The 70034-nt window shown below is 47.7% G+C and overlaps 3 protein-coding genes and 1 long non-coding RNA gene across 6 annotated transcripts in view; 1 reads left to right on the forward strand and 3 right to left on the reverse strand.

Moving 5' to 3' along the window:
- Positions 1–3966: 3966 nt before the first annotated feature.
- LOC112205893 (uncharacterized) lies at positions 3967–15729 on the reverse strand. The gene is made up of 3 exons (XR_002940023.3): positions 13373–15729; positions 10930–11053; positions 3967–4153 (listed from the first exon to the last, which is right to left on the reverse strand). It is a non-coding gene; the product is annotated as an uncharacterized LOC112205893 (long non-coding RNA).
- A 6442-nt stretch (positions 15730–22171) lies between these two features.
- CHST5 (carbohydrate sulfotransferase 5) lies at positions 22172–32176 on the reverse strand. 2 transcript variants are annotated; one of them, XM_016930198.3, is made up of 3 exons: positions 32082–32176; positions 30567–30631; positions 22172–29326 (listed from the first exon to the last, which is right to left on the reverse strand). In XM_016930198.3, exons 2-3 carry the CDS (start codon positions 30629–30631, stop codon positions 28138–28140), a joined length of 1254 nt encoding a protein of 417 aa, XP_016785687.1. In that variant the 5' UTR covers positions 32082–32176; the 3' UTR covers positions 22172–28137. The 2 variants fall into 2 exon arrangements, with proteins under 2 accessions (XP_016785687.1, XP_054524446.1); XM_054668471.2 differs by lacking the exon at positions 32082–32176 and having other exon boundaries at positions 30567–32071.
- A 5122-nt stretch (positions 32177–37298) lies between these two features.
- On the reverse strand, positions 37299–55181 carry TMEM231 (transmembrane protein 231). Of its 2 annotated transcripts, XM_016930195.4 has the most exons (7): positions 54963–55180; positions 54696–54865; positions 44705–44833; positions 44231–44374; positions 41583–41664; positions 40341–40446; positions 37299–39169 (listed from the first exon to the last, which is right to left on the reverse strand). In XM_016930195.4, the coding sequence occupies exons 1-7, from the start codon at positions 55099–55101 to the stop codon at positions 38989–38991; spliced, it is 951 nt and encodes a 316-aa protein (XP_016785684.1). In that variant the 5' UTR covers positions 55102–55180; the 3' UTR covers positions 37299–38988. The 2 variants fall into 2 exon arrangements, with proteins under 2 accessions (XP_016785684.1, XP_016785683.3); XM_016930194.4 differs by having other exon boundaries at positions 54696–55181.
- A 10051-nt stretch (positions 55182–65232) lies between these two features.
- Positions 65233–70034, forward strand: part of GABARAPL2 (GABA type A receptor associated protein like 2) — an 11576-nt gene continuing 6774 nt past the window's right edge. Inside the window, exons 1-3 of the mRNA XM_009431269.4 lie at positions 65233–65416; positions 65748–65803; positions 66933–67105. Coding sequence (XP_009429544.1) covers positions 65383–65416; positions 65748–65803; positions 66933–67105 — 263 coding nt within the window. The 5' untranslated portion in view covers positions 65233–65382. The remainder of the gene's footprint in view (positions 65417–65747; positions 65804–66932; positions 67106–70034) is intronic.

Consider the following 70034-nt stretch of genomic DNA (forward strand, 5'->3'; position numbering starts at 1 on the left):
GATTGTGAGGCCTACCCAGCCATGCAGAACTCTAAGTCAGTTAAACCTCTTTTCTTTATAAATTACCCAGTCTGAGGTATGTCTTTACAGCTGTGTGAGAAAGGACTAATACAATATTTATATTAAAATACGTCAAAAACTTGGAAATGGTCATGTGATCATCTACAATTGCTGAATGGCTAACTGAAAGAATAACATGTTGCCGCTCTAAATAATATGTTTGTCTGGACAAAGTCGCGCATTCTTGTAATCCCAAGGATCTGGGAGGCCAAGGTGGGAGGGTCACTTGAGGCCAGGAGTTTGAGAACAGCTTGGCTAACATATTGAGACCCTCTCTCTACTAAAAAATAAAAAAAATTAGCTGGGCATGGTGGCACGTGCCTGTAGTCCTAGCGGCCCAGGAGGCTGAGGTGAGAGGATCATGGAACCCACAGGAGTTCAAGGTTACAATCAGCTATGATTACAGCACTGCACTCCAGCCTGAGCATCAGAGCAAGACCCTGTGTCTCTTCAAGAAAAAAAAAAAATTAGAACTTTGTAGCAGTGTGGGGAAATACTTTTATTACATGGAAATACAAATAATTTGGATGCCAAAGTGTTTCAACACTATCATAATAGGTATATTTTAAAAATCCACATAAGAATAAAGAGTGAAAAAAGTAAAGAAAAACATCGATTTCTTGGGCTGTGCTTTTTAGTTTTGTTTTAGAATTCCCTTTACTATTATAAAAATGCTGCTAATGTATGACATAAAATCAGAAAGCAATACTGGATTTGCAGTCGTTCCCCCTTGTGAAATGTTTGTGTATAGTCTCCATGATGTCTGGTTGCCAAGTAACACTCTAGATGCCTTCACAGACAACCTCAGCCACAGACCAGCCAAACATGCCGAGTCAACACATGCCATGGCCTAGAGCTCTGTAAGGAATGAGCACACTGTGCCTTCTGGCAGGAAACAGGGGCACTCCTGTTCTCCTGCTCGACTGCTAATGTGGGGAGAGTCACACACGTTCTCTGTTTTTCTCTGAAAAGCATGAACAGCAATTTGTCTTTGGCATCTGTTATAGGTGTGGTATGGGGAACAACTCAATTAGGCTTATATTTTTTAAAGGAGAAACCCACCAAGCCAGTGGTGGGATAATGACGGCATTTAACCATCACTAACCTGCTGGACCACGGGATGCTGGAGGGGTGGGGGCGGTCCCAGGTCTGAAGATCAGGACGAAAAGGACAAATCCTGGGCAGCACATTTGCTCCCATGGTTGAGCATTCACGGGTTTTGACATTTTCATCACAAGGGTTCCAGTTCTGCTTGTCTCTGTCGCCCCCACTAACCTTGAAAGTCCTGAGCAGTGGCTGAATGGGCTCTACCTGTGACTCACCGTTCCTCTCCTGGTAGGCAGCAACAATATGGGTGAGGTCGTAGTCACAGGCAAAGGGGCTGGTCCCGTTGGTCACAGATACTTGGGACATGGGAGGAGGTGATGTGGGTACCTGGGAGACTCCTCCTCTTTTCCTTCTACCCTTCTGCCCACCCAGGCTGGTCCCACAGAGCACCCTCTTGTTCTTGGTGGCCTACTGCAGTATCAATAATCTTCTCTTCAAAGATGAATAAACTCTCTTGCAACAATTTAAGTTCATTTACCCTGTCCTTCCTTCTGTGGGGATGAAAATAAGTGGTCAGTGTCCATGTTTCATAGATTTTAAAGCTATTTATAAAACCTCTCTCAGCTGGATGTCATGGCTCATGCCTGTAATCCCAGCAATCTGGGAGGCTGAGGCAGGAGGACTGCTTGAGAGGACAGAAGTTCAAGACCAGCCTGGGCAATATAAAGATCCCATCTCTACCCAAAAAAAAAAAAAAAAAAAAAAAAAAAAAAAAAAAAAAAAAAAATCCCAATAAACTAGGCATTGTGGTGCCTCCAGTCCTAGCTTCCAGGGAGGATGAGGTGGGTGAACTGCTTGTACCCAGGAGTATGAGGCACAATGAGTCATAGGTAGGCCACTGCACTCCAGCCTGGGCCACAGAGTGAGAGTCTAGTTTTTTTTATTAAAAAGGGGGTGCGGGGGCAGGCACGGTGGCTCACACCTGTAATCCCAGCATGTTGGGAGGCCAAGGTGAGTGGATCACTTGGGTCCAGGAGTTTGACACCACCCTGAGAAACATGGCAAACCCCGTCTCTACAAAAAATGTAAAAATTAGCCAGGCGTGGTAGCATGCACCTGTAGTCCCAGCTAGCTACTTAGAAGGCTGAGGTAGGAGGATCATCTGAGCCTGGGGAGGTCAAGGCTGCAGTGAGCCATGATTGCGCCACTGCCCTCCAGCCTGGGTGACAAAGTGAAACTCTGTCACAAAAAATAAATAAAATAATAAATGAAATTGTTTTAAAAAAGGTTAGGTGCAGTGGCTCATGTCTATATTCCCAGTATCCTTGGAGGCTGAGGTGGGAGGATGCCTTATAACTGATAATTTCCCTTTTTCATTTTCCAAAGTACAGCAGCGCAACTTCTATGGTCCCCACAGTGATAAAATAAAGGTGAGGAATGAGTGATTAGATGCATGAGTTCTGGACACAGAAAGTTCCTGGCTCTGTTATACTTTCAAGATTTGAGCCTTTGGGAAAATTAATCACTGTAAGCCCCAGTTTTGTCTTCTCCAAAATGAGTTCATTCTTCAAACAAGCTTCTCTGTGAGCTTACCAAGTGATAGGCAGTGTGCTAGGCATGGACATGATAGTGTATGAGATGCCACTGCTGTCAAGGCTGAGGGAGACAACAAATAAACACACAAACACATATCCTGAGTAGGCCAGGCGGCAGGAGGGAGAGTCTGGCTGAGAGATGGTGAAGGGAGGGACTGCTACTGTAGAAGCAGGTCAGGGAAGGATGGTGCTTGGCGATATCTGAACAGGGACCTGAATGGCATGGTCAGATAAGCCACATGGATGCCTGGCAGAGGAAATGGCAAGAGCAAAAGCCCTGAGGTGGCAGCTGCTTCTTGGGTTCAAGGAACAGCAAAAAGGCCAGGGGGGCTGCAAAGTAGCAAGGGGGACAGCAATGGGACCACTGGCTGGAGTGCTGGGAAAGGACAGTGCAGGCAGCTCAGAGGTTGCTGTGATGATTAAAGGAGATGATACACATAAACCCCTGCACTCAAGGCTGGCATATGTTATGGGTTCAGTAAACTGTCTACTAGTATTTCTGAAATACTTTACATGAACATTTTACATGATCTCTTGGAAACACATACTCCAAGTATGTGTATGGAAGAGAGAATGTATGTGTGTGTGTGTGCGCGTGCACATGTGTACCTAAAAGCAATAAACAATTTAGTTATTCAACAAACACAGATTTTTTCTCTCTCTCCCTCTAGGTGTAAATACAGGTGTATCTTCATAGTCTGAAAAGACTTCATGGCAGGAATTCCTCAGAAGGTCCCTTGAAAGCCACCCACAGAGAAATATTTCTACTTTTTATTCCCCTCTTCAAAGAACTCGACGAACAGTAACACACAGAAACAAAGGAGCTGGACAATGAGAAGCGCCCTTACATTGTGTTGGGCATCTAGGCCACCACAGCTCAGCGGCTGCTTCTGCTGCAGCCTCAGGTCTCCATTCAAATGTAACTGGGATCCCGGGACAGGAAAGGAGGACTGGAGAAACGCCATGCTCTGCATCACGAGGGTCGCCATCCTCTGAAATCATTAGAAGGACCAACAATACCAACCACCATCAGATCTGAAGGGCTCTGGGTGCTAAGAGTCACCTGTCGTGGCTGAAACCTAAGAGGCCCTCACATACCTAGCGTAGCCATGCAGGAAACACTGCCTAGAACGTTCTGAGCTATTAATAGCCCATGTCAGTTAATATGACTAGTGAAAACCATTCCATTGGCCTAAGTTAAATCCCAAACTACCTGGGGAAGAGGGCCTGCTAGACTGCGGGTCTTCTGGAAGTCAGGAGAAGGACTCTGGTCTACTCAAAAGACACAAGGGAGAGGACAGCCTCCCAGCGGACTGACTCATGTGTAATCGATAGGAGAAAGTCAGGATGAGCTGCACACCGAGAACGTGCTCCGTGGACTGCAGGGGAAGCTCCAGCTTAAAATGTAACATGTCCGTCTTCCCATCCTGGTTCCTGTCTTCTTCTCTAGTCTAGGAAACCCAAACAGGCCCAGCAGCCCTGGTCACTAATGAGTCTGGGAGGAATCCACATCACTTCTGTACATACACAATGACCCACTGTCCTTCTGTACACAAAAGAAAGAGGCATTATCTCCCCCACTAAAAGAAAGAGAAAAATAGACAGGTGTAAGTGCATTAATACTGGGGAAAGAGGCACAAAGTGCATGGCCCCTGAACTTCATATCTGAGTCTTTCAAATGTTCACTGGACAAAATAAATGGGAATTTGAAGTGGCGATAACAAGACAAGAAACATGTGAATAGCATTTGTCTCATTTGATCTTTTTTTTTTTTAATTAAAAAACATTTTTTTTTTAAAGAGGTTCTCCCTATGTTGCCTAGGCTGGTCTTGAACTCCTGTGGTTAAGGGATCCGCCCGCCTTGGCCTCCCAAAGTGCTGGGATTACAGGTGTGAGCCACGACACCCGGCCAGATTTATTTAAAAATTCAAAAAGAAGACAGTGGGTTGGAGAAGTCTTTTTGCAAAACGGCAGCACCAGGCATCAAAGTCTGTATACTCGCCTGTGTGCATAATTCCGCTCCACGCTGAGAGAGGGCCGAGATGTGGCTCAGCACCATCAATAGTGTCTACTTGTTAAATTCACTCATTAATCTGCTATGAACTTTTTGAGGCCCTACAGGCACTATTTCAGATGATGAGAATATAATCTAAACAAAACAGACAAAGTCTCCATCCTAATGGAGCTTATGTTCCCAACCAAGAAGAGAGAAAATAGATTCATAAATATGCAACAATATCAAATAGTGATGAGTGCCACAGAGAAAAACAAGGCAGGCTAAAATGAAAGAATAATGAAGGTAGAATTTAACAGAAAGTTTTACAGAAAATATTCAGGATGACCTGACTTGTTGGAGACCTGAAGGAAGCGAGGTGATGAGGTGATGGGGTGCAGCAATGTCTCAGGGAAGAAAGATCTAGATTCACCAAGTGCATGTGCTCTAGGTGCCCATGGGGCCAGCAGAGCTGGCAGAATGGGTGAGAGGGAGAGCAGGACGGAGACAGGGGACAGAGAAGTGAAGACACAAAGGGTGTGTCTCCCAAAAACAACCTGTCACTAAGCTAGACTCTCACCCCTATGGGCTAGCAAGGTTTGGCTCTGTTATCACTTGGACCTCTGAAGAAATCAATTAGTTAATTCCATTTAGTTGAAAGTAAGCCTAATGTACGTGCAACAGCTACAAAGGCAGGCATTCAAAGGCTACTAATTCCTCAACACAAACTCCAGGTCACTATCTAACCTCCCACTGGTGCCTGGCCAAGAGAATTCACAAAGGACACAACCACTTCACACCTATGAGGTATATGCAGGATTTGAAACAATTATTATATCTATTGATTGTCCCATGTGATCCCTCCATATATCCCAGGAGAGAGTTGGCTACTCTCATGCCCAGGATATGGATAGATAAATTGAGGCTGAACAAATGAACTACTGCCCTTCCTCCACCAATGAAAAAAGCTACCTTTAGTCAATAGTGTCAATCAGAAATTGAGGGCAGGATTCTTGGTCCTCAGGGTTTCAGCCCCCACCTCTTCCACAACAAACCCATATCCTCTTGCAGCTTCTTTTCCAGCTGCCATTAGGCCAGGAGCTATTCCTGCCTTTCGCTGCCCAGAGACGCACCCTCCCTGGCTGGCAGCAGCTCCAGAGGGGGCAGTGCCTGCGTCTGGATACTGCTCCTCCCTAACAAATGTGCACCTGCCAGAGCTCTGGCGCCCACACAAATCCCTCCTGCCTGGGCAGCTACTGTGGCCCCTGGATCAGTCAAGAGTGGCCTGGCCTCCCAGCTGAGGCCCCCTGTCCACCACCCACTGCCAGCTCATCCCCAAGCCCCCACACAGCACCATGCTTCTCTTCCAAAGCAGAAAGACCATCTTCTATCCCAGGTCCTCACCTGCCACTCCCAAATCAATCTGACCCTCTGACCACCCCAACACCTAGTCTGCACAAAGTTCCATGATGGCATCAGGAATTCACTGGTCCAAGTGAACAAATGAGATGCAAACCTGCCTCCAAGAACTCAGATTAAGACCAGTATGGTGGCTCACACCTGTAATCCCAGCACTCTGGGAGGCCGAGGCAGGTGGATCACCTGAGGTCAGGAGTTTGAGACCAGCCTGGCCAATATGGTGAAGCCCCATCTCTACTATTAATAATAATAATAAAAATTAGCTAGGTGTGGTGGTGCATGGCTGTAATCCCAGTTACTCGGGAGGCTGAGGCAGGAGAATTACTGGAACCTGGGAGGCAGAGGTTGCAGTGAGCTGAGATTGTGCCACTGCACTGGAACGTGGGTGACAGACTGAGACTCTGTTCCCCACCAAAAAAAAGCCAACAACAAAAATTAGCTGGGCACAGTGGCACACTCCTGTAATCCCAGCCACTTGGGAGGCTGAGGAAGGAGAATTGGTTGAATCCGGGAGGCGGAGGTTGCAGTAAGCCAAGATCACACCACCACTGCCCTCCAGCCTGGGCTGACAGAGCCAGACTCCGTCTCAAAAAACAAAGAACTCAGATTAGTCACCACTGGCTGCTGTCTGCCCCCACCGACGTGAGACCACACCCCGGACTCCTGCTGTGGAAGGCTTCTGCTGAAGCTGTGATAAGCACTGCTTTTTGCAGTAATTCAAGGCACTGCTGGAGCCTAGCTTCTTACTGACTGTCCCATAACCATCAGGGCAGTGACCTAGGAGGCAGCGCCCTGATCTGCCAGAAACACATGAAGCTGGAAACTTCCAGAAAAGTGGGTCTGGACACAGGTGTGCCAACCAACTACTAAGGGCTGAACTGTGTGCACCACAGATTCCCAAGTTAAATATGATAGGGCTGTGGCCTTACAAGAGGAAGAGATTTCAATCTCCTGATCTCTCTCTCTCTGCTATGTGAAGACATAGAAGACACCCAACTCCCAGTCAGAACCCAACCATGCTGGCACCCTTATCTCAGACTTCCAGCCTCCAGAACTGAGGAAACTGTGTGTGTGTGTGTGTGTGTGTGTGTGTGTTTTAGAGACATGGTCCCTCTCCGTTGCCCAGGCTGGAATGCAGTGTTCGATCATAGCTCACTGCACCCTTGAACTCCTGGCCTCAAGCAATCCTCCCACCTTGGCCTCCCAAAGTGCTGGCATTACAGGTGTGAGCCACAAGGCCAGCCAATGTCTGTTTTTTTTTCTTTTTTTTTGAGACAGTTTCGCTCTTGTTGCCCACGCTGTAGTGCAGTGGCGCCATCTCGGCTCACTGCAACCTCCGCCTCCCGGGTTCAAGCGATTCTCCTGTCTCAGCCTCCTGAGTAGCTGGGATTACAGGCATGTGCCACCACGGCCGGCTAATTTTTTGTATTTTTAGTAGAGACGGAGTTTCACCATGTTGGCCAGGCTGGTCTCGAACTCCTGACCTCAGGTGATCTGCCCGCCTCAGCCTCCCAAAGTGCTGGGATTACAGGCGTGAGCCACTGTGCCCAGTCCATGGCTGGTCTCCAGCTACTGGCCATGTGTGGGAACATGTACCTGAGGTCTTGGCTTCTCTGTAGTCCTAGCCACTGGGGAGGCTGAGGCAGGAGGACTGTGTGAGCCCAGAAGTTCAAGGTTACAGTGAGCTATGATCACATCATTGCGTGACAAGACATGAAATCACTATACAACAGAGCGAGACCCCATGTCTTTAAAAAATAAAAAACAAAAACAAAAACAAAAAGCGGCTGGGAGTGGTGGCTCACGCCTATAATCCTAGCACTTTGGGAGGCCGAGGTGGGAGGATCATGTGAGCTCAGGAGTTCAAGACCAGACTGGGCCACATAGGGAGAACCTGTCTCTACAAAAAATAAAAAATAAAAAACTAGCTGGGCACGGTGGCTCACACCTGTGGTCCCAGATACTCAGGAGGCTGAGGTGTGAGAATCACTTGCGCCCAGGAGGTGGAGGCTACAGTGAGCCATGATAGCACCACTGTACTCCAGGCTGGGCAACAGAGTAAGACCTTGTCTCAAATGAATAAAAAAATAAAAGAATATAAGGGGAAACGAGACTAAGCACTGGTAGAATGGGCCCCAAAAGGTCTTCAAATTCTCATACCCAAAACCTGTAAATAGGTTACAAGGCAAAAGGTGCTGAAGAAATGGTTTGCTGGACTATTTAACAAAATGAAGAAAATAATTTTAAAAAACCTGTGATTAAATTAAGGATATTTAATCAGCTGTGATTAAAGATCTTGCAGTAGGGGGTTACTGCAAATTTTCAAGATGGGTCTAAAGTAATCACAAGTTTGTGAGGAGACAGGAGGTTGAGTCAGAAAGATTTGAAGATGTTACACTGCTGGATTTGGAGAAGAGGAGGGAACCATGGGCCTAGGAATGCAAGTGGCCTCTAGAAGCTGGTAAAGTCAAGGAAAGAAATTCTTCCTAGAGCCTCTAGAAGGAACATAGTCCCGTTGAACCTTGGTTTTAGCCCAGAGACATCCAATTTGGACTTTTGACCACCAGAAGTAAGAACTATAAGATGATAAAATCAATATGGTTTTAAGTAGCTCAATTTGGGGAACTGATTACAGTAACAATAGCAAACTTATACAAACATTAAGAATTTATTCATTCATCCATGAATATTTATTTATTTATTTATGAGTCTCACTCTGTCACCCAGGCTGGAGTGCAGTGGCACGATCTCACCTCACTGCAACCTCCGCCTCCTGGGTGCAAGAGATTCTCGTGTCTTAGCCTCCTGAGTAGCTGGGATTACAGGCACAAGCCACTACGCCAAGCTAATTTTTTTGCATTTTTAGTAGCGATGGGGTTTTGCCATGTTGGCCAGGCTGGTCTCGAACTCCTGACCTCAGGTGATCCGCCCACCTAAGCCTCCCAAAGTGCTGGCATTACAGGCGTGAGCCACTGTGCCCAGTCCATCTGTGAATATTTACAGAGTTCGTTCTATATGCTGGCAACATTGGTGAAAAAAAGTCTAAGATGCCTACTCTCAAAGAGCCTATTTCTTTAAGGATGTATTTTCAGAGAGATATTGCAGTGAAAGAGAACAGACATAGAGAACATAAACACAAGCGGTCTGTAATGGCTGGCTCCCTAGCCTCTAACCTCCACAGCAGAGTCACCTAACTCCCAGCCAAGGCCTCAAGACCACCCTGGCCCCAAATGGCAGCAATGGAAAGAAACTGAGCCAAGTGGGCAGCATGAGGCTCAGCAGTCAGCCCTCCTTCCAGCTGGCCCCACTCTCATCTTGTGTTCCAGTGAATGACTGGGTCAACACAGCCAGTTCCTCTGAAGCTGGGGTTCTAAGCAGACCACGAGTCCTCCTGGGGATTAAGAGTCTTATGTGGTCCTTCAACTCCATGCTGAGCTGCCTTGATACTAACCATTGCCCAACAGCCTGCAGCTCTACCCATTGTCCAATGGGAGACTCCTCTGTTGCCAAACCCCACCTCCCTGCCTGGAGGTCCAACTGTCCCCTCCACTCCTCTCTAACAAGAGGACATGCCCACTGAACTACCAACTGTAGTCAACCACCTCTCTCGGATACTGCCTGCCTGCTCCTTCCTGGTTCTTGGGTGTGCCCCTGGCCTGCCTTACCTCAGTGGTCTCTGGGTCCTAGCCTGAGCAGACTTTGTCCCGATCAGGCTTTCCATCTATTCTCCACGCAAAGCCAGTAAGTCAATGCCACTGGGTACGGGATTTCTTCTCGGGATGATGCAAATATTCTCAAATTGATTGTGGCAATAGTTATACAACTCTCTGAACACACTAAAAACCACTGGACTGTGTACTTTAAAAAAAGTCAGGATTGGCCGGGCATGGTGGCCCACACCTGTAATCCCAGCACTTTGGGAGGCCAAGGTGGGTGGATCATGAGGTCAGGAGTTCAAGACCAGCCTGGCCAAGATGGTGAAACCCTGTCTCTACTAATAATACAAAAATTACCAGGGTGTGGTGGTACGTGCCTATAATCCCAGCTACTTGGGAGGCTGAGGCAGAGAATTGCTGGAACCCAGGAGGCGGAGGCTGCAGTGAGCTGAGATCCTGCCACTGCACTCCGGCCTGGACGACAGAGTGAGACTCCGTCTCAAAAAAAAAAAAAAAAAAAAAAAGCCGGGCGCGGTGGCTCACACCTGTAATCCCAGGACTTTGGGAGGCCGAGGCGGGCGGATCATGAGGTCAGGAGATTGAGACCATCCTGGCTAACACCGTGAAACCCACCTCTAATAAAAATACAAAAAATTAGCCGGGCGTGGTAGCGGGCGCCTGTAGTCCCAGCTACTCAGGAGACTGAGGCAGGAGAATGGTGTGAACCCGGGAGGCGGAGCTTGCAGTGAGCCGAGATCGCACCACTGCACTCCAGCCTGGGCAACAGAGTAAGACTCCATCTCAAAAAAAAAATAAATAAATAAAAATAAAAGTCAGAATCATCCCATCTCTGCTCAAAACCCCCCAGTAGAGCCCTCCAGGATCTGCCCTCCCCTCCTCCTCTCCCCCTTGCCCACATAGTCCCTCCCCAGGCACCCTGGCCCCCTCAATGTTTCTTCCATAAGCTCCTGTTTCAGGGCCTCTGAATCGGCTGCTCCCTGGAATGGAACACTTGCTCTTACCCCAAGAGCTATTGGCTCATTCCTCACTTCCTTCGGATTTTGACTCCAATATCATCACCATCGAGGGTCTCCCCATCACCCAACGGCAAATGGCACTCCACCCCAGCCACACAGGCCCTGCCACTTTCTGCCCTCACCCTGACACTCACGACCAGCTGTTCCAGCCCATAGGTTGGTTGTTTTCTCCCTCCCTCCTTTGGAATTAAAGCTCCATGTGGGAAAGGGCTTTGTTTTGTTCACCATGGCATCTTGACCTGGTACCTAGAGAAAAAAAAGGGGGGCACACGATTGACACTCAGTAAATGTTTATTGAGTGAATAAATGAGTGGTCCAAATCTGACCCAGTCTTGATACCAGCAACGACACAAGAAAAATATTATTGGGTTGTACTTTAATTATCACAAGACCCGCTAGGACTTTAGTTTAGTGAAATCTGTATTATCACACAATAAAATCAATCCTGATACCAGAAAAAGATCTGCCTTCCTTGACATTCAGATTCATTAAAAATGACAAAAGAAATCTAAACAACTGGAATAAGGAGGGTTGGGCAGATATTGCGGGTAAAAAAAAATCAATCCAAAGCTTCCTGGTAGAAATGAATATTTCAGAGCAATGATTTTGCAATAACAAGTTGGCATAAACTGCAAATAACCTTTTCTGTGGGGCCAAAATATTAACTATGCTTCAGGAAAGCAGGCTTCGGTGCCTCAAACAAGATCAGACCTCATGTACCTAATACAGCCATCATTCCAGCTAAAGACGGGATGCAGGTTGATATGGTCTGGCTCTGTGTCCGCACACAAATCTCATATTGAATTATACTCCCATAATTCCCATGCGTTGTGCAAGGGACCTGGTGGGAGATAATTGAATCATGGTGGCGGTTCCTCCCCCATACTGCTCTCGTGGTAGTATGTCTCAAGAGATCTGATGGTTTTATCAGGGGTTTCTGATTTTGCATTTTCCTCATTCTCTCTTCGCCTGCTGCCATCCACGGAAGACAGGACTTGCTCCTCCTTGCCTTCCGCGATGATTGTGAGGCTTCCCCAGCCGCACGGAACTGTAAGTCCAATTAAACCTCTTTCTTTTGTAAGATGCCCAGTCTTAGGGATGTCTTTACCAGCAGCATGAAAATGGACTAATACACAGGTTATGTATTTACCACCAAATTCTCATCTATTTGGGGTCAAGGGCCACGCCTCCTATCTGCTTATACCTCCAGGTCAGAGCCTGCACTTGGCCAAATGTATACACATTGAATGAATGATCCGTGGTATCCAACACCTTGAAGTTATATATCCATAAAAGTAATCTTAAACTTAAGTACACAATGCAGTTTAAAATTTTCAGAACAATTTCTGAGATCAAAACAATTCTCATGCATACAGATCCTCTACTTTGGTACATTAAAACTATCATCCTAAATCCACTTATCTCAATCTTTTCTTAATGAAATAAAAGGGAACTAAAAGCCAGAAGAGTCAACAGAATATTCAGTTCCAAAGTATCACCCCATATAGGACTGTTAATTAAGAGAGGGTTCAGGTACCCTTACAATGGAGAGAGCTGACAGACACCATCTTCACGAAAGGATCAAACTTGTCAACAAAGGTATAAACTGACATCTCTTAAGGTGATCCACTGACAAGTGTACATCACCTATGAAGGTGGCATTCTGAACAAAAAATCTGAATCTAGTAATGAAGAAAATCAGAGGAAGCTAGATTGTAAACATTCTAATGAAACAACTGGCATAGGCCAGGCGTGGTGGCTCAAGCCTGTAATCCCAACACTTTGAAAGGCCGAGGTGGGTGGGTCACTTGAGATCAGGAGTTCCAGACCAGCCTAGCCAACATGGTGAAACCCTGTCTCTACTAAAAAAAAAAAAAAAAAAAAAAAAATAGCTGGGCATGGTGTGCATGCCTGTAATCCCAGCTACTCGGGAGGCTGAGGCAGAATGGCGTGAACCCAGGAGGTGGAGCTTGCAGTGAGCCGAGATCGAGCTACTGCACTCCAGCCTGGGAGACAGAGCGAGACTCCGCCTCAAAAAAAAAAAAAAAAGGCTGGGCGGGCAGGCTCACACCTGTAATCCCAACACTTTGGGAAGCCGAGGCAGGCAGATCACCTGAGGTTGGGAGTTCACGACCAACGTGACCAACATGGAGAAACCCCGTCTCTACTAAAAATACAAAATTAGCCAGGCGTGGTGGTGCATGCCTGTAATCCCAGGTACTCGGGAGCCTGTGGCAGGAGAATCGCTTGAATCTAGGAGGGGGAGGTTGCACTGAGCCGAGATCGCGCCATTGTACTCCAGCCTGGGCAACAAGAGCTAAACTCCGTCTCAAAAATAAATAAATAAGGAAACAAAAACAGATTAATCTGGTCCCAGTAGTGTCTCCAGATTGCACGAACATTTCATTTTTCACACAGGGTCACCAGAATACCATCAATTTTTTGATATCACTGTCAAAAGTGATCCTAGCACCTTCTGAAATAACGTGAGCTGCCAGATTCTCATTTCAGGCATGACCACAAGCGAACATCTGCATCTGACCCCAACCTGCCTGATGACCTTACCCGCTACTTCACAATCCCGTCCAGGAAAATCCCTGGGCACATAACACTGCAAGTCCCAGGTGTCCGCTGAACGGCGCCTGGCAGTCGCTGCCCAGGGGATGAGAAATCACAGGTGCCTTGTTTGGAACTAGAGTCTGGAATCTCGTCCTCCTTCCCTCTGCTCTGGTCCCTCATTGTTTATGAAGACCTCAGTCCCCTCTGCTGGGAGCCCCACCTCCCCTTTCAGGGCCACGGGCCCCAGTCTTCTTGCCTTTCAAGGACCACACAAATAACTGTGCCCCCCCTCAAAGCCTTTCTCCTCCTTCCCAGGTGAAGTCCTCTCTCCTCCCTCCAGCTTTCCAGGCACGGAGCGCTCTTCCTGGCATTAGAATTCTGAGCAACCCTCCTAGCAGGCCCAGCTCAAGCCGCAGCGGGGAGAAAGAGTTCAAAGGAAGCTGTGCCAAAGATCTCGAAGGCTTAGTGGGAGACCCAGCAACAGGTGGCACCAGGTCTGGGAAAGAGATTCCTAGAAAGCGGAGCGGGTCTCGGAGGGGGTGGATTTGGCCCGAGGTGCCCGCGATCAGCGAACGAGCGCCCGCACGGAGGAGCCGGGCTGCAGCTCCCGGGCAAGGGGAGCGCGAGCTCTGACTCCTCAGCCGGGCCGGGCCAGGCCGCTCCGAGGCCCCTCGAAGGAGGCCGGGCGCCGTGGGGCAACCCAGGCAGGGCGCGGACCACCGCCTCCCGGGCTCGTGGGGTGCAGCTCTGAACCTGAGGCGCTCGGAAGCTCAAGGCCAAGACCCGCTCGGGTGGCGGCCGAGCGCCCTCCAGCCCCGGGTCCACCTGCGGCCGCTCCCTGCACCTCACGCCCAGCGGGACTCCGGGGACCTGCCTCAGGGACCGGCGAGGAAGTGACGGGTAAAGGGGTCCGGGAGAGCAAAGGGACCCCCCTCCGGGAGGACAGCGCCCACCCAGCAGGTCAGCGGCACACCGGGGACGCCGCCCGGACTCGGGGCGCCCATAACCCGGCCCACCCGCCGCTGCCGTCGCTTCCCTAGCGCTCCATCCGGTCGCCATTCACCACTGAGTTGAGGGACCAGCTACCAAAGGGCAGCAGCTGCCAGCCACCAGCACCCTCGCCGCCTCAGCGTCACTCCACCCGAGACCCTCTTCCTCCAATCCCAACGGCGCTGCCAAGTGACCGTTCCCTCCTCCAATGAGAAGGCGCTCCAGCCGGCGGGGGCAGAGCCAGAGTTGTTCCCGCCCCTGATGTTGCGCAGGGCTCGCACAGACCCACCCCCACGGACGCGCGCTATCCTGGAGAAGCGGCCCCTGCCCGCGAACTGCGCGCTCTGCTCTGCCCTTCTCTGCAGCGTCCCCTGTAGGAAAGAAGGGAATTGCATGCGGCCCCCCCCCGCGGCCAGTGCTGTGGATTTACCAGGGTTCTGGCAAAGCAGTGATCAGAACAGATTTGTAACGTTGTAGTATCTAGGTCTGGACCCCAATATTTACGAAGTCTTCATGAGTAGAATACGAACATTCTCAGGCCGGGTGCGGTGGCTCACGCCTGTACTCCCAGCACTCTGGGAGGCCGAGGCGGGCGGATCACTTGAGGTCAGGAGTTCGAGACCATCCTGGCCAACATGGTGAAACCCCGTCTCTTCCAAAAATACAAAAATAAGCCAGGTGTGGTGGTGCATGCCTGTAATCCCAGCTACTGGGGAGGCTGAGGCAGGAGAATCGCTTGAACCCGGGAGGTGGAGGTCGCAGTGAGCTGAGATCACACCACTGCATCATTCTAGCCTGGGGGACAGAGTGAGACTGTCTCAAAAAAAAAAAAAAAGAAAAAGAAAAAGAAAAAAGAAACTAAGTATTGTTTCCACCGCCTAGAGGTTAACCTTTAACCCAGAAGGAAGGTGCGATGGAGGTGATACCCTCAGGGCTTGGTGGAGTGGAGAAGAAGGGAGGCTGGACGCAGAGGGATCTACCCAGGGTCTAGGTGGAGCACAGCACCTCTGCCAGCCCCTCCTCTCCTCCTCCATCCCCTGCCCCTCCCACAGGTAGAACAGTCTGACCAAATATTTCAGCTGATCCTGGAAGAAACAGAAAATTTTGTCCAGACGCGGTGGCTCACGCCTGTAATCCCAGCACTTTGGGAGACCGAGGCGGTTGAATCACCTGAGGTCAGGAGTTTGAGACCAGCCTGACCAACATGGAGAAATCCCGTCTCTACTAAAAATACAAAATTAGCCAGGCGTGGTGGTGCATGCCTATAATCCCAGCTACTCGGGAGGCTGAGGCAAGAGAATCGCTTGAACCCGGGAGGCAGAGGTTGCGGTGAACCAAGATTGTGCCATTGCCTCCAGCCTGGGGCAACAGGAGCGAAACTCCAACTCAAAAAAAAAAAAAAAAAGAAAGAAAGAACAGAAAATTTAAGAAACAAAGATAAATAATGTGTTTCAATTAGCATACTCAAGAAGATATTGTATTTATAGAAATAAAGCATGATGCCTTAAAAATTGAACAGATAATGAGTTATTAGAAATTAAAAATATGACTTCCAATTTTACAATGTGATAAATGAGTTAGAAAATAAAGTTGGGCTGGGTGCGGTAGCCCATGCTCTGTAATCTAAGCACATTGAGAGGCCAAGGTGGGAGGATGGCTTGAGGCCAGGAGTTTGAGACCAGCCTAGGTAAGATAGGGAGACACTGCCTCTACAGAATTTTTTTTTTTTTTTTTTTTGAGACGGAGTTTCGCTCTGTTGCCCAGGCTGGGGTGCAATGACGAGATCTCGGCTCACCACAACCTCTGCCTCCTGGGTTCAAGTGATTCTCCTGCCTTACCCTCCTGAGTAGCTGGGATTAGAGGCATCTGCCACCACGCCCAGCTAATTTTGTATTTTTAGTATACTTAGGTGTTTCCCCCATTTTGGTTAGGCTTGTCTCGAACTCCCGACCTCTGGTGATCTGCCTGACTCAGCCTCCAAAAGTGCTGGGATTACAGGTGTGAACCACCTCGCCCGGCAATTTTTTTTTTTTAATTAGCCAGGTTGGAGCCAGGTTGGAGCCAGCGTGGTGGCTCACGCCTATGATCCCAGCACTTTGGGAGGCCAAGGTGGGTGGATCACTTGAGGTCAGGAGTTCAAGACGATCCTGGCCAACATGGTGAAACCCTGTGTCTACTAAAAATACAAAAAGTAGCTGGGTGTGGTGGTGGGCACCTGTAATCCCAGCTACTTGGGAGGCTGAGGCAGGAGAACTGCTTGAACCTGGGAGGTGGAGGTTGCAGTGAGCAGAGATTGTGCCACTGTACTCCAGCTTGGGTGGCAGAGCAAGACTCCGTCTCAAAAAAATAAAAATAAATAAAATAAAATAAAATAAAATAAAAATTAGCCAGGTGGGATGGTGGACCCCTGTAGTTGTAGCTACTTGGGAGGCTGAAGTGGGAGGATTGATTGAACCTAGGAGGTTGCAGTGGCAGTGAGCTATGGTCATGCTACTGCACTCCAGCCTAGGTGACAGAGTGAGACCTTATCTCCAAAAGAAAAAAGAAAGTTGAGCACTTTGGGAGGCCAAGGCAGGAGGATCACTTGAGGCCAGGAGTTCAAGACCAGCCTGGGCAACATAGCGTGAACTTGTCTCTACAAAAAAATAATTTAAAAATTAGGTGTGATGGTGCAGGCCTGTAGTCCAAGTTACTTAGGAGGCTTAGGCGGGAGGATCACTTAAGTCCAGGAGTTCAAAGCTGCAGTGAGCCATGATTGTGCCACTGCACTTCAGCCTGGGCGAGGGAGTGAGACTCTGTCTCTAAACAAAAAAAGAAAAAGAAAAGGAAATTGAGGAAATAAACTTTAAAGGCAAATACAAAATAAAAAAAAGAGGAAAGCAAAGAAAAGGGGGAAAATCAAAATTGTCTAACTACTGGACATTTAAGGAAAAATAACAAAGACAACAGACCAAGAGAGAATCGATTAAAATACAGATGAAACAGAGCCGGAGAGAACCAAGCGCTCCTCATGTGCCTAAGAGAATGAAGGAGGGAAAAAAATACTTGCTACATCCTTGAGAAATGTCGCAACGAACAATAAAGAACTGACTTTGAAATGGTGATTGACCAGTAGCTGTAGCTTATGCCTGTAATCCCAGCACTTAGGGAGGTTGACACAAGACGTTTGCTTCAGGTCAGGAGGGTGAGGCTATGCTGAGATCTCATCTGATGACGGCACAACTGTGAAAATATATTATATTAAAATCATTGAATTGTACAGTTAAAACAAATGAATTTCATGCTATATAAAACATATCTTTTAAAAACTTTTTTTAAAAAGTGGCCAATAGCCTACTAAAGTTTCTGTTTAGGTTAGTTGGAGTATCTGAAGTGTCATTTTAAACATTAAAAACAGGGCTGGGTGCGGTGGCTCACACCTGTAATCCCAGCACTTTGGGAGGCTGAGGCAGGTGGATCATTTGAGGTCAGGAGTTCAAGACCAGCCTGACCAACATGGTGAAACCCCGTCTCTACTAAATAAAAAAAAAAAAATTAGCCAGGCGTGGTGGCGCATCCCTGAAATCCCAGCTACTTGGGAGGCTGAGAATCGCTTGAACCCCAGAGGCAGAGGTTGCAGTGAGCCGAGATTGCACCACTGCATTCCAGCTGGGCAACAGAGTAAAACTCTGTCTCAAAAAACAAACCATTAACAAAATCATAACCATAAACAAAAACCATTAACATTAGTAACAGTCATCTTGGTTCTCCACTATCTTTTTTTTTTTTTGAGACTGAGTCTTGCTCAGTTGCCCAGGCTGGAGTGCAGTGGCTTGATCTAGGCTCACTGCAACCTTCGCCCCCTGGGTTCAAGCAATTCTCCTGCCTCAGCCTCCCAAGTAGCTGGGATTACAGACACCCGCCACCACTCCCAGCTAATTTTTGTATTTTTAGTAGAGACAGGGTTTCACTATGTTGGCCAGGCTGTTCTCAAACTCCTGACCTCAACTGATCAGCCTGCCTTGGCCTCCCAAAGTGCTGGGATTACAGGCCTCAGCCACCGCGTCTGACCACTCCATTCTTTTAAATATAACTTTTAAATCTGTTTTATTCTTTCTTTTAGGAGTAAAAAGAACACAACCCTTTTAGATGGCTCAGGTACTTAGCAAGTCAATGAAGTGGAAACATTTTGTCATGTTAGTTGTAATGAAAAGATCTGTGATTTACAGATATTTTCCAGCATTTCAGATTCTGTATGACTTTTTGGCATGTGGCAAAATGATTCGAGCTGGCAGCTTTTTTCCATAATTCTGCTGTAAAGAAATGAGAATCAGATGGATCAGCAGCCAAGTGAGGGAGGCTGGAAGGCCATGCACCAACACCTTCAATATTTGTAGGGGAAATGATTTTTCAAAACCTTAATTATTTTAAATTCAAGATGCTTGTGTACACATTACACAATATTTTCCTTTTAATTCAAGAACATTAGCAAGATTGTTTATTAGCGTTCTCTTTCTCTCTCTTTTTTTTTTTTTTTGAGACAGAGTCTTGCTTTGTCGCCCAGGCTGGAATGCAGTGGTGCATTCTTGGCTCACTGCAACCTCGGCCTCCTGAGTTCAAGCGATTCTCCTGCCTCAGCCTCCCAAGTAGCTGGGAATACAGGCACCTGCCACCACACCTGGCTAATTTTTGTATTTTTAGTAGAGGGGGGTTTCACCATGTTGGCCAGGCCAGCTTTGAACTCCTGGCCTCAGGTGATCCACCCGCCTTGGGCTTCCGAAGTGCTGGGATTACAGGCATGAGCCAACATGCCCGGCCTATTAGTGTTCTCTCTTGAAGCCTCTGTTTAGGAAGCTTCCTTATGCAGGTTCCCTACCACTACAATTGACGTTTTGTATCAACCAAGAAACCTAAATAAAATAAAAATAGGAAGCATAAAAAAGGTCATGAAATACTGACCTTTAACCATGCTGTCTTTTTGGTACATTTCCTAGACTAGCAGAGTCTATTAGAAGTGGAAGAAACTGCCGGGCGTAGTCGCTCATGCCTGTAATCCCAGCACTTTGGGAGGCTGAGGCAGGTGGATCATTTGAGGTCAGGAGTTCGAGACCAGCCATGGCCAACATGGCGAAACCCTGTCTCTACTAAATATACAAAAAAATTAGCTGAGCCTGGTGGCACACACCTGTAATCCCAGCTACTCGGGAGACTGAGGCAGGAGAATTACTTGAACCCAGGAGGTGGAGGTTGCGGTGACCTGAGATCGTGCCATTGCACTCCACTGCACTTCAGCCTGGGTGAAAAAGTGAGACACTGTCTCAAAAAAAAAAAAAAAAAAAAAAAAAAAAAGCCCAGGCATGATGGCTCGCTCCTGTAATCCCAGTACTTTGGGAGGCCAAGGCAGGTGGATCACTTGAGGTCAGGAGTTTGAGACCAGCCTGGTCTTGAAATACAAAAAAATTAGCCAGGTGGTGGCAGGCACCTGTAATCCCAGCTACTCAGGAGGCTGAGGCAGGAGAATCACTTGAACCTGGGAGGCAGAGTTTGCAGTCAGCCGAAATCGCGCCACTGCACTCCAGTCTGGGCAATAGAGCCAGACTCAGTCTCAAAAAAAAAAAAAAAGCCGGGCACAATGGCTCATGCCTGTAATCCCAGAACTCTGGGAGGCCGAGGCAGGTGGACTGCCTGAAGTCAGGAGTTCGAGACCACCCTGGCCAACATGGTGAAACCCCATCTCTACTAAAAATATAAAAATTAGCCAGACATGGTGGCGAACGCCTGTATTCCCAGCTACTCAGCAGGGCTGAGGCAGGAGGATCCCTTGAACCCGGGAGGCAGACATCGCAGTGAGCCAAGATCATGCCACTACACTCCAGCCTGGGTGACAGAGTGAAACTCTGTCTTAAAAAAAAAAATTAACAACTCACACCCCTACACACACATACATTCCTAATCCCCTGATCCCTCTCCACTTTAATCTTTGGCACTTTCTAATATGCTAAATAATTTAGCCATTTATCAAACTTCTCATTCACTGGCTGTCTCCCACCATCAGAATGCAAGTTCCTACAGGGCAGGGGTTTTTGCTTTTTGTCTATCTTGGTCCTGCTCTATCTCCAGCTCCTCCAACAGCCCGGTGCCTGGTTGGTGCTCAACCCATAATGTGTGTTGAATGAATGAGTGGAGTTCATGAAGACTGGGATCAGAATAACACAAGACTTGCAGGACAGGCCAGGTTCTCTGGTCTTACCCCCAAGGGAGAAAATGTGATGCATGAGATCTTTCAGTAGAGGGCGTGGGGAGAACTGGCTACCTGAAAATACAAAGATAACCAGCCCTGGAGCTGGGCGCAGTGGCTCACACCTGTAATCCCAGCACTTTGGGAGGCTGAGGCGGGAGGATCACCTGAGATCGGGACTTCAAGACCAACCTAACCAACATGGAGAAACCCCTTCTTTACTAAAAATACAAAATTAGCTGGGCATGATGGCGAATGTCTGTAATCCCAGCTACTCAAGAGGCTGAGGCAGTAAAATTGCTTGAACCTGGGAGGCAGAGGTTGTATGAGCCAAGATTGTGCCATTGCACTCCAGCCTAGGCAACAAGAGCAAAACTCTGTCTCAAAAAATAAAATTAAAAATAAATAAATAAAATAAAAACATAAAAATTACCTGGACATGGTGGTGAGTGCCTGTAATCCCAGCTGCTTGGGAGGCTGAGTCAGGAGAATCGTTTGAACCAGGGAGGCGGAGGTTGCAGTGAGCCGAAATTGTGCCACTGCACTCCAGCCTGGGCAACAGAGCAAGACTGACCAAAAAAAATTAAAAAGGCCCGGCGCAGTGGTTCATGCCTGTAATCTCAGCACTTTGGGAGGCCAAGGCGAGTGGATCACCTGAGGTTAGGAATTTGAGACCAGCCTGACCAATGTGGTGAAACCCTGTCTCTACTAAAAATATAAAAATTAGCCAGGTGTGGTGGTGGGTGCTACCACCACCTATACATGGCTAAATCTATCATTTTCACTTTTGCATAGCTGATGGGTTAAAAATGTTACTTGATGATGTTTTAACCTGCGTTTCTTTAATTCCCTGGGCAGCTAAGCATCTTTTCATGCTTATTAATCAACAGCCTTCCTTTTTCTCCTTTTTATTATCATTATTATTATTATTATTATTTGAGACAGAGTCTTGCTCTATCACCCAGGCTGGAGTGCAGTGGAGCAATATTGGCTCATTGCAACCTCTGCCTCCCGGGTTCAGGCAATTCTCCTGCCTCAGCTTCTGAAGTAGCTGGGGCTACAGGCGTGTGCCACTACACCCGGCTAATTTTTGTATTTTTAGTAGAGACGGGGTTTTGCCATGTTGGCCAGGCTGGTCTCAAACTCTAACCTCAGGTGATCCACCCACCTCAGCCTCCCAAAGTGCTGGGATTACAGGCGTGAGCCACTGCGCCTGGCCTGGCCTCCTTTCTTCTTTGTTAAAGGGCTTTTGCTCATTTTTCTGTTGACTTTCTGCTTCCTCTTGGTTTTGCTCTTATTTTTATGGCAAATGGTTTCTGCTAGCTTGTCATCTGTTTTTTAACCTACTTTATGGTATTTTCCCCCAATGCTTCTGTAAAAAAAAGTATTGAGACATAATTTATATAAAATATTTATATGTAAAGTATAAAATTAGATGTATAGACCTGTGAGATCAGATCACCACATCACCACAAGCAAATTCCAAAAAGTTTTGTCCTATTTATTATATTTTGAAAGTGAATTCTTTCTTTACAGTTTGTGGATTTTGTGTCTTGTTCAAAAGATTGTGTCCTCTTCAAGATTACATGGTCTTCATATTTGCTTCTTTTTTTTTTTTTTTGAGACAGAGTCTCACTCTATTGCCCAGGCTGGAGTGCAATGACACCATCTAGACTCATTGCAACCTCTGCCTCCCAGGTTCATGTGATTCTCCTGCCTCAGCCTCCCAAGTAGCTGGGATTACAGGCGTCTGCCACCACGCCCAGCTAATTTTTGTATTTTTAGTAGAGATGGGGTTTCACCATGTTGGCCAGGCTGGTCTGGAACTCCTGACCTCGTGATCCACCCGCCTCGGCTTCCCAAAGTGCTGGGATTACAGGTGTGAGCCACCGTGCCCAGCTGCTTCTTCTTCTTCTTCTTTTTTTTTTTTTTGAGATGCAGTCTCCCTCTGTCACCCATGCTGGAGTGCAATGTCATGATCTCGGCTCACTGCAACCTCCACCTCCCAGGTTCATGTGATTCTCCTGCCTCAGTCTCCCAAGTAGCTGGGATTACAGGTGCGCACCACCACGACTGGTTAATTTTTTTTATTTTTAGTAGAGCTGAGGTTTTGCCATGTTAGCCAGGTTGGTCTCAAACTCCTGGCCTCAAGTGATCCACCTGCCATGGCCTACAAAAGTCCTGGGATTACAGGCGTGAGCCACTGCACCCGCCTCTTTTTTTTTTTTTGAGATGGAGTTTCGCTCTTGTTGCCCAGGCTAGAGTGCAGTGGCGCGATCTCAGCTCATGGCAACCTCCACCTCCCAGGTTCAAGCGATTCTCCTGCCTCAGCCTCCCGAGTAGCTGGGATTACAGGCATGTGCCACCACACTCGGCTTATTTTGTATCATCCTTTTTTCTTTCTTTCCTTCTTTTTTTTTTTTTTTTTTTTTAATTAGAGATGATGTCTTGCTGTGTTGCACAGGTTGGAGTGTAGTGGGATGAATCACAGCTCACTGTAGCTCACTGCAGCCTCGAACTTCTAGGCTCAAGCAACACCCCCGCCTCAGCCTCCCAAGTAGCTAGGACTACAGCCGTGTACCACCATGCTTGGCCAATTTTTAAAAATGTTTTGTAGACATGGGGCCTGCTTTGATGCAGGCTCAGAGCCCAGCCTGACAGTGGTATCCCACAAGATTCATTTGCCTGGCTGGTCTTGAACTCATGTCCTCAAGCAATCCTCCTGTCCCAGCCTCCCGAAGTGCTGGGATTACAGTTGTGTCACTGCCCCCGGCTTTGTTTTTTCTTAGGGCATAATTAAAACCTGTAATTGCATGTTTAATCTGTTTGATTATTTGTTTAGTGTCTGCACCCCGGACAAGAGCAAGGGCTATGTGTACTCTGTCCCTTACTGTGTCCCTGGGGCCTGGTACTGGGCCTGACTCATTGAATCACTCAACTGGCTGCCCTCTTAAAATGGGAGGAATAATGCTTCCTAGGAATCAAGCCATGAGAAACTAATGTTAAGAAGTGGCCAACATTATCTAAACCATGTGTAACCAAGAGGAGAAGTGCTAAGAGCCCTGAGCACATACCCTGGGCTAGGTAATGGGAGCCCTTGTAAGTCTCTCTTCCATCTTACACAGTCTGATAAGACGCTAGAAATTTGAACATGTAGGATCAACTGCAAAGTCAAAACTTCTGCTGGCTCTTTGGGTTTCCAAAGGATGGAAATATGAAGTAGATGCTGTTCTCTAGTAGAGCATCTTAGTCAGATGCGGATATAGAAAGATCTCAGGGCCAGAAGGGTATACAAATGTAATGAGAATGAGGAGTCGGATTGGCATTGTCCAATACGGAGCCACTGGCCACGTGTGGCCACGGAACATGTGTGGCTGGTCCTAAAGTCTTCGACTTAGCCAGCAGTGCTGGGCTCAGCTGGTCTCGCTCGTATGTCTTTATAGCTACTCCTCTCAAGTGGTGGACTCAGTTTCCCCACCTCTGAATCTGGGTGAACCCTGGACTCGCTTTGGCCAGTAGAAGATAGCAGAAGTGGCTGCGTGCTGATCAGCTGGGGCTCGTGAGGGGCTGGCTGGTCTAGGATGGCCTGGATTGGGACACCTGAACTCTCCTTCTCACGGTCCCTGCTTGTCCAGCAGGCTGGCCTGGGCTTTCTCCGTGGCAGAGGCAGAGGTCCAAAGCAAAGGAGCAGCACACAGGTTCTCTGCAGGTGGAGGAAAGCAGAGGCGTCATCCCAGATTATGCCTCTTTCACATAAAAATGATTTTCAGCTGAAGGCAATTAAGAAGCAGAAAATACAGGAAAAGTTCAGGTTTCCCTCCCCTTTCTGCCTAGAGGCACGATATAAACTCTCCTTCACTGGAGACAACCCTTAACTTTGCCCAGCCAGCGGCGGTACCAGAGGCACCGCAGAGAAATCCTGCTGCATCGGCTTCCTCTCAGATATTTACCTATGCACAGTTTCTCATCTTTGGAGGCCTAAAACTTTCTTTTTCCTGTTATTTCTCTACAAATTTATTGTGTCTTTTGGAATCTGCTGTGTAAGGCAGTGTTCCGAGCCACTGTGTTGTTACTTTTCATTTAGGTTTGTCCTGTGTGATATATGCTGCATGTATTAGTGAACTGTTCTTGGGCAGGCACAGTGGCTCACACCTGTAATCCCAGCACTTTGGAAGGCTGAGCACAGGAGTTACAGATCAGCGCGGGCTACATACTGAAACACATGTAGCCCCCCAAAATACAAAAATTAGCCTGGCATAGTGATGTGCCTATAGTCCCAGCTACTTGGGAGGTTAAGATGGGCCAATCTCTTGAGTCAGTGATGTGGGGGTTGCAGTGAGCCGAGATGGAACCACTGCATTCCAGCCTGGGCCACAAAGCAAGACACTATTTCAAAACAAACAAACAAACAAACTTCTTGTCTGTGAATCTTTTTGTTAAGGAGCCTATTTTAGTCCCTTTTGTGCTGCTGTAACAGAATACCAGAGACCGGGTAATTGATAATTACAGGCATGAGCCACCATGTCTGGCCTGATATACCTCTTACTGAAGACACAGGGGGATATAAAGTTCAATGGCTTTGATGGAGTGTGGTGCCAGGGGCATAAGGGGAACAGAGTCCAGGCTGTGTGTGCATGTGAGTGTGCATGTGTGTGTGTGGGGGGGGTGCATGTGTGTGGCACATGTGGGATGTTCAGAAGCAATATCACCAGATTTTGCTCCCAGCTGGGCCTGGGGCACCCCTTTTCAGCTGCTTCAGGATGCATTCCAAGAGAGGAGAGTCTAGGGGAAAGAAAGAGTTTGGGTAGAGGCCAAGTCATCTGAACTGTTAATAGAAAAACATTAGACAAATTAAGCAGACTTTATTTGAGCAAAGAAAATTTATGAATCGGGCAGCACCCTGAACCAGTAAAGGTTCAAAGTGCTCCACCCAGCAACACTGGCAGGCCGAATTTTTTGGAAGTAACACAGAGAAACAGTCTGATGGGGTACAGCTCAGCATTTGCCTTATATGGACTTGGTCTGATCAGTTGGCAGCCTGTGACTGGTTAAAGCACAGCTGCTGTGACTTGCTGAGATTCAACTATTTGTTACAAGAATATAGTCTCAGTTGGGAGGCAGTTTACTTAAATATTAAGTTAGGTTGCAGTTCAACAGGTATGGCAGCAGCTTTGGGCCAAATTCTCTTTTTTTTTTTTTGGAGACGGAGTCTTGCTCTGTCACCAGGCTGGAGTGCAGTGCACGATCTCAGCTCACTGCAACCTCTGCCTCCTGGGTTCTAGTGATTCCTCTGCCTCAGCCTCCCGAGTAGCTGGGATTATAGGCATGTGCCACCATGCCCGGCTAATTTTTTGTATTTTAGTAGAGATGGGGTTCCACCATGTTGGCCAAGATGGTCTCGATCTCCTGACCTCATGATCCGCCCACCTCGGCCTCCCAAAGTGCTGGGAACTTTGGGCCAAATTTAATTGAATTTAAACATTTCTGCCTTTTGGTCAGCCTCTCAATTTTGAGAGGCTGACCAAAACCTTGGGCCCTGACTCCATTTTCTGTCACCATCATAATGGACTTGTTTTGTTTCAGTATTGACTTCACAATTTCACCTTAGTTGGATGATTCTTTATGCTTTCTTCATGTTTTTGTTATTCTAACCCTAACAGACCAGTTGATTTATACAGAATGGCTACATAGGAGTATGTAAGACTTCCCAGGGGAGGCAACACATCAGAGAGACTATTATTATTATTATTTTATTATTATTATTATTTTTGAGAGGGAGTCTCGCTCTGTTACCCAGGCTGGAGTACAGTGGCGCAATCTTGGCTCACTGCAACCTCCACCTCCCAGGTTCAAGCGATTCTCCTGCCTCAACCTCTTGAGTAGCTGGGATTACAGGCATGCACAACCACACTGGCTAATTTTTGTTTTTTAGTAGAGACAGGGTTTCACCATGTTGGCTAGACTGGTCTTGAACTCCTGACCTCAAGTGATCCACCCACCTTGGCCTTCCAAAGTGCCGGGATTACAGGCTTGAGCCACTGTGCCTGGCCTATTATTGTTATTTAAGATGGAGTCTTGCTCTGTCACCCTGGCTGGAGTGCAGTGGTGCAATCTTGGCTCACTGCAACCTCCACCTCCTGGATTCAAGAGATTCTCCTGCCTCAACCTCCTGAGTAGCTGGGATTACAGGCATGCACAACCACACCGGCTATTCTTTGTATTTTTAATAGAGACAGGGTTTCACTATGTTGGCCAGGCTGGTCTCGAACTTCTGAGCTCAAGCGATCTGCCTGCCTTGGCCTCCTAAAGTGCTGGGATTACAGGCGTGAGTCACTGTGCCCGACCAGGGAGACTATTATGATGGCTATGAGTGGACAATGCCAAGAAACTGAAGTACACTCCTTATCAGGAGTTTCAACAAACAACTAGTCAAAATCAAATAACTCAAAGTCCATGCAATAAAGATAGTTCAATAGCATTTGAGTCCAATTGGTCAGTCTTTGTTCCAGGGATGATGGTGATTAAAGGCCAAACCCTCCCCATTAAATGAGAGATCTATATTAGAGAGGTTTCAGAGACCTCCACCCAGCAACAGTGGGCAAGCAGCATTTATAAACAGAAAAAGGAAGTGGCATTGGATATAGGCTGATTGGTTACAGCTCAACCTTTGTCTAATTTGGACACATCTGGTCAGTCTGCAGTCTGCCCCTGGCTGAAGGCTGGCTGCTATGATTGGAGAAGACTCCTTTCTTCTTACAAGAATATACTGCCTGGTCAAGTTGTAGTTTGTTTACATAATAAATAAGGTTACATCCCAGTCAAATCCTCCCTACAAAGTATCCCCTATTCTGACCTCTATCACCATAGACTAGTTTTTCTGCTTTAAATACATGGAATCATGCAATTAAAGAAAAAAGAGAAAAAATGAGGTTACAGTTCACTAGATTGCAGGACTTTTGAACAAATTTATTACTTATTTTTTTGATGGAGTCTTGCTCTGCCACCCAAGCTGGGGTGCAGTGGCATGATGTCAGCTTACTGCAACCTCCACCTCTGGAGTCCAAGTGATTCTCCCACCTCAGCCTCCTAAGTAGCTGGGATTACAGGAGTGTGCCACCACGCCGAACTAATTTTTGCATTTTTAGTAGAGAGGGGGTTTCACTATGTTGGCCAGGCTGGTTTCGAACTCCGGACCTCAGGTGATCCACCCGCCTCAGCCTCTCAAAATGCTGGGATTACAGGCATGAGCCACCGCACCCGGCCTGGCACACATTTAATTTAATTTAGCAGTAACTTACTCCCTGGGCCCAGAAGAGGTAGGGGCAAGAGTTGCTTTCCATGAAGAGTGCACCTGATGAGAAGGCAGCTCCAGAAGACTCAAAGGAAAACCGAGAATCAGGAGAGAAAGAAACGTGCAGTCCTTGCCTACTTCAGGGGAGGACCCCAAACTCCCGGTGGATAGTAGGGACCTGCTTCCCCATGCGCCCCAGCTCCCTCTCCACCATGCAGTCGCCTCCTGGGCCTGGCGACCACAGTTCGGGGCCTGCTCTAAGGCCCAGAGTTCTCAGTCAGGCGATGCCCAGCTGAAGTGGTCTGGGCCTCGTGGCAGCACCAGATCCAGGGTGAGGTCACGCTGCTGGTCCGCAGAGTACACAGGCCGGTAGCCCAGCAGCTGCAGCGCGCCGGCGCACACCTCCTGCACGCGCAGGATCTTAGTGAAGGGCAACGCGTGGCGCCAGGCCTGGGAGACGTTGCGCGCATTCCTAGACGAAGTATGGAAGGCCTCGATTGGCTTGCCGATCCCCGACCCGTGGGTGATGTTGTGGATCCAGGCCTCGAGCTGTGGCGTGAGGGTCAGGCCGGTGAAGGCGTAGAGTGCGCGGATCTCTGCCAGCGGCTCCCGCGCCAGGTCCTCGAAGCGCACCAGGCGGTAGCGGCCGCGCAGGAAGGGTGGCGGCTTGAGTGTGGCGGCCTCAGCGATGCGCACGTGGCTGCGGCACACCTCGCGAATCAGGCGCAGGTGAGGGTCGGCCTCCACCCACTTGCCGTTGGTGCCCAGCACGATGCCGTTGTCGCGTGCCAGTATCGGGCCCGCCGCTTCCCGGGAGCGCAGCACCGCCCGCGGGTCGCGCACCAGGTGCACGATGCGCAGGTTGAGCGCGGGGTCGCTGAGCAGCGGGTAGAGCACCTGCAGGTTGAAGAAGCGCACCTCCTTGAGCACCACATGGCTGTAGGAGCGGCAGGCCTCCCGGGCCAGGCTGAAGGGCTGCCGCGTGCACAGTGTCTTGCATACGTCCTCCTTGCTGATGGTGCCTCGGGGAAAGGCGCTGCAGGCGGGCGGCGAGCACAGCGCGCGGCTCGTTGCCCAGTTGAAAAAGGCGGACAGGTTTCGGCTCTGTGGCATGTAGGCATCAAACACGTCCATGTCGCACAAAAAGATGGAACGCATCAGGTCGCGCACAGCCATGTGCAGCGTTGCGGCGCTGCCCTGCGACAGGGTGGTCCACACATGCCACGCGGGCTCCATCAGGTAGAAGACGTCGGGGTGCTGGCTGAAGAGCTGGCCCAAGAAGGATGAGCCCGAGCGCCACGAGGACAGCACCAGCACGTGCACACGATCCTCCCCGCCGGCTGGGGATGAGGGCCCTGGCTGGGAGACGATGAAGAGCAGGAGGCAGGTGGTCTGTGCCAGGAGGAGCACTGTCACTGTCTTGCTGGAGAACCGTGGCAGCCACATGCGGGCGGCTGGGGGCCTTCGGGTGGAGTGGGCAACTTTAGGGACCCGGACCCTCATGCCCATCCCACGCCCCAATTACTGCCCAGTGCCCTCAGGGATCAGCCCTCGGATGCGGCTACCCTACCCATTGGACTTCCCAAGACTCCCAAGGTCTCAGTCGAGCACTTTCCCAGCAATACGGAGTCAAGACATAGGCCAGAATATAGTCTGCGCTCACAGCAGAAGTCCAGTTGCAGAATAATGTGGGATATCATCAAACTGTCTACCTACCCACCCACCCACCTACTTACATACCTACAGGCTATCTATCTGTAGAGAGAAATACTATGTTTCAAAGAGAACTCCTGTCTTTTGCTTCAGGATACCTCTTAGAGAGACCCTTTTAGGTTGTGGAGCTAAAAGGGCTTGATGGGGGCTTGGGTGGATGTCAGAGCACCACCAGGCTCGCCGAGGTTGAATCCTGGCTCTGCCACTTCCTAGCCTATGATCTTGCTTATGAAGATCACTTAAATCTCTCTGTGATGGATCACTTTACCCGTGTGTGAAAGAGGGATAATTCTGGTACCTGGCTCACAGGATCTGGGGGGATTGGGGGGTTATTATAATGAAGATGGGGGAAGGGAACACGCAGTCATGCCCATAACTGAGGATTGCACCTTTTACATGGTGTGCTTCTGCATTATATAATTTTTTTAACAGGCAGGTATAAAACTTTTGTCGGCCAGGCGCGGTGGCTCACGCCTGTAATCCCAGCACTATGGGAGGCCGAGGCGGGCGGATCACGAGGTCAGGAGATCGAGACCATCCTGGCTAACACAGTGAGACCCCATCTCTACTAAAAATACAAAAAATTAGCCAGGCGTGGTGGTGGGCGCCTGTAGTCCCAGCTACTCGGGAGGCTGAGGCAGGAGAATGGCGTGAACCTGGGAGGCAGAGGTGGCAGTGAGCTGAGATTGCGCCACTGCACTGCAGCCTGAGTGACAGAGTGAGACTCCGTTTCAAAAAAAAAAAAACAACAACAACAACAAAAAACTTTTGTCATTAAAAATAAACAAGTAAATAAAGTGGACAAAGAACAGCAACTGTTGTCATCACTGGTGGGGAGTGAAGTGCTGTAGGCAGCATGGGCTCCAGAAGGAGGGTGTCCTGGAGCCCTGTGGGTTTGCAAGAAGATCAGTTGATGGGGAGCTGGGATGGAGCCCGAGAAGCAGAGAGGTGAGAGCAGAGTACTGTCCCGGCCAGCTGAGGGGACTCACCACCGTCCAGGGCTGCTGGGAGAGCTGCAACGCTGATCACAAATCCATGGGAGATATCTCGACATCTGGCAAAGCAGGAAGGAGAGGAGATCAGAGCCCTACAGAGAGAGACAGCCCCATACATAGAAAGCTCCCCAGGGTGGGAGCAGAGCTGTCCTGCCTGCCTTTTGCTTCAGGATAACTCGTAGAGAGACCCTTTTGGGTTGTGGAGCTAAAGGGCTTGATGAGGGCTTAGGCGGATGTCACAGCACCACCAGGCTTGCTGAGGTTGAATAAGTCTGAGTAGGGCATTTCTCCAAATGGCTAGGAACTGGCGGGGTCTCCTGATGGATGGAGGCGAGAGAGCTGGCTCCAAATCCCAGCACTGCCAATGGGGAGCTATGAGACCTGGGGCAAGTGACTTAACTTCTCTGAGGCTCAATTTCCACCTCTGTAGAATGGGATTTGCAACATTTAACCTCTTAGAGCTGTTGTGATGGATGCTGCTGCAAACACCTATGAGGGGAGGGCCTGGGGAAGCATTCCTTACACACATGCCCGTTACTGTTACTGTCCCTGTGCTGAGCTACATCTGGAGAGGAAGAACCCCCTCCACCTGGTGAGTCTCCCCACAGAGGAGACACCCACAGGCCACCTACCCTTCCAATCCCTGTATCTCCCAGGCCATCCTCTGGCGTCCAACCACCCTGAGCCTTTAGTGGACCTTAAGAATGTCATGCATTTCTCACAGGGTGGAAGGAACACTGAGCCAGCCTCCCGCATTCCAAGGTCCTAAAGTGTTCTTCTGTTTGCACCTGTTGCATCTGCAATGATCTCAAGGCTGGGTGACTTTGGAAGGGAGGAGCCTGGAAGTTTTCTCCTTGCTCCTGCCTCCTTTGCTCCTTGCCTGCCCCCTTCCCCTGTCCACACTGCCCACTGAGAGAAGCCAGGGTCTAACTCGTGAGCAGATCTCATCTCTGCTCCTTCCCCTCAATGCGGGGACAGGAGTGAGCGCAGGATGCCCAACACCTCTGTCGCCTGCTGACTCCTGAGCTGCCTTCTGGATCCCCACACCCACTCCTGGAAAACCTGGAAGATGAGGAGAGTAGCCCCCCACCTCCGCTACAAGTGCGACTGTACTTTTTCCACTGCTGGCTGATGGATGGTGAGCTCCCTTGCCAACAGAGTGCCAGAAAGGAAGGGAACTCATATTTGCTGACTTCAATGATCACAAGTGCTAGGTGCTTCGAGTCCACTGGATAACTTAACTCAATGGGCCCTGAGGTGGGCATGATGATGTCAATTTTTCAGGTGAAAGACTCAAGGCTTAGAGAGACAGCAAGAAAGCTGGGACTCCAGGACTCCTGTTCCAAAGCTCCTGGCACTTCTAATCCCAGGCTGTGGGCCTCTCCCACCTGTGATTGCCCCCTGCAGAGTGCAGGACCCTGCTGCTCTGGCCCAAACACAGTTGTCCTGGCCAGCCCAGCCCTTCCCTGGGTAGGGAGGATCTTGATCCCAAGCTAAGGTGTTTGTTACCTGTGTTCCAGGAAAGCCAGAGGTCTTCTTAAGGTGGTTGAATCACTCTATGCCACGCAGAGTCTCCAGAAGACCAGTTCCTCACTGGGAGCTTTCTGATAAGGAGCCTTACATTTAGCACAGTGGACAATTGGCCAAGGGTACAAAGTTAGGGAGAACGAGTCAGGCAGGCCCTGTGATATGCACTTTCATCTTCGTGATTGAATGTTATCCTCCCAAGTCCCTTGGAGGTAGAAATAACCATCCCTGTCTGTTTTAATTGAAGCAGTGGGGCTCAGAGACATGAATACTCAGTAAGAAAGAGGCAGGGCAGGGGCTTAAGTCCAAGAGCCAGACTCCCAGTGCAGGGCCCTGTGGTGGGTCACACTCCTAAGCCTTTGTCCAGTGAACTCTTCCATCCTGGAAGGACTGTCCCCTTCCCCTCTAAATTCTTCCCTTTTTTGATTCTTTTCCGGGGGCACATATTTATTACATGTTTAATTTTTAGAAAAATAATTCAAACAGGTCACATGAAATTAAAAAAGTAGAGATGAGGGCATCGCAGCCTTGGCCTCCCAAAGTGTTGGGATTACAGGCGTGAGCCATAGCGCCCGGCCAAAATGCAATTCTTGACTGCCTTGCCTCTGTGTAAAAGGGGAGAGAAAGGAGGACAACATTTGCATTTGCTAGGCGTTGGACACAGTGGCTTACGCCTGTAATCCCAGCACTTTGGGAGGCCTAGGTGGGTGGTCACCAGATGCCAGGAGTTCAAGACCAGCCTGGCAAACAAGGCAAAACCTATCTCTACTAAAAATACAAAAATTAGGCCAGGTCTGGTGGCAGGTGCCTGTAATCCCAGCTACTTGGAGGCTGAGGCAGGAGAGTAGCTTGAACCCAGGAGACAGAGGTTACAGTGGCCGAGATTGTGCCATTGCACTCTAGCCTGGGCAACAAGAGCAAAACTCCATCTCAAAAAAACAAAAACAAAAACAAAAAAAATTAGGCCAGGTGCGGTGACTCATGCCTATAATCCCAGTGTTTTGGGAGGCCAAGATGGGTAGATCACCTGAGGTCAGGAGTTCAAGACCAGCCTGGCCAACATGGTGAAACCCCATCTCTAAAATTAGCTGGGCATAGTGGCTCATGCCTATAATCCCAGCTACTCGGGAGGCTGAGGCAGGAGAATCACTTGAACCCAGGAGGTGGAGATTACAGTGAGCCGAGATGGCGCAATTGCACTCCAGGCTCTGTGACAGAGTGAGACCCCATCTGAAAAAACAAAAATTTGGGCCCAGTGCCATGGCTCACGCCTCTGATCCTAGCATTTTGGGAGCCTCAGTGGGGCGGATCACCTGAGGTCAGGAATTGGACAGCCTGGCCAACATGGTGAAACACCGTCTCTAGTAAAAATACAAAAATTAGCTGGGTGTGGTGGCGGGCGTCTGTAATCCCACCTACTCCAGAGGCTGAGGCAGGAAATCACCTGAGCCCAGGAGACAGGTTGCAGTGAGCCAAGATCAGGCCACTGCACTTCAGCCTGGGTGACAGAGCGAGACTCCGTCTCGAAACAAACAAACAAACAAAAAACATTTCCTAGGCACCTGTACTGTCCTGGGGCCCAGAGGGCCTTTCCTAAAGCCTAACATCAAGCCCCTAGAGGCAGTGAGGCACGACTCCACTTCCCCTGAGTCTGGTTGCAAATTAACTCACCAAGCTATTTTTTCTCAAGAATTTCATGGAGAGCTTTTGAAAGTCACACCCTTTGAGACCCAAGTATGGAATAAGAACCCGCACCCCGACCCCTGCCCTGCGCAGTGAGGATTCCCGCATGCAGCCGAAGCCCCAGCAAGACACTTCCAAACCAGCGCTAGCAGGGGAGATGAACTTTCCACGTTGCTGATGGAAAAGCCACCCCCAGCTCTTCCCGCCAACCCAGGTCTCTGGTGCAGGACAGAGGAGCGTCACAGCTGGGCCACTGGCCCGGCCCCCAGCCCAACCGAGTGTGGGGACACCTCCGGTGGAGAATGAAGAACCAAAGCACCTCAAAGCTTGGCGTGTCTGCCCGAGCTGGAGCAGCAGCCAGAGGGACGCCTCTCTCCCTGGGCTCAGCAAAAGCTCCCAGACGTCATCTCTTCCAAGTTCCACCGCACAGCCAGCTCTTTCTCTTCACTGGGAGGTTCCGCAGGGGCTGACTTGCTCCTTAAGGTCCCAAGACTATTAAGGGACACCCAGTGAGGCCGGGAAAGGGGCTCTAAGAGGCATGGACGAAGAGTCGGGGGTGACCAAGCCACTGGAAGCTCCTGGAGACTGGAGGCAGAGCGAATCTGGGAACAGGGCAGGAGTCCCAGAATGGGATGTTGAGGATGGGGGTGTCCTGGGGCTACCACAGGGAAGGACCCGGCGCAGAGCTCCCTCCGGAGCCCGGCACTGCGGCCCGCGCCCTCTACTCCCCGCGCGCCGGCCGGCAACCCTCGGCGCTGCCCCTCAATCTTCAGCGCTGCCTGGTGAGGCGCTTTCAGACGTGGCTGCGGTCCCAGGGTGGCCGGCGGGAGCCACGGAAATGGGAGAAGGAAGGAAGTAGCAGGTTTTGCCCCCAGCTCCCTCTCCCCACCCCCGACCGAGGGGCCATGACTCGGGGAGGGGCGCTGGCCGAGGGCAGGGCAGGAGGGCCCAGGTGGGCTGGGGCTCTAAGAGGCGCACCTTTTAGCCGGGGATGTCAAAGGACGCTGGCAGAGTCACTTCTCATCTAACTGACCACAAATGAACGTTGTAACCCTTCCCCACACCCCCAGTCGCCAGAGAACCTGGGAGCTCCAGGGAGGACAAAGGCCCTAGTGAAGGAAGTCGAATCTTAATCTTGGCCCTCCTCACTCTCGGGGGCATCCTTGCAGCCAAGGGACTTGGAATCCAAACCCTTCCCAAGGCCCCAACCTCAGCCCTAAGCCAAGACCCAGGCACCTTGATGACACAGGAATCCGTGCTGCCTCCCGGTGCAGTGTCCCAGCTGGGAGGAGTTGAAAGACCAGGTGGCCTTAGGAGCTGTGCCCTCCCTGCCCTAGCCTCCGCCCAGAGGCGCAGGCTTGATAACATGTTCCAATGAATACAGGATATGTTTCAGTAAATAAAAGCTCCCCACCCACCCCTTACAAATAACAGGTCAGCCTGGCCTGGTGGCATACGACTGTAATCCCGGCACTTTGGGAGGCAAAGCAGGCAGATCACTTAAGGTCAGGAGTTCAAGACCAGCCTGGTCAACGTGGCAAAACCCCATCTCTACTGAAAATACAAAATTTAGCCGTGCATGGTAGCACATGCCTGTAATCCCAGCTACTAGGTAGGCTGAGACAGGAGAATAGCTTGAACCCCGGAGGTGGAGGCTGCAGTGAGCGGAGATGGGGCCATTGCACTCCAGACTGGGTGACAAAGTGAGACTCGATCTCAAAAACAAAGAAACAAACAGGCAGAGTCCAGTAATCTGAAAAGGATAGAGCATTGGGAGGTCCTTTAACCCATGGTGGTATCTGAAACGAGAAGTCCCTGCTGCTGGGAGTAGAAATTAGCAGTCTTTCCTGGCTGTGGTTTGGCAATGAATTAAGATCCTTAACAATGGTCATAAGTTTTTTGAATGTATCTTAAGGAAATAAACCAGCAACAAGGATTTCTACACAAGGTTTATAAAAGTGTTGTTTATGATACTAAAAAGGTTACATACAACAAAAAAGATTAGAAAGAAGTGTGCCAGAATGCCAACCATAATAACTTCTGTGATCAAACTGCTGTGATCCCAGCACTTTGGGAGGCCAAAGCGGACGGATCACTTGAGGTCAGGAGTTCGAGACCAGCCTGACCACCAGGGTGAAGCCCTGTCTCTACTAAAAACACAAAAATTAGCCAGGCATGGTGGTGGGCACCCGTAATCCCAGCTACTCGGGAGGGTAAGGCAGGAGAATCACTTGAACCTGGGAGGTAGAGGCTGCAATGAGCTGAGATCATGCTGCTGCACTCCAGCCTGGGTAACAGAGTGAGACTCTGTCTCAAAAAAAAAAAAAAAAAAAAAAAAAAAGAAAAAGAAAAAGAAAAGAAAAACCACCTACTGGGTACTATGCTTATTACGTGGGTGATGAAATAATCTGTACACCAAACCCCCAGGTTGTACAATTTAGCTATATACGAAACCCATACATATACCCCATGAGTCTACAATAAAAGTTGGAAGGAAAAAAAAAAAAGAAAGAAATAATTGCTTTATTAGCCTTACATGATGGAATATTAGGGGGGTCTCATCTGACTTAAGCCGAAACTGTACTAATCATTTGGCAAAATCAGGAGTCTTTCTACCTCCAAATATTCAGTAATAACATCAAACCCTAACTTAGCTATGGGTCGGAGCTGAGTTAATAAAATCCTCTATATTTCTTCTTTCTTTTTTTTTTTTTTTTTTTTGAGACGGAGTCTAGCTCTGTTGCCAGGCTTGAGTGCAGTGGCGCAATCTCGGCTCACTGCAACCTCCGCCTCCAGGGTTCAAGCGATTCTCCTGCCTCAGCCTACTAAATAGTTGGGATGACAGGCACGTGTCGCCACACCCAGCCAATTTTTGTATTTTTAGTGGAGATGGGGTTTCACCATGTTGGCCAGGATGGTCTCGATCTCCTGACCTTGTGATTCACCCACCTCGGCCTCCCAAAGTGCTGGGATTACAGGCGTGAGCCACTGCTCCCGGCCTCTTGCTTTTTATTTACCTCTTGCAGCTATGCTGTGATTCAGAGTCAGAAACTATCAACATCGGGTCTGTAAATAACTTCATATTCACCAGACACAGTCATAATTATCCAACACGTAGATTTCACATGGCATGTGAATCCCACTGAAAACTCATCTACCTGGGGAAGAACTAGGGGACTTTCACCAAAGACCTCATGGAAGTTCCAAGGTCTTTAGGCAGAGCCTTGTAAAGCATGGCTGCAGATGAGTAATAAAGACAGGTGTGTGCAACCTCTGCCCTCCCTATTCTTTGCCATTCCAAACCCTTTCCCTCGAAAAAGGTACATGTGATCTTCCATTTTGACTTTATTTATTTATTTATTTATTTAAACAGATAGGGTCTCACTCTGTCACCCAGGCTACAGTACAGTGGTGCAATCATAGCACACTGCAGCCTCAAGCTCCTGGGCTCAAGTGATCCTCCCACCTTGGCCTCCCAAAGTGTTGAGATTAAAGGAATGAACCACCATGCTCGGCCTCATTTTGAACATTTTAATTAGAAAGTTACAAAACATCATGGGTTCTTTATACAAGATTTGCATTAGAATAATTTAATAAAATGCAAACCAATGTTTATACGTATCTTGTCATCTTTCCATATCTCATTGCCTTATGGGAATTTAAACAAGAAACTATTTTTCGTTTAGATCTTAAGAAAAAAATTTAGGCATATAAAAAGCCTGAATATTAAAAAAAGACAAGGGGGTCAATGTTAGGGAATTCCTCTGCTTGAATACTTCAAAATAGCTTTGTTTCCAAAACTGTTTTAGCAAGCCTAAAGGAGCACTAAAAACGACAACTGATCTCCAAAGTAAACTGAGGCACACACTGAGGGGTGTGTTTCTGGGTGGGCATGAAGCATGGATCACCGGGGCCATGTCCTTCCAGTGGCAATGACCTGCTTGGGATCAGGAAGCAGCTCCATGTGTTCTTGGAGGAGACTGCACGCATCCTCAGGAGATCAATGGGCTGAACAAGCCATCTTCCGTGTGCAGAGGCCCCTTCCAGCCATCTCTGCTCCTGCAGACACTTGCCTAGCCACGAGGGTAATCCACTGGACTGCTTGGTATTCTGCTAGTGGCCAGGCTGGACTGACCTGCCCAGGCCAGCATCCTCTTTACACTCTTACTGCTTCTTGTGTCCTTCCCAAAGCTGCCCGCCCCACTCTGATGGGCACCCTGTTCCTTAGTCAAGGGAAACGCCAGCCGCTGGGCTTCCCGCTAGCCTTCCAAATAAACTTGTGGTTGTCAGGCAGCGGGAGCCAATCCCAACACCAACCCCTGTCGCCCCTGTCCTTTGCAGGAAGGGGGAGGGCTGTCAAGGAGGAGGAGGGCCAAGTGCCCAGGCTGTTGGGTGAGGGCCAGAAAGAACCTGTTGTGACAATGCTTTCTTCCCCCAGTGCTGCTGAGGGGGCTGAGAATGAAACAGCCCCTCTGACTTCAGCCTGCCATCCAGGGGCACAGATAGAGGGAAAAATAGGGCAAAGAGCCCAGTCACAGTACGGCAAAGATCCAGGGCTGCTCAGCTGAGCTGATGACAGATGACTGACTGTTGGGCTGGGGCAGGTGGACGGTCCAAGTGTCCTTCAGCGGCCCTCCCTGATTGCCTGTGCTAATGCGGCCCTTGCCCTTGGGCCCTGCCCCTCCAGGTCTCCAGTTAAAGGCCTCAGCTCTGGAAATCAAAGCTGTGAATGGGAAATGGAGAAGCCCAGGGGTGCAAAGTGCTAGTGATTGGCATGTTTGTCACAAGAGAGCCCTGAAAAGAGTAAGAGTGGCTCACAACAGAAGGAAGAAATGCACAGTGTGTTCTTCAGTTCAATAGAGGAAAAGTCTCTGCTTGACCAGAGATGGGACTCTTTCCAAGATGTCTGAACTGACTGCAATTTTCTCCTGAAATTCAACGCTAAGGCAAAGAAGGAAAACCCAAAAAGCTAATTATAGCCTCCAGGAACTCTCAGACCTTTCCACAAACCAGTCCCTGACAATTCTGCAGGAGCTCTGAAGATACGGAACTTGTGTAGAGCAAAACTGGAAAGAACCGTTGTCTCTGAGGGAAAAGCACACAAGTCCGCAGGTGTCCGCTGGGCTCTTTCAAAAGGTCCTAAGATGTTCCCAGAAGATGACAATGAGGCAGCCACGGTCCTGCTGAGTCTTCAGAAACGGCCTTTCTAGGATAAATGCTCCTTACACAAGTCTCCCCGGGGCGTCACTGTCACAGGGATGGTGGTCACCACCTGATTCTGAAACACGAAGATCTTGATTCTTTCAAACACCCAAAGGAAGATAAGCAGGATGCTGACATACTGCACCCAGGCGAACTTTACCATCTCCCAGAATCCTGGCTGATAAGTATGGACAGTTAAGGAGTGAAGGGCCACATGGTGTTAAGTATGAAGAGAAAATCCAAGATGGAATTGGCTGTGGCAGAGGTATCTAGAAAGGAGGCAGGACCTCTGTCATGTACACACCCAGATGGAAGCTGACCTAAACTTGGCCAAATGGTAAAACCAGCCACATTTGATTTGAGCTATTTATATACCAAGCCTGATGACCAACCTCCTAAACAGACAACTATGCCAAACTAGATTGATCATGGACTAGAGACATGCTGAGCTGTTAACCAGCCATCCACCCATCTTCTAAAATCTTCCAGTTGTGTAAACTTAGAACACCCTTAGCCCCTGCCTAATTGCACCTGTATGGAACACAATTTAGCTGGTTCCTAGGTTTGTGTCTCTGGAATTGTAATTCCTAAGACCCCAGTTAAAATGCCTTCTCTTTTGTTTGCTTCTCTGCAGTGTTGGTGTTGGTTTCATTTTCTATTAGTCGACCTAAGTCAAAATTGAACCAAAGTTTAGGTCAGACAGGGACTGGCAAGAATGTTTCACATAACCTTAGCATAAAAGGGATATCATATGATTATTAAGACATAAATATGGATGATTCTTACCTAGAAGAATTGCTTGGAAACAAATAGGACCAAGACATGAATTATTTGTTCCTGTATGAATAGCAGACATACAGTCATTTTTTGAGTCATGTAGCCTAAGATGTCAAAGACGCAGCCATTTTTATGAGGCTATAACCCTGTCATGATTTCCAAGAGAAAACCTCCCACGTCTGTTACTACTTGAGACAACTAAGGAATCATTCCTCTTTGAAAACTGAGCTACCATTGATTTTTTAAAAATTGTTGTTTGCTTTAAGAGGCAGGGTCTCACTCTGTCACCAAGGCTGGAGTACAGTGGCACAATCATCGCTCACTGCAACCTTGAATTCCTGGACTCAAGCAATCCTCCTGCCTCGGCATCCCAAGTGACTGGGACTACACATGTATGCCACCATGCCTGGCTAATTTTTTTTTTTTTTTGGTAGAGACAGGGTCTCACTATCTTGGCCAGGCTGGTTGTGAACTCCTGGGTTCAAATGATCCTCCCACCTTGGCCTCCCAAAGTGCTGAAATTATAGGCAGGAGCCACCACATCCAGCCTTAACATGGACTCTTTAACAGAAAGGATATGAAATGACTTCCACAGGGTATCGGATGATAGCATTAATCACAAATGGAGCATCTGCGGCCCTGCCTACCAGCCAGATGGGGTTGGGATCATTCAGGACGGTGGTAACTGCAATGCAATCATTAACCATTAACCACGATGGCTGTTTGACTCTGGCAGTTGAAGGCTATAAAGATTATTTGATACCTGGAAATTATCCTGTGCTTCAGAACTGAAAGAAATCATTCAGAAGGAAAGAGAAATTGCATGTGCAAAGCTGATCACACATTATTTGTTAAAATAATAGTCAAAATACTTTTGTTAAAATACATAAAAAACTTGGAAAGAGTTTCTTCTACATGTGCTGAATGGCTAACTGAAGGAATACTATACTGCCACTAAAAGTAGTATCACAGCTTTGTAGCTGTGTGGGGAAGTATTTATATTCCAAGTTTAAATAAATAAAAATAACTTGGATCCCAATGTGTTTCTACACTACAATGGCTGTATAAAAAGATCTGCAGAAGGGTAAAGAATGAAAGGAATGAAAAAATAGTTGATTTGTAGGGCAATGTTTTCTAGTTTTGTTTCAAAATTCCCTCTATTATTGCAATAATGCCACTAGTATATGCCATAAAATCAGTAAGCAATACTGGATTTGCAGTCGTCCCCCTTGTGAGACGTCTGTGTATAGTCTCCATGATGTCTGGTTGCCAAGTAACACTCTAGATGCTTTTAGAGAAAACCTCAGCCACCGACCAGACAAACGTGCCGAGTCCACACATGCCATGGCCTAGAGCTCTGTAAGGAATGAGCACACTGTGCCTTCTGGCAGGAAGCAGGGGCACTCCTGTTCTCCTGCTGGACTGCTAATGTGGGGAGAGTCACCCACGTTCTCTGTTTTTCTCTGAAAAGCATGAACAGCAATTTGTCTTTGGCATCTGTTATAGGTGTGGTATGGGGAACAACTCAATTAGGCTTATATTTTTTAAAAGAGAAACCCACCAAGCCAGTGGTGGGATAATGATGGCATTTAACCATCACTAACCTGCTGGACCACGGGATGCTGGAGGGGTGGGGGCGGTCCCAGGTCTGAAGATCAGGACGAAAAGGACAAATCCTGGACAGCATATTTGCTCCCATGGTTGAGCATTCACGGGTTTTGACATTTTCATCACAAGGGTTCCAGTTCTGCTTGTCTCTGTTGCCCCCACTAACCTTGAAAGTCCTGAGCAGTGGCTGAATGGGTTCTACCTGTGACTCACCGTTCCTCTCCTGGTAGGCAGCAACAATATGGGTGAGGTCGTAGTCATAGGCAAAGGGGCTGGTCCCGTTGATCACGGATATCTGGGACACGGGAGGAGGATGTGGTGTGAGCACCTAGGAGACTCCTCCCCTTTTCCTTCTACCCTTCTGCCCACCCAGGCTGGTCCCACAGAGCACCCTCTTGTTCTTGGTGGCCTACTGCAGTATCAATAATCTTCTCTTCAAAGATGAATAAACTCTCTTGCAACAATTTAAGCCCATTTACTCTCAGTCTTTCTTTCTGTGGATGGAAATAAGGGGTCAGTGTCCATGTTTTATAGGTTTTAAAGCTATTTTTAAAATACCCCTCCTTATCTCAGTGGGAGAAAGAATTCCTTAAATTATTTTAATAGACCGTATTTTCGCCAGGTGTGGTGGCTCATGCCTACAATCCCAGTGACTTGGGAGGCTGAGGCAGGAGGACCACTTGAGGCCACGAGTTCAAGGCCGTAGTCAATGATGATCATGCCACTCACTACACTCCAGTTTAGGAAACAGAGAAAGACTTCATCTCTCAAAAAAAATAAAAAAATTAAAAAAATAAAAAGCCAGGCATGGAAGCTCACGCCTCTAATCCCAACACTTTGGGAAGCCCAGGCAGATGGATCACTTGAGACCAGGAGTTCGAGACCAGTCTGGCCAACATGGTGAAACCCCATCTCTACTACAAAGAAAACAAAAATTAGCCAGGCGTGGTGGCATATGGCTGTAATCCCAGCTATTCAGGAGGCTGAAATCAGAGGATCTCTTAAGCCTGGGAGACGGAGGTTGCAGTGAGCCGAGATCATGCCACTCCACTGTAGCCTGGGTGACAGACCAAGACTCTGTCTCAAAAATAAAAATAAAATACAAATAAAAACCCCTACACAAAGACAAAAAAAAGAAACCATACTTCCAACTCCTTTGTCATTTTCTTGGTCTTCTCTGGATGCTAAGTTCTTTATCACTTTTAAATATAGAGATATAGATAAAATGCAAACCATAAGCATATAATCCCTTAAAGGAGGAAATAATTGCTTGCTGTTAATGTAATCTGATATATAGACATTCAGACAAAAAGTGCCATATTCATTTCATATGTTGCAGCTTCCTATTCTTTACAACTTATATTGATTATAGTCAGAGCAACAGTAAAACCCACTATATATCTACAAGTCTGGGTGTATGGCTGTAATAACCGATAACATCCCTTTTTCATTTTCTAAAGTACCTCAGCTCAACTTCTATGGTCCCCATTGTGATAAAATAAAGTGAGGAATGAGTGATTAGATGCATGAGTTCTGCACACAGACAGGCTCTGTTATCTTTCAAGATTTGAGCCTTTGGGAAAATTAATGACTGTAAGCCCCAGTTACGTCTTCTGCAAAATGAGTTCATTATTTAAACAGGTATCTCTGTGAGCTTACCATCTGCCAGGCAGTGTGCTAGGCACGGATGTGATAATATTTGAGATGCCACTGCTGTCAAGGCTGAGGGAGACAACAAATAAACACACAAACACATATCCTGAGTAGGCCAGGCGGCAGGAGGGAGAGTCTGGCTGAGGAATGGTGGAAGGAGGGGCTGCTACTGTAGAAGCAGGTCAGAGAAGGACTGGGCTTGGGGATATCTGAACAGGGACCTGAATGGCATGGTCCGATAAGCCACATGGATGCCTGGCAGAGGAAATGGCAAAAGCAAAAGCCCTGAGGTGGCAGCTGCTTCTTGAGTTTGAGGAACAGCAAAAAGGCCAGGGGGGCTGGAAGGGAGCAAGCAGGGGCAGTGATGGGACAAGTGGCTGGAATGCGGGGAAAGGACAATCTGGGCAGCTCAGAGGTTGCCGTGATGATTAAAGGAGATGATATAGGTAAACCCCTGCACTCAGGGGTGGCATATGTTATGAGTTCAGTAAACTATGGCTAGTAATATTTCTGAAATACTTTACATGAACATTTTACATCATCATTTTACAGTGTCCTTCGGAGTACATCCTGTGTGTGACCAAGCGTGTGTATGGAAGACACAATGTGTGTGTGTGCACCCACGTGGACCTAAAAGCAATAAGCAATTTAGTTCTTCGACAAACACAGATTTTGTTTCTCTTCCCTTCTAGGTGTAACTATGCGTTTACCTTCTCTGTAGTTGGAAAAAATTCATGGCAAGAATTCTACAGAGACCCTCTTTGGTGCCACCCACAAAGAAATGATATTTCTACTTTTCTTTTCTTTTCTTCTTCTTCTTTTTTTTTTTTGAGACAGAGTCTTGCTCTGTTGCCCAGGCTGGAGTGCAGTGGCGAGATCTCAGCTCACTGTAACCTCCACCTCCTGGGTTCAAGCAATTCTCCTGCCTCAGTCTCCCAAGTAGCTAGGATTACAGGCACGCACCACACGCCTGGCTAATTTTTTGTATTTTTAGTAGAGACAGGGTTTCACCAGGTTGGCCAGACTGGTTTCAAACTGCGGACCTCAAGTGATCCATCTGCCCACCTCCGCCTCCCACAGTGCTGGGATTACAGGCATGAGCCACTGCGCCTGGCCTGACATTTCTACTTTTCATTCCCCTCTTTAAAGAACTTAATGAACAGTAACACAGAGAAACAAAGGAGCTGGACAATGAGAAGCGCTCTTACGTTGTATCGGGCATCTAGGCCACCACAGCTCAGCGGCTGCTTCTGCTGCAGCCTCAGGTCTCCGTTCACGTATAACTGGGATCCCGGGACAGGAAAGGAGGACTGGAGAAACGCCATGCTCTGCATCACGAGGGTCACCATCCTCTGAAATCATTAGAAGGACCAACAATACCAACCGCCATCAGATCTGAAGGGCTCTGGGTGCTAAGAGTCACCTGTCGTGGCTGAAACCTAAGAGGCCCTCACATACCTAGCGTAGCCATGCAGGAAACACTGCCTAGAACGTTCTGAGCTATTAATAGCCCATGTCAGTTAATATGACTAGTGAAAACCATTCCATTGGCCTAAGTTAAATCCCAAACTACATGGGGAAGAGGGCCTGCTAGAGTGCAGGTCTTCTAGAAATCAGAAGAAGGACTCTGGTCTACTCAAAAGACACAAGGGAGAGGACAGCCTCCCAGCGGACTGACTCACGTGTAATCGATAGGAGAAAGTCAGGATGAGCTGCACACCGAGAACGTGCTCCGTGGACTGCAGGGGAAGCTCCAGCTTAAAATGTAACATGTCCGTCTTCCCATCCTGGTTCCTGTCTTCTTCTCTAGTCTAGGAAACCCAAACAGGCCCAGCAGCCCTGGTCACTAATGAGTCTGGGAGGAATCCACATCACTTCTGTACATACACAATGACCCACTGTCTTGCTGTACACAACAGGCATTATCTCCTCCACTAAAAGAGAAAGGCAGATAGATGTAAGTGCATTAATACTGGGGAGAGACACAAAGTGCATGGTCCCTGAACTTCATATCTGGGCCTTTCAAATGTTCACTGGCCAAAATAAATGGGCAATAACAAAAAAATCTGGATAGTATTTGTGCCTTTCAGTTGTCTCATGTGATCTTGCTTATTTTGCACTGATATTTTTTTCTTTTTTATAAATATGCCTGAATTTGTATGGAAAATTTAAGTAGCATGTCAGAATAGTCTTCTATGTCTCTAGAAGTCAACTTGTTAAAATAGAAAAACACCTAATCCTAATCATTATGCATTCCTCCAACAAACTCAAACTCAACAGAAAATCACCAAGCTCTATTTTTTGTTGTTTTTTTTTGAGCCGGGGTCTAACTCTATCGCCCAGGCTGGAGTGCAGTGACGCAATCACGGCTCACTACAACCTCCGCCTCCCAGGGTCAAGGAATTGTCCTGCCTCAGCCTCCTGAGGAGCTGGGATTACAAGTGCCCACCACCATGCCCAGCTAATTTTTTTATTTTTAGTAGAGACTGGGTCTCACCATGTTGGCCAGGCTGATCTTGAACTCCTGACCTCGGGTGATCCGCCCACCTCAGGCTCCCAAAGTGCTAGGATTACAGGCGTGAGCCACCGCACCCGGCCTTACCAAACTCTGTTTATAGATTCTGAAACCACGAGTGTCTTTGCTTCAGATTCTTGATGTTGGATCTTATCTCATCATTCGTGTGAGGACCTGAAAGCCTTGTGCATCTTTTAGTAGCAATCAATGAAATGAAAAAGGAAGCTATGTCAAATCAGCAAAGCATTAAAACCATATCTATGTGATAAATTACGGGCATGAAAGGAAAGAAGACAGAGGTCTGTAGAGGAAAAAAGACAAAATACAGCTTATGAAGCATATGTAGGCAGTGAAAAAAAACTGGTATCCACTCCTACCATCCACAGTCTTGCCAAACAGTGATGCTAAAATGATGATCAGGAAAGCACGGTTACTGAAAAGTGATCACTGCTGACATGGTCCCTCTGCACAACTCTGGATCTTTTTGCTACAACTGATCCTTTCCCACTGTAGATTCCCAGAACGATTCTACTATCGTGTAGCAGCATTCCCATCTGGATCCACCATCTATGGGTTCATTTTGATTCCCACCATTACTATTACGTAAGGAAGAGATTTTTTGTGTGTGTGCTTTTTCAGGCTAAGAAGGTCATTTGAAATGAAGAAATCTCAATTTTCAGAAACTTTCAATTATTTCTTTCTTTCTAGACAATAATCTTCCTTCTCTTAGGTCTTGTTTTAGAGAAACCTCCCTCCCTTTTCTCTTGGATACTTCCTCTCTGCCCTGTTTCATCAGCTTCGGGGAGGGATATCTGCTACCAGGGCTGATGATCAAGTTACTGAGGCAATGATGGACTAGTCATTATAGGTAGGATGAAAAGAGCCTGCCTTGCGGATCATGAGGTCAGAAGATCGAGACCATCCTGGCCAACATGGTGAAACCCCGTCTCTACTAAAAATACAAAAATTAGCTGGGAGTGGTGGCACGTGCCTGTAATCCCAGCTACTCAGGAGGCTGAGGCAGGAGAATCGCTTGAACCAGGAAGTTGGAGGTTGCAGTGAGCCAAGATCTTGCCACTGCACTCCAGCCTGGTGACAGAGCGAGACTCCATCTCAAAAAAATAAAATAAAAAATAAATAAAAGAGCCTGCCTTGTCTCCTGTGGATTTTCTTCAATTGGGATCTGGGTAGAAAATGTTATGTAACTCTCTGTGATGGATCCACACCTTCTAGATCTTTAGGGTTGGACAGGAAGAAAAGATCACATTTCTCAACTTGCAACAGAGGATAGTGGCCAGGAGACAACTGCCAGAAGAATCCAGACTCCAACACACTGTGGGAGGGGGAAAAGCTCATTTCCTTTGATCTTTACAATAAATGTAAAGCCCCAGGCAGGCAGAACAAGTATTTTCCCATTACACAGATGACAAAATCAAGGATGAGTGAGATTAGGGCATTTATCAGAGGTACAGCAAGTAATGGTGAAGACAGGATTTGAGATCAGGTGACTTCAAATCTGGTCCTCTTTTTAGGACCAAAATGTCTAAAATTATTTTAAAAATTCCAAATGAAGACAGCAGGTTGGACAAATCTTCCTGAAAAACAGCAGCACCAGGTATCTACGTCTGTATACTTGCCTGTGCACATCCTTCCATTCCAAGTTTGGGGGGGACAGATTTGGCACAACACCATCAATAGTGTCTACTTGTTAAATTCACTCATTGATCTGTTACGTACTTTTTGGAAACACGCCAGGCACTATTTCAAATAATGAGACTATAATGGTAAACAAAATAGACAAAGTCCCCATCCTAATGGGGCATACATTCCCGATGGACAATGTAGAAAACAGTGACAAGTGCCACTGACAGAAATAAAGCAGGCTAAAATTAGAGAATAATGAAGGTAAAATTTAACAGAAATTGGCCAGGCGTGGTGGCTTATGCCTATAATCCCAGCACTTTGGGAGGCCCAGGTGGGTGGATTGCTTGGGCTCAGGAGTTCGAGAGCAGCCTGGGCAACATGGCGATACCCTGCCTCTACTAAAAATACAAAAATTGGCTAGGCATGGTGGCGCGCACCTGTAATCCCAGCTACTAGGGAGGCTGAGGCAGGAGAATCGCTTGAACCCAGAAGGTGGAGGTTGCAGTGAGCCGAGATCATGCCACTGCACTCCAGCCTGGTGACAGAGCAAGACTCTATCTCAAACAAACAACAAAAAAACCCAAAAAGAATTTAACAGAAATTTTTAAATATTCAGGATGACCCAACTTGTTGGAGTCCTGAAGGAAGTGAAGTGATGGGGTGCAGGAACATCTCAGAGAGGAGGGATCCAGGCTAATCAGGTACATGTGCTCTAGCTACCCGTGGGGTCAATGCATCTGGCAGAGTGGGTGAGAAGGAGAGCAGGGTGGAGAGAGTGGGGAGAGAAGTTTCGATAGAAAGGATGTGTCTCCCACAAATGACCTGTCACCAAGCTGGACTCTCACCCTCCTGGGGCTGGCGAAGTTTGGCTGTGCTCCTCTGTTATCACTTGGACCACTGAATAAATCAATTATTTAATTCCATTTAGTTGAAAGTAAGTTTAACATATGTGCAATAGCTAACAAAGGCAGGCATTCAAAGGCTACTACTTCTTTAACACAAATTCTAGGTCACTATCTAACCTCCAACTGGTACTTAGCCAAGAGAATTCACACATCACACCACCACCTTATATCTACAACGTATATACAGGCTTTGGAACAATTTTTATATCCATTCATTGTCCCACGTGATTCCTCTGCATATCCCAGGAGAGATGTGGGTACTCTCATGCCCTGTATACGGATAGATAAGTTGAGGGTGAGGTTATGAAACCCAGTGACAGAATTGGGACTAGGACCTTGTGGGACAAGGATCTTGGTTTGCTGACTCCTGATTCAGGGCTCTTCTATAATAGCTCATAAGAATTCTAACTGAAAAGATTTCTCATGGTTAAAGGAGGATAACCCTTTAGAGATATACATGAAATCCACACGCATGTACTGAGCAGAGTCAGAGGGAATTTTTTTTTTTTTTTGAGACGAAGTCTTACTCTGTTACCCAGGCTGGAGTGCAGTGGCACAATCGCCACTCACCGCAACCTCCACCTCCCAGGTTCAAGTGATTCTCCTGCCTCAGCTTCCTGACTAGCTGGGATTACAGGTGTGCGCCACTACACCCAGCTAATTTTTGCATTTTTAGTAGAGATGGGGTTTCACCGTGTTGGCCAGGCTATTCTCAAACTCCTGACCTTGGGTGATCTGCCCGCCTCAGCCTCCCAAAGTGCTGGGATTACAGGCATGAGCCACCGCACCTGGCCAGAGGGAATTTAACATAGGGAATAAATAGTCCCATAGGTATTAGAGGACTGAAGACGTAAAAAGGGGATATCCCAGCAACACAGAGATAGTAGCTGCAGGGAACATTTCCCACACCTAGGACTAGAGAAGAAGGGGAAGCGGGTGGGACTGATAGAACTTAGAGGTTCACGGAAGAGGCCTCGAAGAGCTGAGCCTCAGACTTCAAGAAGGGACCGCAGCCCAGATGGGGCCAGGACCTCTGAGCTTGGAGGAAGGATGCACTAGAGGGAACCTGGAAGCCGGTAGGAGAGGCGTCTTGCTCCTTCCTGTTTGCTGGTTGTCCCTGTTTGTGTCATCCACAGTGGTTCTTCACCCTGGCAGTGGTGACTGGTTTCATTTTTTTTTTTTTTGCACTCCCAGAACAAGGCTCATCATGCCTCCTATTGGCAGAACCTAACAGGAAGCTGCAGGGGAAGAAGGTGCTTTCCAGCATCTCAGCAGGAACCTGGAAGCTGAGCGTAGGAGGGTGGGTTTGGAGCTGAGACAATACCTCATAACCAGCACACCACCTGACTGCAGGAATTGCCAGAAATTAAAGTGCCATTGTTTCCAGAGTATCCTGATGTGTGACTTTTTTCCCCATCAGGAATTCCCAGCATCTGACGGTTTGTTGGAATTTTGTTTGGTTTCTGTTTTGTTTGCGTACATTTCATTCATTTAAGTCGTATTCTTTTTTTTTTTTTTGAGATGCAGTCTGGCTCTGTTGCCCAGGCTGGAGTACGGGTGGTGCAATCTCAGCTCACTGCAATCTCCGCCTCCCGGGTTCAAGCAATTCTCGTGCCTCAGCCTCCCGAACAGCTGGGATTACAGGAACCTGCCATCACACCCGGCTAATTTTTGTGTTTTTAGTAGAGACGGGGTTTCACCATGTTGGCCAGGCTGGTCTAGAACTCCCTACCTCAGGTGATCCACCCGCCTCGGCCTCCCAAAGTGCTGGGATTACAGGCGTGAGCCACTGCGCCCGGCCCATATTCTTTTATTAAAGGTTAATTTCCTAGTTTATACCAGTGTCTATCTCACCATATACTTGTCATCACCGGGTGCTCCTTTCTTTTTAAGCTAAAAATACTCTTTGGCACCAGTTTTGGGTCTCTAGCAAAGCAGAAACTGCCACTTCATGGTTCCTTTCCACCTTTCTACCTGTATTTCTTTTTTTTTCTATTTCTTTTTTTCTTGATACAGGGTCAAAAAAGGCTAGAGTGCAGTGGCACGATCACAGCTCATTGCAGCCTTGACCCCTCAGGCTCAAGTGATCCTCCCACCTCAGCCTCCTGAGTAGCTGGGACTACAGGCATTCACCACTACCCCTGGCTAATTTTTAAATTTTTTGTAGTAGGGCCTCACTATGTTGCCTAGGCGGTCTGGAACTCCTGAGCTCAAGGGGCTAGCCTCCCAAAGTGCTGAGATTATAGGCATGAGCCACAGTGCTCAGCCTTGTATTTCAATCTAAGATACCATTACTTATAAAATGAACCATTATTTTATATACCACTGATAAAAGAAAAATATTTCCAATTAAACTATGACACTTTTCTAATCACTTACTTTTTAAAAAGTTACTAAAAGAGCTTTTAGATTTAGACATATTTACACAGATATCATGTTTATTTACTTAGAAAAATATAAGCAAAATAGGTTGGGGCAGTGGCTCACGCCTGTAATCCCAGCACTTTGGGAGGCCGAGGTGGGTGGATCACCTGAGGTCAGGAGTTCGAGACCAGCCTGACCAACATGATGAAATCCGGTCTCTACTAAAAATACAAAAATCAGCCGGCCGTGGTGGTGCCTGCCTGTAATCCCAGCTACTCATGAGGCTGAGGCAGGAGAATCGCTTGAACCCAGGAGGCAGAGGTTGCAGTGAGAAGAGATTGTGCCACTGCACTCCAGCCTGGGCAACAGAGTGAGACTTCATCTCAAAAAAAAAAAAAAGAAAAAAAAAAAAAGAAAAGAAAGAAAAATATAGGCAAAATAAATTGATTCAGGGATTCCTAAAACTTCTTTACATCCTCATCCTTTTGAGTAACACTTTAACTCAGTCAACAATATCCATACTTTTCTATGCAACTTTGTCCTTTGTGCCATCAAACATGTTGGTGATACAGCATTAAAAGAAAAACAAAAACAAAAAACAAAAATTCAGCCGGGCATGGTGGCTCATGCCTATAGTCCCAGCACTTTGGGAGGCCGAGGCAGGCAGATCACTTGAGCTCAGGAGTTCGAGACCAGCCTGGCCAACATGGTAAAACCTCGTCTATACTAAAAATACTAAAATGAGCCAGGCGTAGTGGCAGGAGCCTGTAATCCAGCTCCTTGGGAGGCTGAGGCAGGAGAATCTCTTGAACCTGGGGGGCGGAGGCTGCAGTGAGCCAGGATTGCGCCACTGAACTCCAGTCTGGGTGACAGAGTGAGACCCTGTCTCAAAACAAACAAACAAACAAACAAACAATTCATAAAAGAAACTAAAAGCCATTGGTCTGGGCCCTTAAGCAGACTTTGAAATTATGGAGAGCTTTCCTGTTTTTAAAAGCCTCTCAAACTTTCCCTTACTTGCTCTCCATTCAATTCAGGGGTTAAAAAAATGTTCTACTACTGTCTCTGGGGTTTCCTCTGAGGTTGCTGATGCCCCTTCTTTTTAATTGCATTTTTATTTTTCTAACACCTACCTCTTACACAGAAATGATGCCCCTTCTGCATGTTTTGATGCCAGCACAGGTGTAAGCAATGAGAACTATGCCATACCTGCCTCCTTGCCAACAGTTGATAACCACAGACAGGAAGACACTGATTTCAGGGATGAGAAAAAACAGGTGTCTTAGAAACACGGTACTCTCCACTCATCCTCCGGAATCCTTCTATAACCTTCAGTCCCTGTATTCTCTGGGTCCACACATGCCTTCAAGAGCTATGTCAGCCTCCTTGAGGCTTGAGGGGAAAAAGTCACTCTGCTTTTCTCTTCTCTCATTAAAAACAACAAAAACTAGACTTCCAAAGCATCAAACATGTAGGGAGCTTAGAGACGCTGTCCAGGATGAGCTGACCAAAGCAGAAGCAAGGCTGTTTGTGACTTCAGCATTTCCCCCTATTAGCCACTGCAAAGCCACCTCCCAGCACTTGGTCCAACCTTAATCAACAACCACTGTTTCCTTTGCCTTCTGGACAGTTTCCTGGATAGAGTGACGTCAGTCTGGCTCTATGTTCAAAGTTAGAAAATAAAAGTAGTTTGTTGCAATAAGGGCTAAGATTTTAAGATATAGCATAAGAAATACTGAGTTCCAGTCCAGACTCTGTTCACTTAAAAGCAGTGGCTCACACCTGTAATCACACCTGTAATCCCAGCTCTTTGAAAGGCTGAGGTGAGTGTATTACCAGAGTTGAGGAGTTCTAGACCAGCCTGGCCAACATGGTGAAACCCTGTTTCCACTAAAAAACACAAAAAAGTTAGCCCGGAGTGGTGGTGCATGCCTGCAGTCCCAGCTACTTGGAAGGCTGAGGCGAGAGGATTGCTTGAACCCAGAAGGCAGAGGTTGCAGTGAGCTGAGATTGTGCCACTGCATTCCAGCCTGGCTGACAGAGTGAAACTGTTTCAAAAAAAAAAGAAAAAAAGAAAAAAGAAAAGCTAGGGCAAATTGTACCATTTCTCTATTTCTTTTTAATTTTTTATTTTTTTTGAAATGTGGGGTCTTGCTATGTTGCCCACACTGGCCTTGAACTCCTGGGCTCAAGCAATCCTCCTGCCTCAGCCTTCCAAAGTGCTAGGATTACAGGTGTGAGCTATCATTTCTGGCTGCAAATATTTTTATCTCATTTACCTGATCATTTAGAAATGTATCTCCAGGTCTTGAGATAACATTTGCATTGAAAATTCTCAGTTTCTCAGTTTTAGGCATTCTCTATTGAGTTCCCACAAGGAAAGATGATTTAGCGTCTTCTCTCCCCCAATTCCTCCCACCATCCCCTATCACATACTCAATACCTTTCTCATTACCCCCAATAGAGTTAAAATCTCTTTTTAGTCAACATTCAGTGTTCATATAATTAAGACTATGTCAATCCTATTCACAACTCTGATAACATTTTGGTTCTCAGTTTTCCTTACTTTTCATTTCCCTGCAGTTAATAATTATTTGCTTAGTTTTCTATGTACTTATACAATTTCATCAAAGAGCTGCTATTCCAATTCCTCAAAATTTGACGTTTAAAGGCATAAGATTTAGTCAAAACCTTGTTCATTGAAATATTGTCCCTAGGCCGGGCGCAGTGGCTGACACCTATGATCCCAGCAGTTTGGGAGACCAAGGCGGGTGGATCACCTGAGGTCAGGAGTTCGAGACCAGCCTGGCCAACATAGTGAAACCCTTTCTCTACTAAAAATCCAAAAATTAGCCTGTAATCCCAGCTACTCGGGAGGCTAAGGCACGAGAATTGCTTGAACTCAGGAGGCAGAGTTGCAGTGAGCAGAGATTGCAGCACTGCACTCCAGCCTGGGCAACAGAACAAGACTGTGTCTCAAAAAAAAAAAAAAGAAAAAAGAAAAGGAAAAAAAAAAAAGAAAAGAAAAAAAGAAATGTTGTCCCTAAGCAACCTGAAGTCAAAGCAAACCTAAAAAAGAATACGGCTGATTAATAAGTATTGATACATATACAAAACTGAGCCTTCAATTTCTGTCATTATATCTACCTGTAACTCTTAACATATTTTAGAATGAGCATGCACTTTTGTAACCAGAATATAAGAACATTTATAAAGTAATAATAGGAGAAAAGTAACCTGAATCATATTAGGTTGGTGCAAAAGTAATTCCGGTTTTTCGTCGTTACTTTTAATGGCAAAAGCCGCAATGACTTTTGCATCAACCTATTACTATTTTTTTTGCAGTTATTTATATGACCAATAGGATTTTTAAAAATAATTTTATTTAGTTGCTGGGAACAAGTCTGATTTTCTTTTCTCCTCAGCTATACAAGGTTGGCTTGTAGGGCAATCATCGTAGATATGTTTGAAGAGATTCAAATTTGAAAGAAGAAAAACCAGAAGTTTCATACTTCTAAAGGAAAACGTTTTCAGAAAATGAGTGAAAAGGAGTGACTACAAAGGAAGCATTCGCTTATCTCAAAGCAAATACTAAATTACAGATTCCTCTCAGCGCTCTACTGATGAAAAAATTTAAAAATAAATAAATAAATTACAGACAGTAACATGCTTCAATTTCATCCCGACAGCTTCAGGATGGCGCAGTCTCCAATGGGACAAACCCAGGGAGGCGTGACTCGGCCACAGCGCGTTCTGGGAAGGCCGCTTAACCAATCAGTGCCTCGGTTTCCAGGGGTCAGGTCTGCATAAAAATGCTGCCCTTTCCGTTCCTATAGTGGTGTGATGCAGAAACGCCGCGACAGAATGGGGTTACCTACATTAACAGCGCGCGGCCTTCCAGGCTCCTAAATGGACTTTCACAAACACCCTCCATCAGGCCAGGCCCGCGGGTGTGACCCGGGCAGACACAGGCTGCCCCCACACTTCTGGACTCTGTGTCAGGGCGCACACGCTGACAGCGTGGCTAACTTTCTTGGGGCCGGGGACATCTGGGAGAAGCAGAATGAAACAGAAGATCGATTCCCTAGGTCCTAGGAGATGAAACGCCACCTTTGCGGGTTCGCGAGTCCTTAGGATCAAAGCTGGGGTCCCCAGGGCCGGGGCCGCTCGCCCCACATCCTCATTCCAGTCCCCATCCCCACCCCATCCCCGACTCTGCCCCAGGCCCAGGCGGGAACCACGCACCGAAACGAGAGGGACGCGCAGGCGATCCCCTTGCAGCCGGTTGAAGGCGGGGAACGTGCTCCAGGCGAGGAACCCGCCGCTTTCGGGTCCGAGCAGGGCCACGAGCAGCACCTGGTGTTGGAAGCGCACGGTCGGCTGCTCCTCGTAGCTGCTCCGCTTCAGCCAAAACCCTGAGTTAAAGAGGGCGGTAGGGAGGCGGTTAGGGAGGCCGGCCCTGGCCGAGCGCGCCTGGGGAGCCTCGTGGCATAGCGGCCGGGGCAGGCTCACCGTGGCTCCGGAAGGCCACCAGCAGCGGCGGGATGTACGTGAGCGCAGCGGCCAGCAGCAGGAACAGCGCGGCTTTGGAGCAGAGCCCCGCGCGGTAGCTGCGCTCGACCGGGTGAGAGAAGAGCTCATAGAGCGCCATGAGCACCGCTCGCAGGCACTCCGCGAGCCGGGGGACCAAGTTTGGCTTCTCCTGGTTGCCATCGCCTCGGTCTCCACGGCAACCGACGGCTCACAGAAAGGAGCCAATAGCAAGGCCGCACCGAAAGGAGCCAGTGGCGGGGGCGGGGTTAGCGGGCGTGGCGCTGCCGGGGACGGTCGGCCTAGCTTTTCGAGCTGTGTACGTTTGCGTAAAGGCTGGGCGGCGATAGAACGTTTCCGTGCACCAGAGTCGTGGCTGTTGTCTGTGTTAACATTTGTGTAAAATAAGATGCCCATAAAAGTTGACTTGAACACTGAGGAGGAAAAACTAAATATTTAAATTTCAACTGACATGGACACAAACAATGGTCACCAAGTCCCTAAACAGGTTGTGGGAGCCCCTTGAGGCGTTCATCCAGCGCTCTTTCGGAGAAATCTCTATTTCAGTTTATCCCTATACGTCAGTTATTGAAAAACAACAATCGCAAAAACAAGTTGACCTTTTTGTGTTCCTTGAGCCCAGTCGCAAAGGGCCCTCGTGACTGGGCCTCATGCTAGACAACATGTTACAAAAAGATCTAGGGTACCAGACCACGCCAAAAAGCTTCATGAGATCTCTCCTCGTCTGTGCACTGACGAGTGGCCGGCTCTGGAGCCCAGGCCGTTGCTTCCCAGTCTGGAGGTGAATCCTCCATAGTCTGGTGAGTGTAAATATATATATATGTCTTTTTCCTTCTCCTCTTCCCATTGCAATTTGCTTATTATATCAATCTGCTTATTATATTAATTTGCTTATTATAATATCTGCATTGCCATTTACGTGGGATAAAGCTTGCTTACCCTTAAAGGTACTGTGTGTGTGCCTTTTCTTCTCCCCTAGCGCGTCTCCCGCACAGAACAAACACCTGCTTTTGTGTCATCTGTTAACCCCAGTGTGGTTCCTACTGAAGTCCAGTCAGTCACAAGCCTGGCCGTGGTCCTGGACCTGGTCCTGGGCTGAGATCAAAGCCAGGTGCTTTTGCCCCCAGATTTTCTGTTGCTTCCACTATGCTCCCATGCAAGACAGACACGGAAACACAAATCCCCTGGCTCTTCCACGGACAGAGTGGAATTACTACAAAGCTCTGATGCACTTCGTTAACCCTGTGTTGGGTACAGCTCAGCCGCGAGTTTTACAGGAATATATGGTCCTCCCCAAAGATCACTGGCTTATTGCTTAATTGAATGCCTACACCCCCCCCACCGCCCCCAACCAATATTTCGAACATGATAGAAGGACTTTTTAAAAAAATCTATGGTCCACAGCCAATTTCTTCATCAAATGGCCGTGAATGGCTGGGCACGGTGGCTCACGCCTGTAATCCCAACACTTTGGGAGGCCAAGGTGGGCGGATCACCTGAGGTCAGGAGTTCAAGACCAGCCTGGCCAACATGGTGAACCCTCATCCCTACTAAAAGTACAAAAATTAGCCAGATATGGTGGCGGGCGCCTGTAATCCCAGCTACTCTGGAGGCTGAGGCAGGAGAATCACTTGAACCCGGGAGGCGCAGATTACAGTGAGCGGAGATCACACATTGGACTCCAGCCTGGGTGACAGCAAGACTCCATCTCAAACAACAACAACAACAACAACAACAAAAAGGTCCTGAGTGGCTGAGCACAGTGGCTCATGCCTGTAGGTCCAGCTACTCGGGAGGCCTGGGCAGGAGGAAGGCTTGAGCCCAGGAGGCTGCAGTGAGCCATGAATGCACCACTGCACTCCAGGCTGGGAGACAGAAGGAGACCTTGTCTCTAAAAAAATAAATACAAAATATTTAAATATAAGTAAATTTGTTAAAGGGTCAGTAAAGTGACATTTAAGCGGAAAGACATGATAAGCTTTGTGATTTGGAAAAGTCACTCTAATGACAGCATGTCAGTAGTGTAAACCAAAATGTATCTGAGACAAGTCTCAATCAACTTAGAAATTTATTTTGCCAAGGTTAAGGACATGCCTGTGACACAGCCTCAGGAGGTCCTGATGACATACGCCCAAGGTGGACAGGGTATAACTTGAGTTTATACATTTAGGGAGACATAAGACATCAATCAATACGTGTAAGATGTACATTGGTTCAGTACTGAAAGATGAGACAAGTGGAGGTGGGGTGGGGCTTCCAGACCACAGAATTGGCAGATTCAGAGATTTTTCCAATTGGCAACTGGTTATTATCTAAAGACCTGGAATCAATAGAAAGGAATGTGTGGGTTTGTGGGCAGGGCACAGTGGCTCACGCCTGTAATCCCAACACTTTGGGAGGCCAAGGCAGGCAGATCACTTGAGGTCAGGAGTTCAAGACCAGCCTGGCCAACATGGTGAAACCCTGTCTCTACCAAAAATATGTATTAAAAAAAAACACATTAGCTGCATCTGGCGGTGTCCACCTGTAATCCCAGCTACTTGGGAGGCTGAGGCAGGAGAATTGCTTTAACCCGGGAGGCAGCAGCTGCAGTGAGCCGAGATCATGCCACTGCACTTCAGCCTGGGTGACAAAGTGAGACTCCATCTCAAAAAAAAACAAAAACAAAAAACAATAAGGGGTTGTGGAGTCCAATGTTTTATCATGCAAATGAAGCCTCCAGGCTTCAGAGAGAACAGATTGTAAATGTTTCTTATCAGACTTTAAGAGTCTGTTCTATTAATATCAGTCTTAAGATCTATGTGTTGATGCTAATACTGGTCAGCTGGGTCTGAATTCCAAAAAGAGGAGGGTATAATGAGTTATGTCTGACTCCCCACTTCCCATGATGGCCAGACTAGTTTTTCAGGTTAACTTTGGAATGCCCTTGGCTGAGACAAGGGTTCCATTCAGATGGTTGGGAGCTTAGAATTTTATTTTTGGTTTACAGTATACCAGGATAGGGTCATTGAGTGAGGGGTGAGGAAAAACAGAAGTCAGGGAGACCAGTCAAGAGGCTGTTGAGGCTGGGTGAAGTGGCTCATCTTAGCACTTTTGTCAGAGGTGTTTGAACCAAAGCAACTCCATCTCGAATAGGGGCGGAGTAAAATAAGGCTGGGACCTACCAGGCTGTCTTCCCAGGAGGTTAGGCATTCTTAGTCACAGTATGAGCTAGAAGGATAGCACAAGATACAGGTCACAGAGACCCTGTGGATAAAACAGGATGCAGTTAAAAAGAAGCCAGCCAAGGCCGGGCATGGTGGCTCATGCCTGAAACCCTGTCTCTACTAAAAATACAAAAATTAGCTGGGCATGGTGGCGGGCACCTGTAGGCTCAGCTACTCTGGAGGCTGAGGAGGGAGAATCAGTTGAACCCGGGAGGCGGAGGTTGTAGTGAGCCGAGATCACGCCATTGCACTCCAGCCTGGGTGATAAGAACGAAACTCTGTCTCAGAGAAAAAAAAAAAAAAGAAAGAAAAACGAAAAAAAGCCAGTCAAAAGCCACCAAAACCAAGATGGCCTTGAGTGTGACCTCTGGTCGTCCTCACTGCTCATGATCTGCTCATTGTAATGCATTGGCATGCTAAAAGATACTCCCACTGGTGCCATGACAATTTACAAATGCCACGGCAATGTCCGGAAGTTACCCTATATAGTCTAAAAAGGGGAGGGACCCTCAGTTCTGGGGAAATCTCTGCCCCTTTCCTGGAAAAGTCAGGAATAATCTACCCTTTGTTTAGCATATGGATCAAAAAATAACTATAAGTTTACTCAGTCGAGTAGCCCATACTGCTGCTCTGTCTATGGAGTAGCCATTTGTTTTTACTCTGTGGACTTGCCCCAAATTCTCTCCTGTGTTGAGAGCCAGGAACCCTTTCTTGGGGTCTGGATTGGGACCCCTTTCCAGTAACACTTTGGGATGCCAAGACAGGAGGATTGCTTGAGCCCAAGAGTTAGAGGTTGCAGTAAGCAGTGACTGCACTACTGCACTCTAGCCTGGGTGACAGAGCGAGAGCGAGACTGTCTGAAGAAAGGGGAAAAAAAAAAAAAGCCCTGAAGGATCACATTGCAGTGTCAGGAGATGGCGTGAGGTTTGTGCTGGGTGGAGTCCAGTAGTTACTCCCACTACTTTGAAAGCAACCTCGAAGTGGCTTTTAGATAAAGAGAACAGCTGACATCCTAACATCACAGACTTAATAGAGAGGTCAAGACTGCCCATTTGGGAAAACCATCCTAGGGTCCTTACTACAGTCCAAGATGACAACGTCATCAGCCACAAAATGCTTTTGAAATATCAGGTTCAATACTACTTGTTCTTGATTAAAAGCTTTTCTGGGGTGGCAATGTAGTTTGTTGTTGTTGTTGTTTTTATACAGGGTCTCCCTCTGTCTACCTCCTGGGCTCGAGTACTTGTCCTGCCTCAGCCTCCTGAATAGCTGAGGCCACTATTCCTGGCTAATTTTTAAAAAAATTTTTGGCTGAGGCAGGACAATCACTTGAACCCGGGAGGTAGAGGTTGCAGTGAGCTGAGATCGTGCCACTGCACTCCAGCCTAGGCGCTTCCATCTAAAAAAAAATTTTGTTTTTAAGTGACAAAGTCTTGTCATGTTGCCCAGGCTGGTCTCCAACTCCTGGGCTCAAGTATTCTTCTGCCTTGACCCCCCAAAGTGCTGGGATTACGGGTGTGAGCCACTGTATCTGGCCTCAACATAGGTTTTTGTTCGTTTTTGTTTTTTTGGTGGAGATGGGATTTCGCCATGTTGCCCAGGCTAGCAGGTTGATCTCATATTCTGGGGCTTAAGAGATCCACCTGCCTCGGCCTCCTGAAGTGCTGGGACCACCACACACAGCCTCAACATAGTTCTTAAATACAGCAATTGTTAAGGTTAAATCTATGGTTTGATTCTGACACACTATATCTATGCTTTAAGTGGATGACTTTCTTTTTTTGAGAGAGAGAGTTTCACTGTTGTTGCCCAGGCTGGAGTGCAATGGTGTGATCTCGGCTCACTGCAACCTCAGCCTCCCAGGTTCAAGCGATTCTCCTCTCTCAGCCTCCCGAGTAGCTCGGATTACAGGCACCTGCCACCACGCCCAGCTAATTTTTTGTATTTTTAGTAGAGATGGGGTTTCACCATGTTGGCCAGGCTGGTCTCAAACTCCTGACCTCATGATTCGCCCACCTCGGCCTCCCAAAGTACTGGGATTACAAACGTGTGAGCCACCATGCCCAGCCGACTTTCATTTATTTATATAACCACAGGGGTCTTCTAGAATAGATGGATCTAGGGTCGACTCCTGAGAGTCACTGTCCTGTGAGGAAGGAAGTGTTTGCCTCCAAAGCTCCTTCTTTCAATGGAAGGAAACAGATACTGTACCAAAGTCACTCCTGAAACAGAAGGAGGTGACTACTAAGAATTTAGGTGTACCAAGTGCTTCAGCCTTCCCTGAGATGCCATGAACTTTGCAAACGTATTTAGTAATAATGGATACTATTTACTCTTTGCTTCCATGGTTTGAGAAAGCTAGTTTTGTAGTTTTATTTCAATTCTTTAAGAGAAAGTATAGATTTAAAAATGTTAAAGATCTGTGTATATGTGTCATTTCCATACACCCATGACTGATAACTAACTTCTCAGTTTCCACTTCCACAATGTTCTTGTTTTTCATACAATTGATTTCTGAGGACAAAAAGAGTCATCCTCTTAAAACTGCACTTTTTTTTTTTTTTTTTGAGATGGAGTCTTCTTCTGTAGCCCAGGCTGGAGTGCAGTGGGGCGATCTCGGCTCACTGCAACCTCCGCCTCCCGGGTTCAAGCGATTCTCCTGCCTCAGCCTCCTGAGTAGCTGGGATTACAGGCGCTCACCACCACGCCTGGTGAATTTTTTTTTTTTTTTGTATTTTTAGTAGAGACGGGGTTTCACCTTATTGGTCAGGCTGGTCTCGAACTCCTGACCTCGTGATCCGCCTGCCTTGGCCTCCTAAAGTGCTGGGATTACAGGCGTGAGCCACCGCACCTGGCCACATTTTTTTTTTTCTTGAGATGGAGTCTCACCCTGTCGCTCAGGCTGGAGTGCAGTGACACTATCTTGGCTCACTGCAACCTCCACCTCCTGGGCTCAGGCGATTCTCATGCCTGCAGCCTCCTGAGTAGCTGGGACCACAGGTGCGTGCCACCATGCCTGGCTAATTTTTGTATTTTCAGTAAAGACGGGGTTTCACCATGTTGGCCAGTCTGGTCTAGAACTCCTGGCCTGAGGTGATCCACCTGCCTCGGCCTCCCAGAGTGCTGGGATTATAGGCATGAGCCGCTGCACCCAGCCCCAAATTGCACATTTTAATCATGTTCTTCTCTCCTTTATAGGAGCTCTTATTCAGGGTCTCCTGAATTAGGTTAGAACTTCTGAATGTTTGCTTCAAAGCTTTCCAACATTTTATTTACTTATCTATACTGCTTTTCTGTTCCCTCTTCCAACCCCAGCCTTTGTTTTTATCTGGAAAGGAAAAGTTTACCCATTGAAAATGTACCCTTCTCTCTACAACAGAAGATTCACATTCTCTGTGAAGTCTTCCTTGCTAATTCTCACTTGGCTTTGTGCTGGCCCCTATTGCCCTAGCAATGCCTCAGTATCCATGTTCACATACCTCTCCAACATTTGAAATTCATTCTCTGTGTTTTATAGATTTGTTAATGTGTAATTACGTTGCATATATTCATTATCCTATTTCTCCTGCTGACTTACGTCCTCAACTAACCACTCCCTCAAGGAAGGCATCCAGTGTCCTTAGAACATTCCATAGCTAAATACAATGACCCAATATGTAAAGAAGGTGGTACATATCATCAAGATGGATGAAATAAGTCAATTAGAATGGTGAACTGGGAAAAGACACCAAGAAAGTAGGTAAGGATGGAAGACCAAAATGCATTGCACATCATTGAGACCATCAAAAGACATGTCTATGAATTGGTGTGCAGTGAAATTTTCCCCTAAGAAGTCTTCTCAGCTCTTTCACATGCAAGACAATATACATATATTTTGGACTAGGATGCAATGACCAGCTCTGTAAAGGGAAGCAGGGGTGTTGAGTCCAATTTCTAACTCCTCCACTGGTTCACTGACTAGGAGATGGTGAACAACCATCTTCATTCTTCAGTGTTTAATTCTATTTGTAAAATAGGTATTTTCTTTTTTTGAGACGGAGTTTCGCTCTTGTTGCCCAGGCTGGAGTGGAGTGGCGCGATCTCAGCTCACTGCAACCTCTGCCTCCTAAGTAAAAGCAATTCTCCTGTCTCAGCCTCCCAAGTAGCTGCGATTACAGGCATGTGCCACCATACCTGGCTAATTGTTTTGTATTTAGCAGAGACGGGGTTTCAACACGTTAGTCAGGCTGGTCATGAACTCCTGACTTCAGGTGATCCACCTGCCTCGGCCTCCCAAAGTGCTGGGATTACAGGCATATGCCACTGCACCCGGCCAAGTATTTTCATTTTTAAACTCACTGTCTACCTAATCTTACCCAGTTTAATAGCTTGAAATATTTCTCTCTAAATTTGAGACTCATAGCATCATTCACCAACTCTACATCTTCACTTGGGTATGTCCCTTGGACATCTCATATTTAGTATCTCAAAAACCAAACTCTTGTTTTTCACTCCCCAAGCTGGCTCCACCCTATTTCAGTAAATGGCAATTCCATCCTTCCAAAAACCTTGATTTTGATCTGTCCCTCATGTCTTACATCCAATCTATCAGCAAATGTTACCAGTTTTACCTTCAAAATATATCCAGAATACAACTGCTTCCCATCACCTCTGTAGACCCCACCTTGGCCAAAGCCAACATCATCTTTCACCAGGATTATCACAATAGTGTCTCAACTATTTCCCTGCTTCCACCCTCAGCGCCTACAGTCTACTAAGCTAGCCTTTTGAAAAGGAAAGGCAGATTGTGTTACATCTCTGCTTAAACCCCTACACTGACTTCTCATCTCATTCTAAATAAAATCCAAAGCTCTTTGCATGGAATTCAAAGCTCAACACAGTTTTGTTCTAGATATCTTTGAATTTGTCTCATAACACACTCTCCTCTCTCATTTATTCAGCTCCAGCCACAGGGGTTCCCTAGAATATGCCAGGCACTTTATCTAATTAGCATTCCATCCCACCACACTCTCTAGTCACCTACTGTGCTTTATTTTTCGAAACAGCACCTATCATTACCTAACATACTTATTTTTTGTCTTATCCCACTAGAATATGTCAGGGGGACAAGACTATCTCATGCTACCACCCATGAGAATAGGGATGTCATCTGTCTTCTTCACTGGTTTTCCCCAGCACCTAGCACAGAGCTCTTGTATGTAACAATAATTTCTAAGTAGGAAATTCAAAGGATTTTTTCCACTTCATTAAAAACAAACAAACAGATGCAGTGGCTCACACCTGTAATCCTAGCACTTTGGGAGGCCGAGGCGGGCAAATCACTTACTTGAGGTGAGAAGTTCAAGACCAGCCTGGCGAACATGACAAAACCCCATCTCTACCAAAAATACAAAAATTAGCTGGGTGTGGTGGTGTGTCCCTGTAGTCCCAGCTACTCGGGAGGCTGAGGCAGCAGAATCGCTTGAACCCAGGAGGCAGACTGCAGTAAGCCAAGATTGTGCCACTGAACTCCAGCCTAGGTGACAGAGAAAGACCCTGTCTCCAAAAAACAAAAACAAAAGCAAAGAAACAAAAAAACCTATTCTAGTTGCTCAGACACACAGTCTTAAAATAACAAAAATACTTATAGAATGAAGCTAGATTCCACAGCATTGATCAGGAATTTCCAGTGTAGGAAATGATGAACTACCACATTGAAACATACAGGCTTTACAGGTGCATCAGAATCACAAGCACGTGGCAGGGTTCATGTGCCCAATTAAGTGAATATTCTTGCTACATGTTCAGCAGCTTATAAACAGATGGTGACCCAGACCAGACTGCCTTGATGAGTCTGCTTGGAAAAAAGGCATTACATCACTGATTGGAGAACCTCAAAGCATATGTCCGGGCAGGTGACACACACACAGCTCAGGCTGTGATTGCTAAACCACTCCCACAGCCAAATAAGGAAACCCATCTCATGACCAGCTCTCAGGGGAATTCTCCGAGTCTGACAGTCACCTCTAACTCCTCTGCCAGTTAAAATTAAGGGGTCTGTGATCAGTGATGTTACACTCCTCAAATGTGCATTTTTTTTTTGAGGCGGAGTCTTGCTCTGTTGCCCAGGCTGGAGTGCAGTGGTGTGATCTCGGCTCACTGCCACCTCCACCTCCCTGGTTCAAACGATTCTCCTGCCTCAGCCTCCCGAGGAGCTGGGACTACAGGCGCCCACTACCATGCCTGGCTAATTTTTGTATTTTTAGTAGAGACGGGGTTTCACCATGTTGGCCAGGCTGGTCTTCAACTCCTGACCTCAGGTGATCCACCCGCGTCGGCCTCCCAAAGTGTTGGGATTACAGGCGTGAGCCACCGTACCCCGCCTCAAATGTGCATTTGTGATACATTTTCGTAAATGTTTATTCAAATATTTATTCACGAATAAAGGAAGAAAACGGGATTTGTTTACATTCAATTTGTAGGTCCAAGACAACCTATTACGGCTGTCCCTAATACGGACCTCCGGGTTGTCCTCAGTGCCGCTTCCAACAGTGTCCTCAAACACCCGCCCCTCCCATACTGAGCCCCCAACCTGTCACCACTCCGAGCAATACTCCCCAAACTGTCAACGCCCTAAACAGCTCCCTTGTTATCGCCAAGCACTAGAAAGCCCTCCTTATGTCATTCTTACCCCTAAAGACCGTTCTTGTCACCAATTCCCCAGACTTCCCCTACGAACCGCTCTAAGAGCCCTCAGCTATCAGCCACACCTCCAAACAGCCCTCAGTAAGAGCCCTACACTATCAGCCAGACGTTTTCCGCCACCAACGCTCCCGAGACCCCACTCCTGTCACCAGTTCCCCGAACATTCCTGCGAGCAATGTCGCAGATACTGCTCACAGACGTCTCCATAACCAACTTCTTCGCCACCGCAGCCTAGGAGCCCCCAAAGGGGTCCTCCGCGGCCCCGCCCCTTTACGTGCGACCCCGCCCCTTGGCATGGCGCCCTGACAAATGGCGCCGGAAGCCCCGCCCCCGACCGGTTGCTAGGCTCCGACAGCCGGAAGTCCCGCCTGCCGTGTAGTCGCCGCCGTCGCTGCCGCTGCCGCTGCCGCTGCCGCCGTCGTCGTTGTTGTGCTCGGTGCGCTGAGCTCCGCGGCTCCGCGAGCCGGTTCCGTCCCCTTCCCGCCGCCGCCATGAAGTGGATGTTCAAGGAGGACCACTCGCTGGGTAAGCACTTGGTCGTCGGCCCGGCTGCTGGGGGCTGGGGCGGCGGGTGGGCCCCCTCCCCCACTCGGGCGGCCCTGGGCCGAGTGGAGCGGGGCGGATGCCCTGCTGCGGGCTGGAGTCGCCCAGGCCCTGTTGCCTCGGGCAGCGGCCCCCTGACCCCATGTCACCCTCCGCGGGCCTTGCTGGGAGCTAGTAGGGGGCAGGACCGCGGCCGCGGGGACGCCGGAACCAGGGCCTGGGTTGTACGCAGGGCGCAGGAGGAGGAGGGCCGGGGGCCGGGAACCGACCGGTGGGCAGGCGCGGCCGTCAGCCCCGTTTGTTTCTCCCGCAGAACACAGATGCGTGGAGTCCGCGAAGATTCGAGCGAAATATCCCGACAGGGTTCCGGTGAGTGGACTCTCCGCCCCCTCACCTCGCTGTCACCTCTGTCGTCTGGGACCCGTGATAGGCCCCAGGCCATTCAACAGTTGACAAGTTGAGGTTCCAGTCCCAGTTACAGTAGCTGACGGGCCAGACCGGGATGAGGCCGCCCAGGGCCGGGGCGTGAGGGGCTCGGGCTGGTGCTGTTCAGGGTGCCTCAGTGCTGAATCTCCCGATCTAGGCCAGCGAGCCGTCTGCAGCCTCGGGGCTCCCTGGCCAATTATGTAAGGAACGATGTTCTAGGACAGGGCAACAGGTCACTGCCACTTTTGGGAATGGTGGTGGAGGGAGACTGTCATTTTGGTCTTGGAAGTGGTACTTGAGTCTCAGGACGTTCATCTTTTACTTTGTCTCCATCTTTACCTAACTTCTAGCTCCGTTATCTCACCTTGACCCTGTCATCCTTGCCTGACCAAAATAATGTGAAAAGCCGCTGAAAACCCCTTCTGCCATGTTTTCTTCTTAGTCAATAATAAATATAATGTTATATTTCTTCCATGGTTGGGGAGATAGTTTTGTAATCCTTATTAATTTTTAATGGACATTAAGGCCTGTTATTGTAGCTCTTTGCTTGTGAATAATTTGTCTGGGGAAAGGAGTAGGAGGGACGGATTTGAAACTTGTTCAGAGAGGAGCAACAGGCCAAATGAAGAACTTGGTTCTTGGCTGGCTGAAATTCCAGGCATTCCAATTAGTCCATCCATTCTTGTCTCCTGTGTTCCTTGGGAACGCAGTAGTGTTTCCTGTAGTGTGAAGGTGGATCCATTCTGGGGTCCTGGAGTAACGGGCCATGGATGAAACCCTCCCCAGATATTCTTAGGTCTGCCCAGATAAAATGTGGAAAAGCTTAGTGGTAAGGGCTGCATTTCTCTTACATAATTGACCACAGAAAAGCACTTACTGTTTCCCTGTGACACATTTATATCAATTCTTAACCTCCAGAGCGTGTGGTTTATTAAGCCAAAGACATATTTTCTCCTGCTATGCAGTTCCCCACCCACCTCCTTGCCCACACTCTGTTCATCAGCTCCTCAGCCATGTGAGGCCAGAGCCTCGCTTTAGGAAACACAGTCCTGACCTCTCTTTACTTTCCCAGGTGATTGTGGAAAAGGTCTCAGGCTCTCAGATTGTTGACATTGACAAACGGAAGTACTTGGTTCCATCTGATATCACTGTGGCTCAGTTCATGTGGATCATCAGGAAAAGGATCCAGCTTCCTTCTGAAAAGGCGATCTTCCTGTTTGTGGATAAGACAGTCCCACAGTCCAGGTGAGAGGTGTTTACTAGATGGGCCCTCTGGTATTAGACATCTGGTTGGCTGCTTACGGAACTCCAAAACTTTGGAAGTCTGAAAACTCTTAGGGGTCCTGACTAGAAATCTGGATTTTGTGCTCCCTGACATCAGGGGCTCCAGGAAAATAATGGCTGCAATACATAAGAGTGCATTTTGGATTCAGAAAATAGAACAAGGCCTGGACTTTTAAAAAAATGATGAAACTCAGCCTAAGATCTCCAAGAATCTTTTAAAACGGTTGAGAACTTATTTAGTCTTAAGCTATAGGTAGAACTGAGGCCTGAAATGAGGTTTTCTTCCCTGAAGGCAGTCCTGGCATGCTCCTCCACTGGGAGCCTGTGGGCCCTGCTGAGGCTCACTCAGTTAATCATCCAGTTTGCTTGCTCCCAAACTTGGTCAACTCTTTGACATTGTAAGAGTCTATAGCTGCCTGATCCTCAAGTCTGACAAAATGACTGCGGCACAGTAAAGGGCTCTGAAGTCTCTTTACAGACTTATACCTCCCTTGGTAGCACTTGCTTTGACTGTCAGACTATTGTGCTGCCTGGAAGCAATCTTTGGGACTGTAACTTGTGGCCTGAATGTAGGCAGAGGCATCAGAATTCCCGTTTTCTGTGTGTTTGACAGCCCAGCTTTAGTCCCCTGTGGAAAAAGGAAAGTGGATGGGCTCCGTCTAACCTCCTGGACAGTCCTTTCCCGTTACTGAGTGGGTAGTTGTAGGCCCTGATCCAGATTCCAGCCCCCACCTCTCCCCTGAGTGTGAGTTTCTGGCCACATCTTATCTTTGTGACCCAATCTAGGTTTCATTTACCACTCCCAGAAGTAATACTTCTAAAAGTGAAGGCTCTCAGAAGCCCTGGGAACTAGCCCAATGTTGTCCAAATAGGTTCCTGTTGAAAATCCTTGAAGACTCCAGAAGAGGCCTGTGCCAAATTCCAGACCTTATTTCTGTTAAAGGTGGAAAGCTCTGGCCATTTTTTGGTCTGATTTCCTCTTTCCCAGTGTCCTCCACCTCTACTTCGTGGTGTCTGATAGAAAGGCAGGGGAGAAATGGAAGCTCCTTCCCTAAGGCCAGTATTCAACCTGAGGAGACACCCCAGGGCCTGCCCACTGGACGCCATTGGTCTGCCACAGCTGTAGCTCTGGAAGCTGTGGTGTTGCTTGAGGAGATCTTGTCACCCATGGGGCTCTTCTAACCTTCCTTCCCAGGCCTCTGGGCTGTGTCTTCACCAGGGGAGGAAGCCTTGGGCATCCGTGGTTACCCTGGGCTTTCCTTAACGTGTTTGGGGAGGTAATCTTCTTTCATAACATCTGCAACTTCTACAGAGCCTTGGTGACCCTGTGTTTCGTACTTCTGGAGTTGTTGGCTTAGTGGGAGAAAATAAGTGACTAGGACCTATGGCATTGAGTTTATTTTCCTCAATTCTGATTCTCTGGTTCTTCTCAAAGGAAATGAAGCAGGCTTCTGGAGACCTTAAGATTACTCAGATGGCTCCACAGTAATCTAGCAATTAAAATGGCTACAGGTCTTATCAACTTCCCCTCCCCTGTTATCCCTGAGATAGAAATAGAATTGGAAATGAAAAATGATTTTTCAGGGCAGCAGAGACTGTTTCAAGCCATTTTCTCTCCAAGTCCCATTTGCCTTTCCAGTGTGGTGAGAATCAACCCTAAAGCAGATTACACTGGTAACTCAAGTCAGGATTTTAGGGACGAGTAACCAGAAATCCAGCTCCTGACCCTTCAGGATTTAGAGTCACCAGCTAGGGCCCTTTTGCCCAGGCTGTCAGCTCTTTGGCCCCAGTTAATGACTTATCACCCTACACTTAATGCAACTGTTTATTTTGGGGTTTTATTCTCAGAAATAATTTTTTTTTTGAGACAGAGTCTCACTCTGTTGCCCAGGTTGCAGTGCAGTGGTGCAATCTGAGCTCACTACAATCTCTGCCTCCTAGGTTCAAGTGATCCTCTCACCTCAGCCTCCCTAATAACTGGGACAGGACTACAGGTGCATGTCACCACACCGGGCTAAAAATATAAATTTGTTTCTAAACATAAGAGGCGTGTGACATCATTGGGCTTTATGCAATATATAAATCACCCATAAACATAAAAAGTGCTACAGGGTCCTTCCTAAAGCTGGCTGTGATTCAGCTTCACCATCTCTTCCCCAAGACAATTTAGCAGCCTCTTCCTCAGGTCTTTTCAGCTTCCTTAGGGGAGCATGGAGCCTCCCTTAACCTTCATGCAGTGCTTGCTGGCTTCAAAGAGTGGCTGGGGAAATTAGAGAAGGGACGAATTCAGGCCTGCAGGAGCCCTCCCTCTCCGGTGACTGACTGGTCTGCATGAAGATCAATTATGTCTGAGGCTGAAGGGGAGTGAGTTCTCAGTTATTTCTGCCTTGGAGTGGAAAACAGGCGGTCACCATGTAAAGTGTCATGATTTTTATTTAGAGTAGTTAGTATTAAATATTGATTCTATAAATAGAGACAGAGGCAAGTCCCTAAGTTTTACTTCCTAAATTCTAAGTTCTTGTTTCATTTAAAAAAGAGGGAATCACAATGGCCTTTTCCCATTTAGCATTGGAAAGTTGAATTCTCTGCCTAGGTGCCAGCATCAAGAATCAGGCCAAAAACGGAATGGGGAACCATGCCTTTGTTCAGACAGAACTTCAGAAAAAACATCAGTGTACAAGTTTCCTAGTCATGACATTAGAGGGGAACTCAGACCTGGCAGTGAATGGTCTTTGGTCTTCGTTTGTTTAGAACATAGATAGGAGTCTTGTTAATCCCCTGTTTAAAATAGAAACAGGAGTATATCATTAAATAAAATATCTCTAAGATATTATTTTTTATTGTTGTTGAGACAAGGTCTTGCTCTGTCACCCTGGCTGGAGTGCAGTGG

The sequence above is a fragment of the Pan troglodytes genome, chromosome 18 (genome assembly GCF_028858775.2).
Source record: "Pan troglodytes isolate AG18354 chromosome 18, NHGRI_mPanTro3-v2.0_pri, whole genome shotgun sequence".
NCBI lineage: Eukaryota > Metazoa > Chordata > Mammalia > Primates > Hominidae > Pan > Pan troglodytes.

Bases quoted from the DNA above. Each gene is read 5' to 3' on its own strand.
- TMEM231 (XM_016930194.4), bottom strand. From the start codon at position 55,163: ATGGCAACCAGGAGAAGCCAAACTTGGTCCCCCGGCTCGCGGAGTGCC. The intron at 44,834-54,695 runs GTGCGTGGTTCC...TGGGTTTCCTAG, and splicing joins TGCGCGTCCCTCTCGTTTCG to ACTAGAGAAGAAGACAGGAA. The intron at 41,665-44,230 runs GTAAGAGCGCTT...CCCGTGTCCCAG, and splicing joins GCCTAGATGCCCGATACAAC to ATATCCGTGATCAACGGGAC.
- CHST5 (XM_016930198.3), bottom strand. From the start codon at position 30,631: ATGTCGAGATATCTCCCATGGATTTGTGATCAGCGTTGCAGCTCTCCC. The intron at 29,327-30,566 runs GTGAGTCCCCTC...CTCCACCCGAAG, and splicing joins CCCAGCAGCCCTGGACGGTG to GCCCCCAGCCGCCCGCATGT.